Below are 61,954 nucleotides of genomic sequence, written 5' to 3'. Positions count from 1 at the left end.
TTGTCTTGAAGTGCCGTGCAATTGGCTGGCAACCAGAAGACAGCTGGGATAGGCACCAGCAAGCCAACACCCCTAGAGATGATAAGCGGCTATAGAAAATGAATAGATTATGAAGGCGTAGTCGACAAATTTGGCGTTGTACGGATGTTGCGTGAGTGCTCTGGGTCTTCCCCTTGTGGTTTGTTCGGTGATTACAGAGCTTCTGGTTTCCTTTCCTGAGGGAGGAGTCACTGGCTACACACCCATTTCCTTGCTATCTAAGGCCTTTTCTACACCTAGCTGGGTTTTTTGAAAACTGGCAGTAAATGTCTCAGTTTTGCCCTATTTGCTATACGTAGCCGGCCTTTTTTTTTCCATCCAAGACAAATGTTTCAAAAGCTCTGGCCAAAGTGGAAATTTGCCCAAGCCTCCGGTTTCGTGGTTGCGTGTGACCAGCTTCAAAGGGCAGCTGGAACATTTGCTTTAACTTCATGCTATTTGTGGTCTCCTTATTTTGATCCTTGTTAGTGCTGTTTCATTGTTTGTTCCTCCAACTAAATACCTATTCTATTAGCCTTTTAGTTTGTTTTTTTAAATAACCCAAATTATTTCACGGACCCACTGCAGATAGGCCAAGGGTCCACAGGGGTCTGCAGACCCCATTCGGAGAACCACTGCTGTAAGTCATCAACCTGATGCAGATAGTTTCATTTGGGAAACAAAAATGTTCACCAAAATTGAATTAGTTTTGTAATTTAAGATTCTTCGAAGTAGACACATTTTGCGCTCTACTTATTTCGGTATTTTCTCACCTTTATGATGTGATAAATGATGTGCTTTATGACTATGAATGACTTTTGGATAACATGTTTTCCATAGAGTGTTTGGAATTGAAATTCATCTTCCGTTCCTGGATTTTTTTATTTTTTTTATTTAATGAATCTAGACCATTTCTCATTCGAACTTAATGTATACATATTTCACACTACATTATGAGCCATTTTTATTAAAACTTCAAGATTAAAAGATAAGGAGTCCCGCTCTAAAAGCCACTCCCCCATACATTCATACAATGTGTTGACTTTCAAAACTAACTAGTATTGCAGTGTTGATGTGGTGCTCATGCATTAGGTTGAATGGACAAAAATGACTCTCTTGTATGATCAAAACGTTTTTTTTGTTAGTAGGCCACAATGTAACATGGGAGGAGGGGAGAACCACAGTACCAGGAGCAATCCCGCAAAAGCACAGAGAGAACATGAGAAGTACACTCAACTGTGACAGCAGCAATTTGTTGAAAACGTACATGCACACTCACTAAACAAACATATATATATATATATATTATATATATATATATATATATATATATATATATATATATATATATATATATATATATATATATATATATATATATATATATATATATATATATATATATATATATATATATATATATATATATATATATATATATATATATATGTATGTGTGTGTGTGTGTGTGTGTGTGTACATATGTATATGTACACAATATAGATATACTGTATATACACACAGACACACACGTACACTGTACTGTATGGCCTCAACTGTGCCATCATGTGACAGTGCTGCCCTCTTATGGTGTTCTTTCCCTTCTTGGTGCTTCATTTGAGTTTAAGACTATTAGGCCATAATGATTGCATATACTTTAGCTACATTTACATTTTTGTATTACAATGTATGTATGACTGTATTACAATTACGATGGGTGTGCAATAAAAGCCGATTTGATGGTTTATTTTCATTGGTCGATTACATTCTGTTGGATACAGTCACGTTACAATGGAGTTTGAAATATGTCTCAATTTAGAAAGATTTGATACAATGTGTTGCATGTCATTTTACAATATAAATTAACTTGTCAGTACAGTAAATGTGGCATTTCAAAATGTATCTTGTTATGTTTTGTATCGGATATAGTGGAATGATTTGATTTGGTCTGCTATTTTTAATTTAGTACTATCTTTGTGAGTCCTTTCTGTCATAATTGCTGAACTTGAATTTTTTTGCACATGTTTTTTTGTTGGCCCTAAAAGGGGCTGAAGGAGGAACTATAAATACATTTGAAAATTTAACACACATTTCAAGGTTAAACCTAATCATTCAAAGTACAAAGAGACATAAGTCTTGTAACTGTTCCAAAAGTTGTAAACTTGAGAAGGGGAACAAGGCTTCTCGGATCTCCGAAGGGTCATGCCGTGAGTCCTAATTCTACTGTCTTCCTACTAAATAGCACAACACGACAGGACCAGTGTGACAAGTCTCACTTTATTCTTCAGTTTTTTTCCAATTCAATCCACATCACCCGTTATACTTTTGTTTCCCAATTCACGTCACTCTCGCTCTGCTGCACCGCATCCATTCAAAACATAAAACAAATGTAAATAAATGAAAACACCATTCATACTAAATAACATGTTACACATTTATTGGCTTTGCGTCTTAAGCTTCTGAACATGTCTGTGTTTGATTTTAGACATGAAGTCATAGAACTCATGAATGAAGGAAAACAACATGATCCACAGTATAAAATTTTATCTTTTGTGTGAGTTGTAAAGAATAGAATTTGAGCTGAATTTGAGCCAGGATATCAACAAACACATAAAAGGAACTCAGGTAGTACACATCTCTTGAAATTAAACTCACAACTCAACTTAATCTCACCTGCCATATGCAAAAAAAAAAGGTCACACCTTCTTTAGGTCATGTCTTTGGTCACTGGTCTTTGATGTGAGGTAGCTGTGATAGTAAAAATGACTGAAGAGAGCAATGAGGGTGAAGGCATAGGTAATAACAATGAAGTTCAAGATGTCAGGGTAGTCACACTCAGCAAAAAAGTTGTAAACCGTGTGAATGGTTACCAGGAAAAACTGTAGCTGGAAAAAACAGACAAAAAAACATGTGTGAGTCCGGGAAAGAGTCAAAACAAAAATTAAATTCACTCAGGCATAATATCGGATTATTATCAAAACAGATCAATTACATTTTTGTTGGATTAATGGGCGGAATATATATTGAGTAATATTGGTGCAAAAATAGGATCAAAATTGTTATTTTTGACACCTGTCTAGTCTATTATTTGTGTATATTATTTTGGGCTCTCAAACATTTTGGAGTCAGGGGCCCCTTTTAAAAACAAAGCACATTTTCCAAGGACCTCCATTGCAAATGTTTGCAGGGACAAAACAAAACAAAACTCTTTAGTCAAACATAAGTGCCCTTTTTATTCAGCAACATATTCAATTTGACAAAAAGTATATTTGTTCAGCTCTACTGAAGTTTAGAAAATAAAAAATGCAAAATTGCAATCCTCTTATAACAAAAGGGGTCAATTTCCCTCCCAAAAGGGTGCTGCCAATTATTTAGTCAAAAACAGCATTATAAAATAAAATACTGCTTTAGCTTTGCTGGCTTCATCTTCTTGTAAGCAAGCAATTGTAGATAGACTCAAAACGCATTTTGACAAATTTCAAAATTATGATTTTTTATGTAATATATTAAACTGGTTGAATTGGTTGCTTTATTAAATAGTCATGAGTACTTTAATATAAAATAAATATATATATAAAATATATATATATATATAAATATATAAATATATATATAAAATAATATAAAATAAAATAAAATAAAATGAAATGAATATATATATATATATATATATATATATATATATATATATATATATATATATATATATATATATATATATATATATATATATATATATATATACGAACAATTCGATTTACGAGCGTGGACTACGGAGATTTTTGTCCCCCACTCGTGAGCAAACCTTTCGTCTTACGAACAATCCGACATGCCGGCCAATGTGTATGCAAATATATTTTCGCTTAGCTGTGTCAACAGAATCAGCAGTTGACGCTTGTGACAGTCACTGTCTCAGTCACGGAGTCAGTCACGGCGATGCCATATGCTATTGGTTGATTAAGGTCACCCGGTCTCACTCACGGAGATGCTATTGGCCGGCGTCATGTCAATCACAGAAATGCCGATATGCTATTGGCCGAACGCCTTTATCTAGCTTGATGGCACAGCTGGTCTGGATGGAAGGAAGGAGAGAAAATGAGTGAAAAACGGAAGGAAGGAATGTTGTGAAGACTTTGCAAACTTTATCTGTTAGACATAGCTTCTAAAATTGCTAGTAGCGGTAAAGGAAGAAGTAAGAGGATGATGACAATAGGAACGAAGCAGGAGATAATAAAAAAAAAGAGGGAGGCACACGCATAGTTAAGCTTGCTCGTGACTATGGACGGAACCGCTAGGCAATCTTCTAAGGGCAAGACTTTCCTTGCCGGGGTACGGACCTCGCTCGACAACAAAATGGAGAGGCTTCTTCTATTATGGATTAAAGGGAAGGAAATTGCCGGTGATATGTTTTAGCATCTCCTTGACTGACACCGTGACTGAAACAGTGACTGTGACATTGTAAGAGCAATAGCATATCATCGTAACTGTGATAACATTGCGGGTTGGTCTCTGCTCCCCTCCACCTCCACCCAGCTCAAGTCACGTTGTTCCAAAGGTAAATGTCATTATTCCTTTGTATATGTCATTTAATTTAACTGTACAGTAGATTACTCATTTTTAATATGTGTATAAAGTCGTGATGTTTTTACCTAAGGTTTTTGCACGCGTTGCACGCATTCACGAATTAACATAGGTTTGGATTGCTCGTCATATGAGCAGTTCGAATTACGAGCGTAGCCGCTGAACGGATTAACAGCGTATTGTCAATGCAGTACCAACAGCGGCCAGTAGCGCTGCTAAAAACAAAGCCTAAACCAAACCAGGCACAAATCTGTAACTGTTGAAAAATAATCAACTAAATAAGTTCCAAAACAGCCAAAATATTTCACGGACCCCCTACAGTCAAGCCACAGACCCCACTTTGAGAACTATTGCTCTAGTGTCGGCTGTATGTCTTATTTGCATTATTGTCTCATTGGCAGCGTTCAGCCGTCTGATGAAAAAAAGAATAGGTACAATGGTACAATACAATATACATTAGGTACAAAAGGTACGCATTTTTTTTTCCAATGAATGGTGAAAAAATTGACACGTCCAAAAGAACCATTCAGTGGTCCTTTTACAAAGGTAAAACTATAATACACATCTACAGACACAGCTTTAGGTCATGAAATTGTGCAGCCAACTGTCAATAGACTCTTTGCAGGTCACAACCGAGGTCACTATAATTACTGTTGCATAATAGCAATAGCTCTCCATACTGACCTATATGATTGAGCCATACAGAAAAGAAACAACAGCAGTCAGCATTATAAAAGACAACAGATGGTGCAGGAGTTCGTGGAGGAGCTGAGCTACAACTGTGACTACCAGAACAATGACCAACTAATTAAGAGTTTGTCACACACCAGGCGCCAAGACAAACAGTACACATTATTTTGAAAAAGGCATTTGTTTTGCTCATGGGCAAAAGTGAAAGAACTACATGGCAACTAGAGGTTTTCTTTGTGCAGCAAACTCCAATTGTTCAAGAATTTAAAATTGTGTTTGCTGAAGAACTGATACTGAGCTTCTGTTAAAAAAAAAAAAAATCTAATGTAGATGAACAAGAGCAACCTCAGAATTTGAAAAATGAAAAATAACTCAATATATATATACTGTATATATATATATATATATATATATATATATATATATATATATATATATATATATATATATATATATATATATATATATATATATATGTATAAGCATAGGAACAAGCACATATATACTAACCAACTGCAAGATGGTGAGGTAGTGTTTCCACCATAGATATTTGGACATTTGTGGTCCAAATGCTGCGAGACCATAGTAGAAATACATGACCACATGAACCAGGGAGTTGACCAGGCCACTCATGAAAGCTTTAGACACATATGACACAAGGAATATGGGTGTGCACAGTTGTCAGCTTTAAGTATTTGTCAGCTTTGTATATTAGTGTGTACAGTACTCACACTGGCCCCCTGGTGTGAACTTTAACCCCACCCAGCAGTTCAAGATCATGGTGCTGTGATGGTAGACGTGAAGGAAGGTCAGCTGGCTGTTCTTTTTCCTCAGGATGAAAAACACCTGATCGATGGGAATGGTTGCATGAAAAGATGCCAAGACTTTTCATTTAGTTGTGTTGACTGTCATACTTACTGTGTCACTGAACTCTATATATTTGGAGATATAAAACAGCCAGCACACTTTGGCCATCTGCACAACATGGTCAGAAACATGTAGTTTTCTTGTCAATTTATTTAACAGATTATAGAAACATATTTGAAAATCTGTATCTGATGATACATGGGAAGATAGTGTGCTAGAGTGTTACCCTCAAGGCGAGTGGACTGTTACTGTAGTCAACCGGCTGGCACAGTAGACTGTAATTAGCCATCCAGGAAGATACTGTAAACTGTCAAGACAAAACAGGCCTTTCAACACAAGTTTGGCATATTTCCCACAATGGGATCGTGATTGATACTAGTGAGGTATCTGTTGATTTTTTGTGAAACTTCAGCATAATGACAGAGAATTGAAAAAACATGGGTATCATCAAAAGTTTGGAAACACCTTCAAATTCAAAGACGTTGAGAAGTTAACAAATTAAAGCTTTTACCTCTTGTACTAGCTTATATCTGAAACTCATTCATAAAGGGTCATAATGCATTATCCAAATCAAAGATGAGAAAATCCCTAAATATGTAGAGCTCATATGTGCGGAAAATGTGCCTACTTTGAAGAATCTTTTTTTCACAATTACAAGACGACAGTAATTCTGTTTTGGTGAACATTTTTGTCTCCCGTATGATACCATCTGTATCATGTTGAGGACTCACAGCATTCGTATGTGGACCCCTGTGGGTCCATGGCCTGACTTCAGGGGGTCGTTGAAATAATTTGTGTTATTTAAAAAAAAAAAAAAATCATAGTTGCTATATATATAGCAACTATGAAATGTGCAATTACAAAAAAAGCCTCAAAATGTGCAATATGAATATGAATGACTGTGAATGGGGTCGTATTTCTCCCTCAATCCATAGCCTTTTAGTATTTTATTTCAAAATTAGCACTTATTCTTTATCTTACTTATCCCTCAATCTTATTATATCCAATGCTTATATTTTACATATGCACATCATTGTAAATTGCTGTAAATTGTGTTTGTATGGAGTGTAGTTTTTTTTTTGTTTTCTTTTTGCTTTTCTAGACACCAGGGAGTACCATCTCTAATTCATTGACGTAGCCACTTTAAATAAGCGAACATTTTACATTTATGTAATGTCAGAATTATTATAAAAATATTGATTATACATTTGCTTCAATCAATTTAACAGACAGAAGCAAGAAGATGATTTATATGGAAACGAGATCAAGAAATAGGAAGCTAGCCTAGCCTATTCTACCCTTACTAGGGAATATGAACATAACAAGCGCCACTCAAAGGTAAATAAATCCTTCCTATATTTTTTATTTATGATGTTTTCCGATTGTATTCATGTATATTATATATAAGTAGCGCTTACTATACTATTTTGGTACCAATTTTTAATATGCATGTACAATTTTGATGTTTTTACCTGGGGTTCTAAACGCATTAGCTATTTAAAATAGATTGGGATTGCCTGTCAAACGGCGAATTCACCTTACAACCCCAACCGCGGAACGGATTAATCCCGTAACATGGGGGCCCACTGTATATGCAGTCCTAGCTGTTTATTGAGACCCATTTTGAAAACTCTGATTGGCAAAAAAATTGGAATAAATTCAGTTTGAAATGACCGAAAATGACATTTTGACTGCTAATTGATTAAAATTTGGTTAAAAGTAAATAATGTGCTGAGTAGGCCTATTTTTATTCATTGGTTTGCACTCAACTATGTCGCCCTGTGTGTCAGGTTTTTGCCATTTCGCGGGTGATTTTTTTTTTTTTTTTTAGGTAAGAATGTATGTTTTTAAATGTTGGTACCTCATAGAACATATATGCAGAGAGGCAGACCATCGCAAAATTGTAAACTATTAAAACAAGTTTGAGGTTGACAGGCTCCTTCTTTGCCATCAACTTTGGGCCAATCCAAACGATGAACAGGTAGCACAGAATTAAACCGCTGACAGGTACTGGGGAGTAGACCAGCAGCCAATTTTCTATCCTCTTATCTAAACAGAGTAAAAAAAATGAAATCAATAACAATTATTTGTAAGCAGACATGTTTGTGCCAAAATAAATATATAATGAAAGTATACCTCCATTTTCCAGAAATTCATAGTAATCCATACGGGCTTTTTGCCAAATGGTGAGCTCCTGAGAACCCTGGATTGGAATACAAACAATAAACAATTGTGCTACAGTGTAGGTGAGCAAATAACACATACACACACTTTTTTTTTTTTCTAATTTTTAAAGATGCACTAGAAATGCTCCAGGCAACATGCTGCATTTACCATATTGTCCAAGAGTGTAAGGTTCTCTTTATGTTGGGCAAAATTGTCCACTATGCTCCCCCATCGACTGTTTATATAATCAGTCGCATAGGCCTTTATTTTTTCGTTTTAAATGAAGCTTAAAAGTTTTATGGGATTCTTTACTAACGTTTTAGACATACGGAATAGTTTGAGATTTTTTAAGACTCTATTACACTATATCATTTTATGAAAACAACAACAGTATTGTTAATAATATAAATAATAATGACCCATTAATCCATTATCTTTACCACTTACCACTTCTCTTACCACTTACCACTTATCTTTACCACTTAGCACTTTACCACACATTCCAGCTTTCTTTGGGTAGTTTACTGCTTGTCCTCACAAGGGTTGTTATGCCTAACCCAGCTTTCTTTGGGCAATACCCGGGAGATACACTGAGCTGGTTGCCAGCCAATCGCAGGGCACACAAAGACAAACGACCACTCACACTAACACCTGAAGGTGATTTGGCGTGTCCAATATACCTACCATCAATGTTTTTATTCTCACGAGAGGAAACCAGAGTAACAGAAGAAATCCCATGCTGGCATGGGGGAAACAAGCATGCAAACTCCACTCAAGAAGGCCGGAGCTGGAAGTAAACCAGGCACCTCTGAACTTCCACTGTGCCTTAATAATAATAATAATAATAATAATAATAATAATAATAATAATAATAATAATAATAATAATAATAATAATAATAATAATCTCGTTATTGTGGTTGTTGTTATATTTTCATACACGCAGACAACATTAGCGGTGGTGCAACTCAGCTAATTTTATGGGCAGATCCAGTTGAAGCAAATCACGTGAGTTTGTGGCGTTTCTTTATCAGACGTCTCTAAATGATTATGCAGACCGATCCATCTGCTCGGGAAATGTTCAGGACTTACAATCAAAAATGTTAAATCTATTAAATATAATATTACTCAGTAATGAGGTAAATGTGAATCTGAATGGTTGTGTCTCTCTGTGCCCTGCTACTGAGTGGTGACCACTTCAGGTTAAATCGGCTGCCATTGCCCAGCAAACCCGAACGGGTAAAAAAATGTGTTAAAAAAAACAAAAAAAAGAATGGTTTGAACAGCGAGTTTCTAGAACTTTAGCTACTGTGGCACAATGTTGCCTCCCACAGCTCTAAAATGGTACTACGCCAGACTTTTTTTGTCATTTGTGTGAGTGTGTGTTTTTGTATTGGTCAAGTCCGCCACCTATTATTAGAGCAGTACACACTCACTTGCCACCTGTCCCCAATAATTCTGGAGATACAGGGGGTTGCTCCTTAAAAGGGTGAGCTTAAGCCATTTCCAGCTGATTTTGGGCACGAGACTAGGTATATCCAAAACTGGACTAGACAGTAGTAGGGCACATAGACAAACAAACATACATTTAATGCCAAGTCTAAATCGCCACATGAAGATTAAGTCCTGTAAATTCCATATAGAGTTGGATGGGTGAGCCAAGAATCAAATCCATCACCTCTTGACTATGATGCAGACATGCAAAAAATACACTACATTCTTATCAAAACCAACGCAAATTGAAGTGCATTAATTGGCTTCACTGGGCTAACATGTTGTTCATTCTATCTTAATTGCTGTGGTTGAAAGAACAACCTGCCATGATATCAATAACGATGAGTTGAGCTACATTCATACAGATCTGCTATGGCTCGCAGCTCCTCTGGTGAGCATTGGTCTGCACAAATAGAGCAGTTTTAATGAAATAAGAGTTCAGAACATTCAAATGATTTTCACATTGCATTTATATATTCAGTAAAGTTTTGGACACACTTTCTCGGTGTACTATTGTTATATTGCATAATATAACATTTTATTGAATTAAACAATATGGGGTTGCACGGCGGAAGACCGGTGAGCATGTCTGCCTCAGAGTTCAAACGTCTGGGGTATGATTCCAGCTCCGGCCGTCTTGTATGGCGTGTGGATGCTCCCTCTGTGCCCCGGTCCCACGTCACAAAAACATGCATGGAATATGTATCACACACTCTAATTCAGAGGTACCAGTACCAGTCCGTGGAGAACTGGCACCGGGTCACACCCAAAATAATAATGTTTTGGAACTGATTTAATTTATTAATGTGTGCTTTGTTTGGGTCGATCTCTTTGGCGTTTTTTTTCTGATGCCACCTCTGGCTGCTGTTGGTATTACATTTTATAGTGAGAAAGGATGGTGCGGCTTCAGTTGAGAGAAATCAATGTCGTTGACACATTGTTCTGTCTCTGCGCAATCTGGCCCAAGAGTGTCTGTAAGTTCTACTTTCTAGCATGCTAGCTAGCGAATGTTAGTTCTTATCTTCAGTTTGTTATATAATGCTGCCTTGTATGCGTTTAGTGCGTTAGCATTTTTGTTTGTGCCAGGTATTTCCCTTTGGTATATTTTTTAGCATATGAAAAGGTTTTGCATTATGTATTCATTTGCATTTAATTAATGTTTTGTAATGAATTAAGTATAATTTGTAATTCAGTTATATGACATATTTAATCAATGTAATTTGTGGACATTTTGTGTACCCCCCCCCCCCCCAACAGGTTGGGGACCCCTGCTCTAAATTATCTATGTTTCCTCTCTGTAATTTTTTTCCAGGACATCCTTGCAAAAGAGATGCAAATTGCAATGTATTTATTTTTTCCCGGTTAAATAAAGGTGTCCTTAGGTGTGAATGCGTGTTTGTCTTTGTGTGCCCTGAGATTGGCTAGCAGCCAGTTCAGGGTGTCCCTCACCTATTACCTGAAGACAGCTGGGATAGGCGTCAACACACCAACCACCCTTGTGAGGATAAGCAGCTTTAAAAAAATGGATGATCAGTGTATAGCTCTAAATGTAGCTACTGTATATAAAGTTTTACATCATTGACACCCAAATACATGACTATATAACACTGCATAATTTAGACAGAATTTTGACTAATAATAACATTAACAATTAATAATTATTATTATTCAGATACAAAAAGAAGCCCGCTGTTCGGGAAACTCAGAAGACATTCCTCAGGCAACCTGTTACGCTATAACCGCATGTATACAGCCGTTTGTCAGTAGTACATGCACACACCTGACTCCAACAGTTGCCACCAAATCCACAATATATTTCATGATGAGGCTTTTCCTATGCTGTGAATTGAAGAAAACCTACCTCCATTCAGGCAGTGACTGCTTTAGTAGGCTCTTCAGCTCCAGCACCGGTCAAATTCACCTTCCATTTCAAACGTTTGCATCTGTGCTGTGGTAATTCAACTTCTCATTGAAGCATTTCCTGTTTTGCAACAATACCCTTGGCATATTGCCTCCTAGTGACAACTCTAGTGAGTTAGCACACTTTCAACTGATCCATTTGAAGATGGAAGTTGATTCTTCTCTACTTTCTGCCAAATTTCATTATTAGGGGGGTTTAATAAAAATTACATTTGTGATCATTAAATACAGTTCACAGACCAACCTGAATATAAGTTTAAGGGATCATTCTAAATATGCTCTAAATAGACCAGCAAACTTACATACCTGTGACGATATAACATGCGTTCATGGGGAAGGCGTGGAAATGTCTTTTCATGTGAAAGACACAAAAGAGTGCCTTCCCATTCCATGTCGCTAAATGATGCAACTAAAAAAAAAGACCATGTGATGCAGAACAGTAGAACACCAAGTAATGTATATCAAAGTGTGCTGCTTATTTTGTCGTCATGACACCAACAACTGGTGACAAATTTGTTTTGTGTTTTCAACATATGTTAATCAAGTTGATTTTAAAGCTGAAAAACATAAGAGACAAAGCTACTGCATTTTGATTAGATTTCAAGTTCAAGAGTTTTATTGTCATGTATCGTATTATATCCACACAATGAATATGTACTGGCTAGTGAGAATATAAATAAAACCTGCATTGATTACTTTTGCACACATTCACAATAGAGCAGATAATCACTTGAAGTCACTCTTGACTTTGTACGGTGTGAACTATTTCTTTTTGCACAAGTCATTCAACAACGTACTTGTGAAGGAGGTGGAAAAACGTGATACGAGTAAGAAAACCGCCCATACTGGAATGTCCTGCCCATAGAGGAATGTCCCACCCATACAGGAATCTAACCTACTTGTAATACGTCAGACTTATCAAATCAGAAGAAGCTATTTTTATTTCACAACTTACAGCATATTCTTTAGTTGGAAATTAGGTTACGTAAATAGTCATTGTTTTTTCATGTTATGATCAGTTTAGCTACTTTGAAGCCACTACAGTAAAACTACGTAACTAACTTGTAGTTTGAGTGCAGAGCCCTCCCTTTGTTAAACAAGGTCATAGTATATGGACAACGAGCTACCTCTCGATAGCAGCACATTATAATTACCATTCTGTGGTGTCCACCAAACAGGAACAAGGACAGATGTCCTATTCCCATGTATAACAATTCTAGGAATTGTAGTCAAACCAAATATGGTCTGAGTTTGAATTCAATAAATGAAAACCTTACTGAAAATAAAAATGGAAAGAAATTACATTCCCTTCCAATAATGTCCACTATGCCTGAATTCGTTTTAACAAGCCAGGGACAAATTACAGGTAAATAAAATTGTTGATACTTTAAAAACAAAAACAAAAAACTTCATATTCTAAGAAATAGTGACCCAGTTGATTACTAATTTCAATTCCCACCCTACGGAATGTTTAACTGCCATCACTGATTTGTCGAATGTATTAATTTTAACTGTAACATGTGCCTCTCAATTACAAAAGGCCTTTTTTTTCCTGATTGGATCACAAAAAGCCTGCTGATACACCTCAGTTTTGGCCATACTTCCCCTACTCCTCTTCCTCAACCAAACCTGAAACTACCAGATTGGGAAGATAAAATGGTTGTTGTTTTAACCTCCATAATTTTAAAAGTTGAAGACCTCTTGCAAGTTTAGTATTTTAGCCAGAAACATCCTTATTAATGAAGCTCATGACAGACAAAAGGTTGAAACAATAGACTGACTTGTGCTCAGCATCAATGCACCACATCATCTGCTTCTGTCTGAGAAACAGCAGCTCCCAGTCCAAAGCGTCTCTCCCCACACATCAATCTGCAGCTTCCTGTAGCCAGGTTTGAGACTGCAGACTTCATTAATAGGAGCACACTGGAAGGAAGCAACTGTTTCTACACATTAGGAGAAGGTCAGTGTAGAGCCTGCACAATCTGTATATTGTTTCACGTCAGTCCAAGCAGAATATTTTTTCCTATATTTTGCTACAAACTTTCAAGACGATATTCAGTAATCACACCCAAGCAAGAACAAACATGAAATGAATTGCTATCCTAATTATCATTTACAGTATGAAGACTGTGATTCGAGGCCTGATGAGAGTGAGAGTGATGCTGATGGGGATGTGGATGACTGAGGAGGACTCTGGTTCTATTATAGTTCTGGTGATGATGTGACTGATTCTGGTGATCCTGAGGAAAATGCTGCTGCTGCTGCTGATGAGGATGATGACGATGATGGTGGTGGTGAGTATGTTGGTGGTGTGTATGTGTATGTATCTTTTTATTTTGAGTTGGTACTGCCATTGCAGAATCTTCTGTATCCACTTGAATTTCTGGTGATGCTGCTGTGTGGTTAACGTTTAATTGCAGTGAATCATTCTTTGCGACTGTGCCATTCACTGCTGTAGAATTAGCCTGTGGGAGATTAAAAAAATATATACATATATTATTCAGCCTCTCATGACCAGAAATTACATAAACCTTTCACAGACTTCGTATTACTAAGTACTTCAGTATTATTAATAGTGATGTTTGTGCACCTTTGTAATATATTGTCAAGGAAACGATTTGCAAAAGAATCAAGATTCTCATTTACTCCCATTACATCATGTCTCTATACCAGTGCTTCTCAAATATATTTTGAAAAGGGTTAGGGTTGGGGTTAGGTGAACCTTGAGACAGTCTAAGATTTTGAACAGGATCTGCTCATCTGTTAATCTGATTAAAGTATGCAATCAAGTAAAATTCCTGTACTGTATATTATTTGCTATAAGTGAATCATACTTGACTTTTTCCACACATAGTACATTAACCTATTACAGCAATGTGCCCCTCTATAATCACCGGTATATGGAATCTTTTATTGTAATGAAATTTAGTGTTAACAAATTTAAATACATATTTAGGCAGGTAAAGGTTAGTCTAAAACAGAAAAAAACATTGCATCAAAGTGCCTGAAATTCTAAAAAAAAAAAAAAAAACAACAAAAAAAAAACATACCAATCCTTATTTTATTGTAACTGCATATCACATAGCAAAAACAACCTTTTTCCTGTGATCCTCCCTGCAACTCCAGCAGAGTCAAATGCCCTTCTTGGGAGTATGCCCTTTATTTGAGAAGGACTGCTTTAATGGATATCATCAGCAGTGTTGGGCAAGTTACTTCAAAACTTTAATGCAATATTTATTACTTATTACTACCATTCCAAAGTAAGTACTGTAGTTACAAGAAATGTAATGTATTACACTACTATTGCATTACTTTTACATTACTCTCATCGAGAAACCTGGAAATATGGATTTGCCATTCCAGATGTAGCTCATTTCTGTCCGCTCATTACACATCCAGTGGAATGACCTCAAACTAGACTTAAGCAAACTTACATGCGCCAAAATGATTCAAAAATCAATATTATTGCTCCTTTGGACTTGTAAATGATGCCCAGATCACTGGGAATGTAAAATCAAAACATACATATAAATGACCTTGTCAGAGAAATCTATAAAGAAGATTGAGACAAACCCAAATGCTAGACTGTAAAATAATAAACTCAGACCAGCCAAGATTGACTCGTTTCTGCTAGTGATGGCCAGCTGAGCTCACACTTCTGTGTTTGCCCTCCGTACTGTCAGTAAGCCGCTGCTCCCGAACGACCTAAACAAAGTTCTCGGCAAAGCAACAATACACCAGTATCAAGGCAACTAAATAAACCGCATTCATGTTATCAACTGGTTCGGTTGATCGTTTTTGAATGAATCCATTGTGTTCCGTGTGTAGCAATACCAGATTTGCATATATGATTACTCACAGTGCAGTTGCAGATGTTTTTATGATAAGTGGCTCTGATGGCAGCCTCAACATAGGGGTAGTGCAGGAAACTGTATGGAAGCACTATATGGAATGTGAGGAGACCACACCTGGACAGGAAAAGATTCAAAAAAGATCTTTGCACTTTTGGGGAAGTCAAGCACTGTGTAAGAATATTTAATGTGCTTTTTCATATGAGTTAAGTAGTCCAGTGTGAAGAGGAGACTGAGTTACCTGTCATAGACAAGGAAGTCATCTTTGTCACCCTCCAGTACTTCCCATACATCATTTTGAAAGGGAGTCTGCTGGTATACCGGAACTTCAGAAGGTGCTTTTCTCTTCAGCTCCCAGTACATTGCTCGGGACAGAGGGTCTCGCTCATTAACTATCATGAAGGAAACGTCTGTCAGGTTGCTGCGGTTCAGCTTGTCAAGCAGGCCTTTGATTCTAGGGATGGACACAGAAGAATGAGAGGGTCATTGTAGGTTGATCCTGAAATTTCTTACATTTTTTGCGAGTAGTTGTGTTCTATATCTATGTTTGCCAATCTTTATTGAGGCAAGACACGCATTTTATATGAGCAAAATGTCACTCGTACTTAACCAAGCAAAAACAGAAAAGTGGCAGTAAAACATATCAAAATGCAAATGTAACTGATTAACCCCTGGGGGAAATTTTCACCCAACTCAGGCTTTTAGATTATACTGATGTGTGGTATCAAGGGAAAACCACAGCCAAAAACCCTAGGAGGCTAAAATATTGCATAGATTGCCAAATTATATCGACTTTCCATATGCCGTCCCTTCCAAATGTTTGCAAACAGGAGATCGAGAGGTACACCCTGCAGATGTCAAATTTAGCCCACGTTGGGTTTATTTACTGCCATTAAAAATTGGAAATAATTCTTAATTTTGGACATTTTGAAAACCTGATGTTTTATTATGCATTTCCCCTGATTTTGGCATGCATCCTTTCAACAGCAACCCACGAAAAAGGGTGCACTAGAATGTTTTGTGTTGAGACCCCAAAACCTCTAGGTGGCACTAGCAAACACGTATGACTTTTGCAAGCCTTGCTTGAGTTTTATACTCGATGCAAGTAAATTAATGCTTTATCTGATTTCACTCAGCAGAAGATACAGTTCACCACTTCTTATCAACTATATCTCTCAAGGTAACTGATACTAGACATCGGTTGGTTTTCTTACTTTGAGGCCTGAATGAGACAAAACTGTCAGCTAGCCTTCAGTAATGCCACCACCACCACATTTCCCAGCAATGCCTGCATGGGTGCCTGTCCTTTTATGTCCCAGTAGGGGGCAGATTTACAGATCCTGGAGCCTGCATCCTCCCCCTCCACCAATAGACTGGATTGGGAGGCCAACAGCAAACCTGGCAAGGACACACATGTCCACAGCAACAGATGAGAGAACATTGTCCTCTCTGACTGTTGAAACCCACCTATCCAAGAAAGAAGATTCATTCTTATTAGTCTTAATCATTTGTATCATTTTGCAAGGTATATTGTACAATACTTAAGTCAGAGGTGTCAAGCTCATTTTTATTGTGGGCCACATTGTAGTTATAGTTTCGGTCAGACTGTGAAGACTGTGAAGTCAAAGACATTTTAAGTGTGTCCCACACTTACCTAGTTGTTAAATCAGAGGCTGGTAAAAACTGTTCAGGGAGATTGGGAATTAAAAAAAAAAAATAAAAAAAAAAACTTTGTTTTTCCCACAACATGTTTAAAAGTTGAAGTAAACTCACAAGTTTGGTATTTTAGTCAAACATAAAGTGATGTGACAGGCCACATCTGGCCCCCTGGCCTTGAGTTGACACCTTCGAATTACACAAAGCAAGTCTGTTTGATTAGCATGAGTAAAAACCTGTGTTTTTGATTCAAAAAATGAAAATTTAGCTTTGCTTTTTTTGAAGTCGCATTTTGAGCGACATCTTGTAAGATCCAAAACAAAAAGAAAAAAAAAAGAACGGAGGGCGTGCCAAGCGTCATAACTTGATTTTGATTGGTTAAAGCTTCATCCAATCATCTCCCAGAAGTGGACAATATCATCAAAAATCAGTGTGTTCATTAGTTTAGACATGCAAACACGTCACTTCAAGTATGATTGTCACACATTTACAGTACTTCATTTTTAAATCAAGAGGCCAGTAAAGGGGTTTTGAATGGGTGAATTGGGACCTAATAAAAATAATTTTTATTTTTAAAAGTTGAAAATTTGGTATTCAAGCCCGAATCTTGAAGTCATAATTAGCATTTTTTGGGACACATGAAATGAGGTGGTGGGCCAAATCTGGCCCCTGGCTTTGAGTTTGACACCTGTGACTTAACTGGAAAGATATCATCACTGAGTTGTAGCGAACATCATACATTTGATTGTAATGCAATGGACAGCAGCATGATTTAATATTTTGGGCAGTCTGATAATAATCATACTGTAATCATAATCATAATAATAATAATAATACATGCAAGCGAGATAGCGAGGTCCAATCATAACAGCTTACCCCTGTTGTGTTCTTGCTCTCTTTATGATCCAAACAAATATTGTTGTTCACTTTCTACTGTTTTTCAAGCTTCTGGCTTGGACTTCCCCCCCAAATCAAACAAAGAGGTGGAGTGAACACTGTCACAAACAGCGTGACATGTGTGTAGTTTAAATGCTTTGGGTAGTCCAAGGTCCATATCACTAACTTTTATAAAAGTTTAAAAGGAGTCTGTGTACAATAAACCTAAAAGCATCTCATCTTTAACTTTTATTAAACGTGTTGGCCATCTGGCATGTTGGAAAGTAATGGGGGGGTGGTCAATCATAGGTTTATCTTGACACACTAACCACGTATCAACAATGGCTTACCGTACTTTTACGACAGATGACAACAGTAAAAAAATTTCTGAGCGACATTAATAATTGTTCTTTAAAGAAAAAATGGGTATGTATGTATATATATATATATATATATATATATATATATATATATATATATATATATATATATATATATATATATATATATATATATATACACACACAGTATATAAAATAATATATTGCATTTTACAACAACACTTTATCATATTTACAATATGATACGTGCGTAACTGTGGTTCCAAGTGATCGATCCATTCAATTGAATGAGCGCAAGTTCCATCTTTTATTATATCCCTGATTTTATTGTAATCCAAGTCCTCTTTCTGTAGCAAGAGATTCTGAGGAATGGTGCTATCGTAAAAGCACCCAGACTTAAAAAAGCCCAACCGAAAAATAATCATACAGGCGGAACCAGGTTATTCAGGTTGGAACCTGTACAGTGTAAAAGGCGAATAGTTTACACTATAATAGAATGCTAACTGACTAGTGGATGTTTTAAAACTCTGTTGACAATGTACAATATCAATCGGTCATTTTCATACAAAACATGTTCCTTAGTGTTCTTACTGTCAAGGAAAGTGTGTACCTAAAATGCAACAAAAGGAAAACGTGGGTCTTCCGGGCGCCAACAGAGGGCATTTATCGATCTATATTACTATATGGAAATCCAACTTTGGACCGTGAGTGTGTGGTTGAAACAAACTCCATGTGACTCAAAACTCACACAATGTGAGCTTTGGAACAAAGTAAGAGGCCAAAATCAATGCTAATCAGCAACAGAAGATTACAGCAACAATCTCATGCATTTTTCAAACAGGACTGTAAACAGTGCCTCCATTTATTTGAATTTGCATTTATCTAAATAATTGTTATTTTCAAACTTGGTTGTCAGCATTACATTACATACAGTAGTTCAACTTAAAGGGACCGTAACATTAAAAGTCAACTTTTTTGAGTTTTTATCCATTTTCCAATGTTAATGTCTCACCCCAAACTCCCCCAAAGTATTATTTTCCTTCATTGATGCATTTCTAAGCATCCCTTGCTTATTCTGGGCTCTCCCACTGGCCCCATCCCTGCAGATGAAAACAGCTTGAAGTTCGCTTATGACGACAATTTGGAGCAATCCGCAACTCCCTGTTCTGCCTGTACAAGAGAAAATACACACTGACCTTATCCACGTCTTTTAGTTTCGTTTTGGTTCCAGGACTGAGGAGGAGTGATTATGCACCGAGTCGGCCAAGTAAACAGCACAATTTATTAGCTACAATGTTTTACCATAGAAATGCTGAGGTGGCCAAAATGTGTCTGGTCCATCATTTGTCAGGCGCTGGTCTACTTCTGTCTGCACTCATACTAATTCTTTTTTTCTGTTTTAGATCTTACACTTAAAGTTAACACCATGTCTGTGGTACTCCAGTTACACTGAATATGAAACATAACACAGTAATAGAAGTGCAACATGAAAACAAAGCCAGCTAAGGGGTTTAAGCCTAGGCTATGATACACCATTATATTCAATACAGGGGACGGAGGGGCAATTAAGAATCATGTCCACCGGATGGCATTATAGTGCTTTACAATAGCGGTCCCCAACCTTCTTATCACCACCGACCGGTCGGCGCTTGGGATTTATATTGCGGACCTGGTGTGCGTCACCTACCGACTGCTGTCAAAGACACATCATCCTTCCCACTATTTAATATCAACAGCGGCCAGAGGCGGCGCCAGAAAGAAGATCACGACAAACAAAGCACAAATGAATGAACTGATAAACTAAATCAGTTCCAAAACATTGTTTTTCGGCCCACGCAGCCCGGTACCAGTTAATCAAAGGACTGGTACCGGGCCGTGGACCGGTGGTTGGGGACCACTGCTTTATATGACTCTCAAATGGTGGCTGTCGTTCTCATTTATAACTACCTGACCTACAACTATAGAAGACGATTCCATTAACATTTGCATACATTTCATCCGTCAAATACACTACAAAGGAAACAAATTATTGCTGAGGTTGAATTTATGTAAAAAAAAAAAAAAAAAAAGTCTTTAATGAGGGAATTAAACATTTTCTAGAAACCTGAAACCAGGACTAAGAAAGGGAGCAACTACAAATAAATATCTGGTAAAGTCAGCTGTGTTATAGCTGTGAATGACAAATATTGAATTGAATCAACCCAGTTTATTCACTCAACTGAACATATTTCTCCACGGCTTAGTGATACTGTAAAGTGACTACCGTCACATTGAATGCAGGCTGGTTGTAGTTTGGGCCACTGTTGTCACTACTGGGTAGTTGTGGGTTAGGGTTAGGGTTAGGGTTGATTCTTATTTATTTATTCACTTTTTTGTCTTTACACAACACCACAATTTGAATTTAAAGAAGATGTACTGGAATTGCATACATTCAGTTTTGAGGTGAGTGTATTCACATCCAAATAAAGTGTAGAAATTACAACAGTCTGTAAAAGGTAATACCTGTACATGTCTCACTCTTTTTAGGAATGAAAATTTCACTGATTAGTACTTGAATGTCGTGTAAAGACGTTGCAAAGATTGGATTTGGCCAACCCTGATATTTTTCTCTGATGGGCCTAGAATTTTTAATTGTGGCTTGTGGCACACTCACAGGAGTAGCTTTGTGGATCTCTTATTAAGTGTCAGTGGCAACAAATTTGAAATGCAAAAAGCATTTTAAACACTTTAAATTAAGACCTTTTATTGGTTTCTCTTAATGTCATAATGACAGACTAACACAAATCTGGCAATATAACGGTTGAGCACTCACTTCCCCTATTACCTTTGGACCCTTAAAAATAGAAGGAAGTCAAACCTTTAATTCTTGCATTAGTCAACAGATTTCAATGTAGTTATCCAGAAATTAAATCTTGAAATCCATTGTCGTGCTGCTTAGAGGGGGGGAAAATAAAAACATGGACCTTCCGGTACAGTAAATGCATACATACTTGTATTACACCAGGGGTGTCAAACTCATTTCTATCGCGGTCCACATTGTAGTTAAGTTTCTATCAGAGGGTCGGTATGACAGTGAAATCAAATGCATTTTAGATGTGTTCATCACACTTCTAACTAGTTTGAAATCAGAGGCCAGTAAAAACTGTAAACAAGAGATTGGGAACAAACACAGAAAAAATGCTTTGTTGAACACAGCTTGCAAATTTGGTATTTCAACCAGAAACTTGAAGACGAACCAGCATTTTGCGGGCCATATAAAAAATGTGGCGGGCTGGATCTGGGATCTGGCCTTGAGTTTGACACCTGTGGATTTCACAATCAATCAGTGGCATCAGTTCTATCCATACATATGTAGGTTGAATTTATTAACACCCACAACAATTTGAAAAATGGTATGGTCCATCTTTTCAGTGTGATGTGATGATAACGCTTTTAGACAAAGCCAATAACTGGTCTCTACTGCCATCTACTGTCATGAGTTGAAACACAAGTCAACAAAGAATTTTCTGTTTGCTGACATAGTTTGACTGCCGCTCAATGGAATGTTGCAAAAATCGCAGGAAAATCAATGTAATAAATCCTATTAAAATGTATCTCAAAAACTGTAATTAAAATGGTTTTAGATGGACCAATATTTGGACAATGATCATTTTTGTACACAAAATCTCGCATGTCTCGCTGCAATCATATAGAAATATTAGAATTGCTGCATTTTGAAATTTTACATGTATTAATCATCTGCTGGAAATTTCAGCTCCCTGGTCTTTTTTTCCTATTGATTATTTTGTTATATCTTTAAAAAAAAAAAATCAATGGAATTTCCATAGTTTGTTACACAATGCCACAAGAGTTCATCCGTATGTTGTATTTGATGCTGTCAATGCCACACTTTTAGCTTATACATTACCCCTTATTTCTTTACAAATTACTCCTCTATTAAATGAAGTGTTCTTACTTGCAGTATGTTGTTCTTAAACATAATTTGTGGTGCTACATTACAGAGTAAAAGTTGCACTTCTTGCAATGTTTTGGTTATTTAAAAAAAAACAAAACCTTTGGATGCTGACTATGTACATAGAAAGATCATAACATTTTACCCATACACAATGTGTAACATGCTACATGCTTAAGGTGTTGCAGAACATCATGTAATCATTTCTCGATTATTGTGGTACGCAAATTCTATGAGACTTGTACAATTCAGTTGGAAGAGACATTTTGTCATCACTGAGAGTTCATTCATTCTCCTACACAAGTCATGACACGAAGAGAAAAAAAAAAGTGTTGTATTTGGTCTGCTAATGGTCACATGGTGCATTTTGTTACGTGTTCATGTTTTGTAATAAAACGCAGCTTCCTCTTTTGCATAGACCTGTGTTAACTGCATGCTCTTGCATCTCATCATAGTAAAGCGCACCTTTGATTAAATAGTGCAAAGCAAAATGGTGCCAAACACTTGATAAGATCTCATATGGCCAATCACACAAAAAAAGTACAGATCAGGATAAGACACCAAGAAGATCTTCCTCATCATTGTCACCAACGTTTGTTGGGCTATCGATGGGAGCCATAAGTCCCAGGCCCAGCTCTGCTAGTTCTTCACAGCTCATGTCAGTTGTTACCATGATCTTGGTTTCCAGGCGGTTACATAGAGTTCGGTAGGAGGGCAGCGGGTATCCCAGCTCTCTAAGGTACTCATAGCCTTTGGTTCCAACGGCGCTTCGAATCTTTCGGGCCTTCAGGATAGTCTCCGGAGACCAGACGGCTCGCCGAGACCTCTTGGTGAGAGACAGAGCACGGATCTGGTCCTCATACAGAAAATTCTGGAGACCCTTTTCAATTCGGTCAAGTCTGTAGAGACGTTTCTTCATCTCCTCTGCCTAATACACACAAAACAATAGGTGATGATTGCAAAAAGATTATCTTAGTGTTATTGCAACAACTTTTGGACCATTCAATGCAAATTTCAAGTAACAGGAACACTTGGAAAAGCTAACCTGTCACCTGTGAACTCATTTAAGTGAATAATACCGGTTCATCGTGAAGTATCATGCAGCTACAGTACAACAAACTGCCAACTTAAGCTTCTGAAGCTTTTGGCTTAATTTACTTGTTTTTTTTTTTTTGGCGCCATGAACTGACAGTATGAACTTCATTTCAGAACAAAACCGTTTGAATGTGATTTCAGAACAGCACCGTGTTGTTCAGATTGGAGCCAGCTCATTGTGATAACCAAAGATGATCAAGTTGGTTGAGCGTTTTCGTAACTATGATTCGAGGAAAAAAAAACTTCAGAATAAAAGAGTTCGCATCATACATTACTTTTACAGTTTATTTTGAAGGATGGGCTGGCTTCCTCAAAACATCAATCACTCCATGCTGTGCCTAACCTTTGCCAAGGTCGGATGGGATATGTCTCAGCTAATCTGTGACTGAAGATCATTGATGACAGAAAATTCATGAACTGATGTCATAACAGTCGTTACAGCTGGAAATATATGTACCGTGCAGTTGAAATAGAACCTCTACACGCTGACACCACACTTTTCTGATATTAAAAAAATTAGACCAAGGGAACATATTTTAAAATTCTTTCCACCATTAAAATGGCCTTTACCTTTAAAAAAAAACAAAACAAAAAAAAAACAACAACACCTTCAATAGTATGGTTGCACAAGTATGCTCACACTTATAACTGGGTTATTTAATTGGGTATAAATGATTGCTTAGTTGCAAATAAGGATATGTGCTATAGGAAATAGAATGTTGTTCAGATTATAGGCCACATTATTTGTAGGAAATGTTTTGGAGAGCTTTTTCTAGGTCTTATTGTTAACAAAGATTTTGCAATTGAACAGGGCAGTGTCGGGTTTTTATTCCCATTACATAAGTAGCCAGTGATTTTCCATCATGACAAACATTCCCACCTCCTTTTGTAGTCTGATGGTGTGCTGCATCTCTTTCTCTAGCTGTTTTTTTAGGAGGTAGCAATGTGTACAGGACTGCTGGTCCATAGCAAGCCTATCCCCGTCGTCCTCTTCCAGGCCGAGCAGAGGAGTGCGTCTTGCGTAACCATGGTCACCAACATTCAGCTCCTTCTCCACTACAGGCAGAATACAATTCTATTAAGTTCTGTACGCCCTCGTTCTGGTGGTCACATGGATATATCACCACTGCTTTTGAGGTAATGTCCTCCCAATGTAGAAAAGCCATAACATATCTATGATTTGTTTCCAAGATACTATTATGTAAAGCAGTAAGCATTAAGCGTTGTCCCAGAATTTTTGTTTAGTGCACTTGTTATGTTCCACATCCATTTACACAAACAGTTAGGAACATTAAAAGGGATGAAATCAGGACATTGGAAATGGAACTGACTCTTACATTAAGCCTTGGGGGGTTCAAATATACTGTACATCCTCCTTTGTTTTTTGTTGATTTTCTCTCTTTGTATTTTTAGAACATACTGTAGCTATACCATCCTTGGCAGTCTTTTTTTTTTTTTTTTTAATTATGGCATGTTGTTTATGGCTCATTATGCTATCTATTCATTCCTCATCTCAGTCGCGTATCCTAACTAGGGTCGTGGACATGCTGGAGCCTAACCCAGCAGTCTTCAGGCAGTGGGCGGGGTACACCGTGAGCTGATTTGCCAGACATTTGCAGGGCACACAAAGACCAACAACCATTTGCACTCACAAACACACCTAAATACAATTTAGAGTGTCCTACCCTGCACGTCTTTGGAATGTGGGATAACCAGAGTACTCGGAGAGAACCCACGTAAACACAGGGAAAACATGCAAACTCCACACAGGAAAGCCTGACCTGGAAGCAAAGCCCCGACCTGACTCAAGTTCCAATTCCAGCTCGCTCCAGCCTTCCTGTGTGGAGTTTGCATGTTCTCGCCATGCTCATGTGGGTTGTCTCCGGGCACTCACGCTTCCTCCCACATTCCAAAAACATGCACGGCAGGTGTATTTGACACACTAAATTTTCATTAGGTGTGACTGATTACGTGAATGGGTGTTTGTCTCTATGTGCCCTGTGATTGGCTGACAACCAGTTCAGGGTGTCCCCAGCCTATTGCCCATAGACAGCTGGGGTAGTCACCAGCAGGCCTGCCCTTGGTGGGCTCTTGAAAATTGGTGGAAGGCTATAGTTTTACACTGAAAACCAAGGGCACATGAAACTACAGTCGACAATATCCTCTCTGATCACACAAACAAATCAGAACTATAGTACGTACACACATAATGTAGTTTTATTTACCAAGCTCAGGTTTCAATGGCAGCATAATGAACGGAGTCGTAACTGCAGGGTAGGGAGGGTCTCCAGCACTGAAGAGCGTTGGGATGGCATTGGGCTTCAATTTTTTTCCTCCAGCTGGAGACTTTGCAAACTCTTCAAATTGACTCTGCTCAAAATGGTCCTAGATTATTGAGAGGATTATGAAAAAAATTATATATAAATAATATATACGTTGAAAGAGAAAAAAGCGTCAAAAAAATCGAATGAAAAAATCAAATGGAGCAGGTGAAAAATATAGCCACATATCAACATTAAACACACATCGCAAAGCTGTCCCTCATCGAATTAGAAAACAAATCTTTTTGTTCATTTATTCATTTTAGACCAAATCACCGGCCATCAATATTAACTACAATTACCGGCTACCAATTATCAGTCCAGTTGTTGTTTTTTTTGCACCTAGAAATGTACTGCACTCACTTGACACAGTCTCGAGTGTGGAGTTGGTTCAAAGTCGCGTCGGCAATTCACAACCCATTTCTTCTTCCTGACAGGGTCTTTGGGAAATCTATACAACTGTTTCCCTATGCTGCTTGAATTCGAACAGTTAGGAGCTGAGCATCCACCCATGGCAAATTAAAAAAAAAAAAAAAAAAAACACCGGCGTCAATATTTATATGATTGTTTTATTTGTTAGGCTGACAGAGACGCCTTTTCGTTGTTAAAAAAAATAGTCCTATTTTAGCTGACTCACATACGATGGTGCTCGGCGATATGTTTCTAGTTTATTAATCCTAATTATACACATTTGGCTCCAACTTGGTGTTTCTGACTTTGTTTGAGCCAAAATGGCGATCTCCGCTTTGCTATTTGGGCATTTGACGTCATTAAGGCATTCCCATTAAACGCCTGAAATCAAAAGAAATACATGGAGGCGCGCACAAATTTAGAGGTGAACGGGATAAAATGTATGATTTATGACCACTTGAAACATCATATGGCGATGTATTGGAAAATATGTTGACATTTTAGATATTGTTTAGGATTACGCAGTTGCCAGTAAAACAGGCGTATGATTGGTTAACTCTCTATGCGTATGACACCATCAGGACCCGTTGAGCACGTTTTGAACAGGTTAACCTGCAGATACCTACCTCGAGTCGGTATTCATTAGTTTGTTCTCATGCCTGTGTAAACAGTCTTTTTTGCAATATGAGTACATCACGATAAATGTAACCAGAAAGCCGTTTACAATGAAAAGAGTTAATTGTTACCTCAGCTACCGCAAGTAAATGTGCAAGTGACGCACTGCAAGGTTCCTTTTCGCTGTCAATGAATAGCAGTTCACTTTTGAGATAACTAAAATGACATCCTCATTTATCGTTCCTGTTGTTGATGTTCACAATGGCAATTTCAAAGAACTTTGGCCTGCAATGGTGGTGGCTATTAAAACATCTTCCTTCGTTGCCGTTGATACGGTACGTGAATTACTACTGTGGCAGTACGCACTACTGTAGTGAATTATGCACATAATGTGAAATAAATTGGCGTTAATTGCTACAAATGTATTGTTCAACATATGAACTTTAATGATTGCAAATTATTTTCGCAGGAGCTGAGTGGACTTGGAAATAGAGCATCATTGCTTGCGGAGTGAGTATAAATCTTTGAACCTTCCCATTTCCACCTGAAATTTGTAAGGAGCTTATTTTTAAACCATTATTTAATATTTTGTCGTGAATTTTGTGGTCCAGATCTATAGAGGACAGATATAAAGCGATTTGTCATGCAGCCCGTTCTCGCTCCATTCTCTCCTTGGGAATTGCCTGCTACAAGATGTTCAGCGACAAGGTGCAAAAAGATGGCTTTTCCAAGTGTTTTGTATTTCTGATATGTGTGTATGTATTACGTCAAAATTGTCATGTAGTATAACCACAGCTGACTAGATCTTTAAAATCTGCCCTATGCGTTTTATTCAGGCTGCAGATACGTACCTAGTCCAGGTGTATAACCTCACCTTGCTATGTTCTGAGGAGTACATCATTGAGCCCCAATCAGTCCAATTTCTTGTACAACATGGATTTGACTTCAACAAGCAATATGCAGAAGGGATTCCGTATCACAAGGGTAATGATAAGGTAATGACCCCATTTGGGACCATTAAAGTTTTCACACCTATCATCTTTTAATCATTCAACTACATGCTGCACAGCCAAACACACTCTTTGAAATTGTAGTTTCATAAAACTACATCACATATTCACTATGTGTATGGTTGACTTACTTGTGGTTCAATATGGTTATTGTTTTTATCATGCACATTTCTGAATAATGTGACTAATATTGTTCAACAGGTTTTTTTTCATTCCATTCAATTTTTTTCTCTATATGTGTCCCCTTTTAAACAATATTGCATGACCCCTTAGTTGGACAGCAACAACCACAAAAAAAAAAGACAATTCAGAAAACAGTTATGTGTTCTTTGCTCTCAATGACGAATCAAATGGAACATTTTGAGGTAAATGTCAAATTGCGATTATATTTTACTTTTTTTTTTCCTCTTTCTATAGGGAGGATCAGACCACCACGGTGTTCATATCCGTGCTTTATTTACTGAGTTACTACGTGCAAGAAAACCCTTGGTACTACATAATGGCCTCATTGATATTGCTTTTCTCTACCAGGTAGGATGTTTACATTCATTCATCCGTTCTTGATTTTAGACTCTGTCTTCAATTGAGTCTCCTTAAACAGATAACTTCCAGTACCCATAGGTAATGGGTGGTTTTGGCTGTCCACTCCTTTGCTACTTTTTTTCAGGTTGTGCAGGCTGACTTTTTTTTTCTTTTACCAAATGCAATAGTGTTCCCTCACCACTTCTCGCTTCACTTTTCGCGACTTCAGTGCTTTACACTGATTTTTGAAAGACTTTACAGCAGCACTCATCCCATATACTGCAATAACAATCCAGCGCTCAGTCTTAACACGGAGGCTAAAGCAGTCTTACAGCCTGTTAATATTTGGTCTTATTCAGCTGCAAATGAAGGCACTTTAGCTTAAAACTAAATCACTGCTCATCATTCGACATTGACAGAATCAAGTGACAGCACGGAACACGTTCAAGAGTTAAAGTGAAGAGATCAAATTGAAAGGGTGAAAGAGCACACAGGAACATCCAAAGTTTTATTTCAGCCCAGACTATCTTCGGAATCTTGTCATTCACAACCACCGTTGCACTTGTTCGAGGTGTCAATACATTCAGTCCACAGAGGACAGTCTGAAAAGAAGACTGCAGTCAATTAGGCTATTTCAAATCAACATACATGTTTTTGACCCTCATTACAAAGTATTGTGTTGTAGAGAATTATTGTCTCAATTGTGGATTTTCGTTCCACATTTGTGACTTAGGCTGCACATTTGTAAATACTTTTGCTACAATAATGGCCCCATAGATTGGGTGTGAGCGGGTGCATGAGGGAATGACAACGCAGGTCGACCCTGGCACTTTAAGTTCCTAACTACAATTAGGAGATCTCTGAGCATGGGAAAGAAAGGTAGGCAAGGTTTATCAAACATATTTCGAACAATTTATTTATGTATGTACAATATCAAGGGGTTGTTACAGGTAAATTCAACTTCTCGGAATTCACTTACCACAGGTTTTTCTGATGCTCATTAATTCCCCCCCCCCCCCCCCCCCATAAATAAATAAACAAAGGGAACTCTGGATTTGTTTTGTTTTGCTTTGTTTTTCTTTTTAGAATTTCTATGGACATCTACCAAATCGTTTAGCCACATTTACGGCGGACCTCTCCGAGATGTTTCCCGCAGGCATCTTTGACACTAAATACGTCACAGAATTTGATCTTCGTTTCAGTGCCTCATACCTGGAGTATGCCTATAAGAAATGGTGTGTATTTTCCTACTTTTTGCCTATGCAAAAACAAACATCGCGCTCTGTGAAAATTTGAGAAAGGATGAAATATGTATTTTTTTCCTTATTTGACCGCTTGTTGCCTGTGTTTGTGTGGTTCTGCAGTAAGTTGGATAACAGTCGAAATGAGGCCTCTGGCGATACCGATCGTCATGTCTACCTGGAGTTCTGTCAGTATACTGGTGACATGGCCCGCTATGTGGACCACAGAATTTGTCCAGCTGGCATTCCTCATTCATTACAGGGTGACATCTGCCAGTCCTTCTCGGTTAGTTTCACCTTTGACCACATTTATTTTAGTCCACGGAAGTAATAAGGCTCTGGAATAATTATATGTACAATATAACACACACATGGTATGTTCAGTTGTCATCACTTACAATTTTTTTTAGCATAAAACAGTGACAAAAGACAACCTCTGGTCACAACCATAACTTGTATAAACTTGAATAACTTTGGCTACACGTTATTAATAATCCCTATCGTTATGAAGTAAAACAATACTGTGATAACTGTGCCTGAGGTATTACCGTGATGAAATATTGATGAAATTTTGCACAGTTAGGATATTAACATTTTCCATGTCATTTGCTAGCCTGTCCTGAATTTTTCTATTTGTTTTTTTTTTTTCTTGCAGGCTTTTGGTTGGTGTTCAAAAGGCACCAAATGTCCTTTGTCCCATGACACTGACCTCATTATTCTCCAAGATGATAAATTTAAGGATGACAAGAGGAAAAAGAGGAAGCGTCAAAAGAAGAAAAATAAAGAAGTGGAGGAAGACACCTCCAATTTGGAAGGTGCCCCTGAAAACAAAATGCCCCATATGGAATTAAATCCAGAGGAGGATCATCAAGTGACTAGTGTGGGTCTTGAAATTACAAATTTGATAGACAATAATTCAAACACCGAAGTCCTCGAAGAAGAAAATGCAAAAACATCTGGAGAGGAGAACAAATTATGTGAGAACAACACAGAGGCCAGAAACACTGACAAAACCTCCGGAAAACATGAAAACCAGGCGGAGTCGGGCACACACCGAGCTGGGTTTGATGCTTTCATGACAGGTTACATATTTGCTTACTCCTGCACCCTGGTAAAAAAGGAGGAAGTTGAATTAAGTGAAGAGAAACATAGTTTGCTTCCAACCTCCTTCAATAAGGTCTACCTCAGCGGTAAGACGGCACCACTCAACATAGTCAAGAGCACATTCTCCCAGTCCTCCAAGGCTCATGTGCAGAAGATGGAAATGCTTTGGGCAAAAAAGCAGTAGAGGATGGCGCATGAAAGACTGCAAGCAAACTGTCAAGGGGCCTTGGATATACAAAGTGTTATTTTCAGGAAGCGGCACAATCATTAAGCCATCATTTTCATTTTTTAACAGAACTATTTTTATTTGTATTATTACTGTGAAAAAGCCTGCTGAAAATAAAGAGTTCTCTTGACGTAGTTAGTCATTTTTGTAATTAAAAAAAATAATGTCAATGTTTGTACATGAATGTGGTTTTAGTGGTGCAGAGGAGAGGCCTTATTGTAGTTACATTATTGCAGTTATCAGAAACAAAATCTTAGTTTTCTGGCTTGTGATGTGCTTCTATTGTACAACCTTCTTTTAACCCCTTCGCGAGCTTGGTATATTTTATTCGTGCCTGTTCATGCAGCGATAAGCAAAATTGCTGACACGTCAAGGTTTATTGGCCTTTTCACTCTGCTTTCATTTGTACCTGACGAGGCATGGTGGAAATGTTTACCTATCCTTCTGCTGGACATCCTTTCTTCATTTTAATATCATATTAAGAAATCCAAAACCTTCGATTACTTAAGTATATTGCTGAGATCCACGTAATCTTTCACAGCCTTTAAAAAGTCACTGAAGTAACATCCAATCTACTGTTTAATGATTTTTTATTTTTTTTTTTGGTCAGGAAATCTCTAATCTTCCCTCATGTATTTATTACATGTTTCTGGGGGGGTATTTTCTTTTGCTTTTGTTTTACATGTACTGCCAGTCCAGTGGCAGTGTTTTACATTTTTATGGGATTTTATGCAGAGTGGAAAAGGAAGCCCTCTTGGCTTCATTCCCTCCTTGCACCTCACTTCTTAACTGGTGCCTGATAAACAAAAGAAACACCACTACGTACTACAACGACGAAATTAAAACTATTCCCTAATGACTCAAACAGTTCTACCATCCAAAAATTGGAACGACTGAAGACTATTCAACATATTAAAGTGGCTTTTAACGATGCAATCAAAGAATAGCGCTTCCTACGCAGGAGGGGGCAGCATTATATTGTCATGTTTACGCAAACTGCCGTTATGAGGCCAAGAAGAAGAAACAACTTCCGGCATGCGAGGGTTGCACAATGCACATTGATAGAAATTTCCGTTTCTGTGTAGATAAGCAATACATGATGATACTCATATTGCTCAATAAACCCTTCTTTCTGTAATCAGTCTTGCAGTCACAAAAATCCAAACATTGACTTCTGAGAACTAAAATGGAAAATGATGAAATTGACTACAATATTGTGTTTCCAGATGAAGCGACCACCGGTGAGCATCGTTCCTTATATCCGACACTTGTAATGTTTTACGCCATTGGGTTAGCCTAGCTTACATGCCAAAACTCACTGGATTGCCGCTAATGTCAATATCCCAACAGCGTAACATTTGCTTTTGGGTGAACAACTGCCTAGATGCCATTAATACTACTATTTTCCACTTTTCTAGAGACAAACTGGCAGGGAACAAAAGAGCCTGTTGTGATACTTTTGGGATGGGCAGGCTGCAAAGACAAACACCTCACCAAGTACAGCTCCATCTACAACGAACAGGTAAAACTTGTTAATTTGACTTATCTGTGTGAACCTTACGTATATCCTCTCATTTATCTTCCAATGCAGGGATGTGTCACTATCCGTTACACAGCTCCTCTCAAAACTGTATTCATCTCGGAGTCATTTGGATACAAAGAACTCAGACGTACAGCTCTCAAGTTGCTTGAGATCCTCTATGACTATGAGGTGGAGCAAAGTCCTATTTTCTTCCACGTATTCAGCAACGGTGGCTTCATGCTATACAGATATATTGTCGAGCTTTTGCAAAAGGACAAACAGTTTAGCTCTTTGTGCGTAATCGGTGCCGTTGTGGACAGTGCTCCTGGTAGTGGCAATGTCCTGGGGGCCGTGAGGGCACTGTCAGCAACTTTGGGGCCTAAAATAAGTCCTGTTTTGAAGTACCTCCTGCTAGCACTCTTTGCAGTAACTGTGTTCCTTTTGCGAATCTTGCTTTACCCCTTAACAAAGTATGTGCACAAGAACCACTATGACGCCGTGCAGGAGCGGCCGCCCGCCTGGCCTCATTTCTTCCTCTACTCGCGAGCCGATCAGGTGATCAGGCCAAAAGATGTCAGGCTCTTTGCAGACGCCCTCAAACTTAAAGGTGTTCCCGTGGACACTTATGATTTTGTCTCCAGCATCCACGTGAGTCATTTCCGGGAGTATCCGGAGCAGTATACATGCAAGTGCCGCAATTTCCTGATTGCCTGTATGGAAAACACAGATGGGACAGACGTAAGAAAGCGACACCGGATTCAGAATCAGTGAAGCATGTACAAAGTGAAGGTAGTGTCCAGTAAGTTTGAAACTAAGATCTTGGCAAAAAAAATCAAGGTATTTGAAATACAATTGTTTGTTTTGGTTAATCAGACTTGTACCACAAATGAATTCAACTGTCTTTAGAGTTGCAGTCATTTTAAATCCATGCTCTCAACTTTTTGAATCACAGATCAAACAGGTAGTTGATTTACACTGGATGAAAAATCATATAAGATCATATAAATTGTCTTTAATGTGCATTTTGATATGTGATGCCTTGCAAGTTAGTAGTGGTTCTGAAAACCAATCCTAATGGATATTAGAACATATGCCGACGTTATGTAATCTCTAAGATGTGTTTGTGATTTGCATTAAGTTTATTTGTCCTCAGAACCTTAATAGTGTGTTGTAAAGTCAAATGTGGAGGACGAAAAGGAACACAATCATTAGTTAATGCAGATGTCAAAAGGTACTTTTGATTTGTTTCTTCCAGAAGCTGTTGATATGATTCAAGATTGTAGTTAAAGTGGAAACACTGTATAAACAAAAATACACGTAATAGTGAATCCAAACTCCTTTGAAGTTGGTGTTGGCACGCAACCTCCTCGTAGTCCATTACATCTTTACTACCATGCTTCGCTTTGTGTGGCAGATTGCCGAAGACTGAATTTGAGTGATAACTTTTTATATTTACCATGTGTCCTCCACAAATGTATCTTCTCCCGAACTAATGTGCCTTCACTGAATCAGACTGCTAATAAAACATCTCAATCATCCTTGCTTGTGTAGTAATTTGTACCAAATTATTGCAGTTTGACATTTTCTGTCAAGACAATGTCATTTATTTCAGTAAAGGTGTAACTAATAGATTAATTGTACACAGATTGAAACGTGTTACATGTATTTTGTTGTAAATTTTAATTGATTATAGCTTCTAGATTATAATCAAGACTATTTCTATTGAGTACACAGTATATTGAGTGGCGGAGCCCATGTAGGGACAAAAAAAGGAAATTAATTAGCAACGGGCATGATTTTATGCCTGGAAATGAGGATGGCAGAATACTGTTCATTTGTCCGGAGAATGCTGATGAAGAAGCACAAAAGGTCAGAAAAAACATTATGTCTTTAGAAAAAGCAAATGACAGCATGCTAGGGTACAACTGTGCTACCTGACATTTTTTGAGAATTTTGGACATTTTATGCAATTTTTTATTTTGTCATAAAATGTCCTGTGTTCACTGTTTGACTTTGTTCTTTGATGTATCCGTTTCTATGCCGCAGCAATGGAAAATCCAGGTCCAGGAAGTAGATGCATGGGTGCTTCTGCTGAACCCGCAAATGGGCTGTCAACCCACTGGTTGAGGGCCTGTTGCTAAAGCTAAATTGTGGCATGGTTTTTATTTTCTGGACCTGATTTCCAAATCTCTGCTATGTGGTTACTCTGGTCCATTAGGCTGCTGTCAGACTTGCAGGCATATTTGATTCCAATCACATTACTCCTCGTCCAATTTTTTAGGGATGATTGTCCACACACAGTAGTAGTAAGTGCCTAAATTCAATCTGGCCCTATTCAAACTGGGCCACGCTATCGAACCATCTGATTGATTGCTGTATCGACAGTGTAGAAAACCTGTTGTCATCCAGTATATATATATATATATATATATATATATATATATATATATATATATATATATATAATATATATATATATATATATATATATATATATATATATATATATATATATATATATATATTCAAATGATCAGCTCAGCAGGAACCTGAAAACGCTCCTGAAGGAGGATTACGTTTTCAATCGCTTCTTTCAATGACCACTAGATGTCCTCCTTAAGCTGTGTCAGTGATGGCCCTAGTAAAGTCAAAAAGTAATGTTTAAATATGATTTACATACAAAAAAATGCTTGCCAATAGTTCACTCTTAGCCAGGAAATGCAAGATAAACGTTTTGAAATTCCCTAATAAAAGGTATTATTTAGAAAGTTCAACCTCAACAAAACCTTTCTTTTTACTTGTAGTGTATGTGACAGATAACATTCAGACAAGTGAGACGTTTTTAATGGAACCATGGAATATTAGCGTTGGTCAAGCATTTACATTAAAAGGCGGAAAAACAGAGGTAAAAATAAAAATAAATAAATAAATAAAATAAGCCTTAATGATGCCCTTTAGGAAACATAGCTTCCAATTAAAGTGTGGTTCCAACTGCAAACATATTTGAACCCTGGCAGACATGATAATTTATCGCAGTTTGGTTTTTAGTTTTATGTACAAAATTTGTATGATTGAAGTGACCACGACATTAGTTGACTTTGTTAAAGGTCAAGGTATCGAGAGTGCTGTGTAATGGTTTACACAGGGGGGCATTGATAATAACCAATGACTGACAATTACAATTTTCGACATGAAAAAATGACAGTCCAAAGTTTATTTTTTTGATTGCAATAACTTCAATACAAAGTACGAAATGTATAAAACAAACAACTCTGAACAACAAACAGACATTAGTACAACATATCAGAAAATAATATGGGGACAATACATCCACAATAATATAAACAGGAAGAGAAATAATAATAATTAAAAAAAAACTTTGCTAGGGGTATAAGAATTTATGTAAATACAATAAACTTTTCAAAAATCTTTAGTATTTTTTTTTAAGCTTTTTGGCGGACCAACAATGACGGAAGAAGGGCGGAGCACCGTTGACTGACGGACCAGAAAAAAATATAGGATGAAGCCCTATGTGAAATGAATAAATAAACCCATTTTCTTGAAAGGAAACCCTTCAACATGTACTAATTCAGATCAGTTAAACATATACACGTACATGCTGCCCAACCATATCTTACCATATGATCTGTGTTCTGATTTTTCGTTGTTTTCAGTCTTTGTACATGTTTTCAGAATTTATCTTTACACGTTTCTGATCTTTTTAGAGGCTACTTTCAGGGTTAAAAAAAAACAAACAAACAAATGTAAAGCAGTGTGAAAAATGTAAAGCATTGCACACATATCACACTCATACTGAAAAAAACAAACAAACAAAAAAACGTGTATTAAGTCGGACTTTATTCTCTGGTCATTCTTACAGTAAGATATTCCTTCCTGAGGAGGGCAGCATTGACTTGCATCTCTCATCTTTCGGTAGCTTCTCGAATAATATCGTTGCAGTGTACTGGTTTTGTGGGCCTCAACAATGCCATGCAGCACCGGTGCTAAAATCTAGGTCGGTCATGTTTGCACTGCTTTGCGTTTAGACTTCGATTTTGTTGAGCATAGTGTAACTCAAAATTCCCTTTGGATCTTTTGCAAATGATATACACAGAGGGCACAAAAGAGCTCACATGGATGGAAAAAAATGAAGTAAAAAAAAATGAGGCCTCCGTCAAGGAAATTACCCCACAAAGTTAATGAAGTCTCACAAACTGATGAGGAGGAAATTTCCGCAAAGCGGGGTCAGCGCTTTCTCTTTAGCCTTTACCTCTTTTACAGAAAGTGGCTGCGCTCAAGAACCTTACTTTTAAAGGACACAGAGCACTCCAGCACAGTGGAATTGTGTGTGTGGAATACTGTATATGTGTGTATGCGAGTTCTTGGGTGCAAGGGTACTAAGATTAATAGTATTAAGTGGCAGCACTTAGCAACATGGTCTCAATATTCTATTTTCCATTCAAGTGATATACATTGCATTTGTTTCATTGACTTTTAACTGATATACAAGATTAGAACTTCAGGTTACGATATACCCCAAAAATACATAAATAAAAAATAAAAGGCAATCCAATTGGCAATCCCACCAAGCCGAACAGAGCTTCCGAAAGATGTCATGCTTGGCTTTTTAAGTTTAATGTCACTCTCAATAAGAAATGCTTGTATTTATGCACATGGTGACATTTGGGATGCTGCTCTGTGAACCCTCCTTCTAGATCATTGGATCGGATGTGCACTATTTTATCTGACAGTTGCACACACACACTATCAAATTACATCAGGTAGCAAAACTCTGATCTCCCTCCATGTCTGCTTATTTGTAATGAATTTTGACAAAGATTGACATTTGATTTTAAACCTTGACTTTCTACTCTGTTGTGACTATTAACAATAATAATAATAATATTAATAATAGTAATGTTTTGTTTTTATTGTTTTGTTTGAAAATGTCACAGGATTATCCATTATATTTCTCAGTGCATTTATAACAAACAAGATATGAAAATAAACTTTTTTCAAGTGAGCAGCTAAATTGAGAATATGGGCATAGCAGGGCACGTGTGATATGCATGAGCGTTAACAGTCACTAAATATATTTTTTAGTACAGTATAGACAGTATTTTCATTCATTTACATGTGAGTAAAATGTATTTGTGAATTAATTTTGCATTTGTATACATTGTTTTGTATTTTATCTTTTTTTTGTTACATTTTATTTTGTTTTGTGGACATGCTGAAATTTTATGATGTATTGATTAAAAATACAACAAGACCATTTGCTTTCTGTTTTTGTTTGAATATTTCTTCCTGGTTAGTGCATTTAGTTCACATCCGTGCGTGAGAGATCCAGAATAGCCATGCTGTTGTAACAGTGCAGAAATATTTGTCACAGCTTCAACGTGATTGTGACCCACGATACACGATGAGCAGAACTGTGATGTGCAAACTCCAATTGTTACCAGAGGAGCGAAAAGTTGTATTTACAGTACATTTGCGGCTTTGTCGCTTTTGTGCGTCTCACACAAATATGCAAAATGCAACAAGACTGCGTTCACTCCTTAATTTTTTTTTTTTTGTGTTTGTGCATCCTGCTGTGTGGTGATATCACAGCACAGCGCACCTCCAACGTAGTATGGAAGCCGTCAGGAGGCGGATCGAGTTGATTTTATACATAATGACAATTCAGGGACATATAGTGAGTTATGCGTAGTAATTGAGAATATCAATTCTTATGAGAGTCAATTTTTTTTGGCACACCCCTAGTAAAGACCTACTGCATAACATTTTGCAAACTAGTCAACATAACACAATTTGGCAATAAGTTGCAATAGGTTCCAATTAATTTGCTCATAATTTGAAAAGGAAAATGTACCCTAAAACCATTAAATTAGATTTGCTGCCACCTGCGAAAAACCTGATCATTGTGTGAGAGGTATCCGTCTGGAGAAGAATACTTACAATGAAGTTTGATTATACAGATAATTGTCAACAGTTGGAAAAAATATAAAACTACAAAAAGAGTATACTAGGAGAAAGAAATTCTGGAATGTGTTGCTTTTAATCTCACTAGCCACAGTGAAATATTACATTTTTCACTTGTACGGCAAATAATTTATAGTTTTTTTTTTTTTTTTTTAGGTTTTACTCTGGAACAAATTGTTCAGTTTTTTTTTGCTTTTGGTATTATTTCAATTGGAGAAATTGACAAATCACTAAAATGTGGTTGATTTACCGGAGGAGAATTTTTTGTAACAGTGGTAGAAAATCTATTCTTTTCATGTCACTATTAAATCTGCCTTCCCAAGGCTAAGCCCTTTACATACTTATCTCTCCTTCCAAGCACACGCCATATGCTAGCTCGCACTCAGGTATGTCACATTGGGTTTACCATGTGATGCACACTGTTTTGAGAACTCGGCCATTCCACGACGGCGGGCGCCACAGGGCTGGCCTTGTGATCAGGTAGAGTGGGCAGCAGTTGACAAGTAAGTCAAGTCAACCCCTAATGAGCAAAGTATCCCACAGAAGCCAAGTTTGAGACAGCATGGGGGCCTGGAAACACACAAAAAGAAGCTTACGCTTGACGAGCGCACACACCCTTCAGTAGGTCTAAATCCACAAGACCAAAGTCTTGCCGCCTTTGAGTAACTTTAAAAGGTCTCCTGGTGTTTTGGATTGAAGAAAGAAGAGGAAATTGATGTGTGTAGCCCGAGAAGCGAATCGGGTTTTTTGGAGCAAGCAGGGAGGTGTCCTCACAATCTACCGTGCTCTATCTCATCTCCTCAGCCCTCTACTTAAGACCAAAAGAGGGAAGCGAGGCGATGGAATGTTAGATAAAGAGAGAGCGAAAAGGCAGGGAGGCATGGCGAGAGAGGAAGATGGAGAGTATGAGCGGCAGCAGCGTAGCAGCCCTCAGCGTGTGTGCAGTCGGCTGCCTCTCGCAGCCTATTCAAAGCCAGCGTGCGCACGTGTGTGTGTTCCTTCACAGATGTCCTTGAAAAGAACCCCCTCGGCTGTGCGGATCCCCGCTGCCACTGGAGAACATTTGACAAGCAGCAGGCTCTTGTTAGAGCGCTGTCAAATTAGAAGGTGTGTGTGAGGGTGTGTGTTGTGTAAATGTCTGTGTGAGGGTGTGAGTTTTAGGCTCTACACAGAGCACTGTCAAATTAAAAGTACCAAACAAAATGTGCATGTCACATAGGCATGCTGCTGATGGTAAGCTTCGCGCTTCTTTGTGGATTTGCTTGTAGGATGTTTGTGAATGTATGTGTTACATGCATTTTTTTTTTTTATGTCCCTCTCATCATTTTTCCTTGCAAAAATGTGTTGCTCACACACAAACTAATGTACTAAAAACTTGTCAGGGAATTAATTGCTTGACTGGAATTGTAAAGTAGAGAGAAATTTCATAGAGCAATTTCAAGAACATTTATAGTTCATTTCATTGCGTTCAGAGAGGTGTAATAGTTGGGCAGCAGAGGTCAACAACTTCTCCATTCAGGACAACGCATGTTTGAATGTGTTTGCTGCATATGTGCACATGTATGCACATGTAATCTCAAAAATACTGCAAGGCCTATTGAAAAATCATCATATCATTTAGGGATTGACATATTATATTTGGATATGGAGGCATACTAGAGAAAAAAAATAATTCTGAATAAAAGCTATTTTGTCCTAACTCAAATAAATACGATATAGTGAAATATTATCATGAACGCCAAACAGTCAAACTAAACAGAAATAAAGCAGCGGCAAAGGTCCTGAGCTCATGTGGCTTAAAATGCATACAAATTATACAAAAACAATAAAACAATGCATTAACTAATATCAGGAATGTTATCGGTATTTACATTCAACATACGACATATTACACTTAGAACATTGTAGACCTACAGATGATTCATAGATTGATTAATATGTTAATGAATATTTTGTTGACAAATCCATGAAAAGTTTTTGAATTTCCAACCTTTTATTCAAAAACAGGATATTGTCTCAAAATGACAGAGCATAAAATGAAAATGAATATTTACCTTTATTATTTGTTTACTGATTTGGCTCATAACATGTCAGAAAGTAGACTACAGCATTGACAAATGTTTTCCAAATTCAAGGCTGTCGTTGGTAAATATCTTATTTTGTTGGACAGAGTAACGATCAGTCTGCTTTCAGGGAAGAATAAAGAAATCGGAGGATATTTATTGTCGATATGCTGAAATTCTAAGGACAAATTTAGTCTTGATCAAATGTTGATAAATTTGTATATCGATTAGCTGTTGATTAATTGTTACACAATTGTATATCAATTAGTTATTGATTAATTGTTATACCACTAGAGATTTTTTTGTAGACAGAATGTGAATCTGTGTTGATCAATCAACGCAGATTCTGTGCAGTGTGTTTTCTCCAGAGTGTATTTGTGTATTGTATAGCTACACTAAAGAGACTAATGTTACTTTCCCTTCATTAAGAAAAAATGTTATGATTTATGCAGTTGCTGGCTGACTAATTTCTTTAGAAGTTTTTTTTCCCCCCTTATCTTGTAGCTGGGAGGCCGATTCATCTTAAAGAGTGATGAGAGGAGGTTGCTCTCCATGCAAAACGCATTAAAGCTAAATGAGGAGTCTATTACTCAAATCTGCCTGATAATCCGTTAGCTAAAGACCCCTGGTCGCTAACTAAGCAGATTAAGATATGTCATTGCTACTGCCACTATGTTGACAACTGTACTTGACTTACATTCTTGGACACAAACACTCACGTGCACGCGCACAAAAGCAGACAATGGCACCTTGAGCACCTCTGCATGCTTATGGATTTTTTTTTGCTAATCCTGCACTCACACTCGCGCGCACATACACAGGTATACACACCTTCCGCATCCCGCCACTTATCTACATACAGTGCCTCCTTGCCAGTACACTTAATAGAATTAATTCTCTACTCTCCACCCACTCTTTATTTGCTGTTTATCATGCGTGTGTGTGTGCGCCGGTTTTGCGTGTGTGAGGGAAAGAGGGATGCACAGGGGACTCATGAAGAGGCCATGTTTGTATGAACACGGGCAATTCATCATGCCTTGATTAACATACAAGATCATCCTCCCTCTTGTTCTTGCTGCGCTTTTGGTCATGTGCTGATAATTACAAATAATTTATTCCTACCGGTTAATTATCTCATATTTTCAACACCGAGGCATATTTTTAACCGACACCCCAAAGCGCGTCTTTTCTCAAGTTAGGAATGACTAAAGAAACAAATGGGCATCGCCTTTACAACGCCACATTGCAAAATGATTAACAAATTCTTATGTTGCGGAATCAAGAACAAGTTTTGTTTCATGCATGTTAAGCACGAGGCTATTTGTATGCCGTCCCCAGCTATACAATATCTGTGACGATCGGTCATGCAGCATGCAAACTAATCACAATATTGACATTTTGCACCGACTCTAATGTTATCATCTGAAACACTAGTGACTGCGCCAGCTGGTGCCTCTGCTGTGAACTAATGCAACAAAGGAAAAGCTAGGGGGGAATAAACCTTGAGGTCGAAACAGAATCATGCACCGCAGCTGCTTCACTCAAGCTAATGGACCTACACGGACCTCCAGTTTAATTCTGATCCCACCACCAGAACCAGGGGACCATGCCTGAGCAAAGATGCTTTTCAGTCCCAAAAGAAAATAAGGATAAAATACTGTCCATAACAACGTGCCTATCACATAAAAATATTTACCAATGTGCCAGTATTGCTCATAGATTATATAATTATGCATTTAGACTTTCATATATCACAAAATGAAATGGAAACATGGCCAAGAACCATCTGCTAAATTTCCAAAATGATTTAAAAGGGTGGCAACACTTACTGTATATTATCATTTACCGTCTTTATAAGCAGAGTTAAAAGTAGAAATGCCAACAATTAGAAATGACTGCAGCTGCATATTCCACCTTTAGGTTTGGTAATATGTAAGGATCGGTAGCAAAGAAGGAATATAATCCAAATGGTTACATGTTCATGAATGGGGTCCAAACATATTCTCTCTCTTTCCATCATGTGCTAACTCTTGTAACAAAATCAAATGGGTCTATCCAAAATTGGATGACATTTTGGTTTCAAAATTCTTGAAAAGTCATCCTTCACTTTTTTGATTTTCTGCTACATATCCATCAGTAGTAGGTAATCAACCACCATAGGCTTGATTAGTAAGCTTACAGATCATGACTACACTTTTTATTACATGATTTTATAAACAAAATAAATACATAAATACATTTACTGTAATCACAGTAACAGGGTTGCAAATCTGCGCTAATGTTAGCTTTATCTCTGGTGGTGTTTAGCTAGCTATTACCGCTGACCAAGAGGACAAACTTATGAAAATGAGAAAGAAAAAATAAATAAAAATCATCGTCTTATTCTGAGTATATGCATAACAGGGTTACGTGAGGTGGACTGAGACATTCAAGTAAGGCTAACTATTTTATAAAAATATGATAAATAGAAGAGAGGGCATACCATTTCTCTAGCTATTCTCTATTTTCCCCCATAAGGTGCCCAGTCTTGTACAGGCTTTTGAAGTTTTGTTCAGCATGCCAATCATCAACACAATTTAAATTAAACACAATTTTTTGGATGATCAATAATCATATTCTATAATAATGAAGATGTCAAAGAACAAAACTACACTTGTATTTTTAACAAACACTTTTTAAATTTACAATACCAAAAATAATGTTTTTCTGGACGCTGTTGCCATTTTGACTCAACTCGTACGTGATATGAAGCTAATGCACTACCCTGGTCAGACATCCGTGTTGCCATTGCACCAGACCTGGGAAAAGCTTGACCTGTGCTGGGCCTGTCTTGTTCCCAATGACCGTTTGTTGCTAATTAATAGACTGAAGCACATTCTGTCACTGAGTGGAGCACAAACTATATGCATTAAACATGACCATCCCTCCTTATGCTGCCAGAGTCACAAAGACATAAAGATGAAAAAAAAGAAAACAAACAGAAGATAAAAAGAGAATCAGAATGTTCTTTTTAAATTAAATGCCAACAATTATTTTAATAAATGTTCTACGTAAATGTGTAAACAATAACGGTATTTTGTTTAACCCCTGGGGAAAATTTTCACCCAACTTGGGCTTTTAGATGTTTTTGAGGTGTAATATCAAAGGAAAAGCATACAAATAAAAACTTGGCGACTAAGAAATTGCGTGGATTGTCAAAACATGACGAGTTTCAATATGCCATCCTGCTGTCCCTTGTAAATGCTTGCAAACAGGAGGTGGAGAGGTACACTCTATAAGTGTCAAATTTAGCCCATTTACTGCCATTACAAATTGGAAAAGTGGTCAATTTTGCACATATTGAAAACTCAATGTTTTAACATGAATTTCCCCTCATTTTTGCATTAATCCTTTCAATGGTAACTCTCGAACAGAATAGACCTTTTTGTGTTGAGACCCCAAAACCACTGGGGAGGCTAGCGGACAATTTATGACATTTGCAAGCCTTTCAATGATTTCCTTGAGTGGCCTAGCCTGACTCCCAAAATCAAGTTCTTGCTATACATTGTGGGACTTGTAGTTGACAAAACACTTCGATCCATGAACTAAATGTTGCAGGAAATCTTTTAATTGCTGCAGGGAAGCGTTTTATGTCATGCAACACATGATATCTGCATATTCCCACTTGCAAAATCTGCAGCTTTGAATGGATGGTAACGTTTGTTTGTTTGTTTGTTTTTTTCCTTTACAATAGAATATAAATATATATGGATAGAGCTGATGCCGCTGAATATTTTAGGGGTTGAAAGTAAAAATATATTTATATTTCAAGATGTTATGATCCTTTCAAAGTCAGATCAAGTTGGGTGATAATAAGGCAAGTCAGTGAAAAGTCCCCAGACACCCAGGGGTTAATATAAATCTGTTGTGAGCAGCTTTTAATTGCAATGAATGATTTGGAGGATGCTGTGTTAACAACAAATATATAGACTTGCAATTGTAAATATTGAACAGGTTTAACATTTACTATAGGCAACCAATTTCCAAAAGAATAAGGAAGGGAAAGAAAACTGTAAGCCTGTAACTGCAGTAGTGGGGATCTCAAATGAGAATAAGCGTCACTTTTAATAATGGACATTAATGAGAACAAAACTTTTCAAAAATGCATTTAATTATAAATATGACACCAAGATAAAAACAAAAAGTGTTTTGGAATGCGCTCAAAAGATTTGTGTGGCTGTTTGAGATTCCGGGGTGCACTTCATTGGTCATACCTACACACAAGCACACACACACACAAGCGCGCACACCCCTCTATACACACGCGCGCGCTAGCGCACACACACATGCACATGGTAGTAGAAGTTAATGTATAAATTGCCATTATCTGAGCTGCCGCCAGTGGCAGTGGCACCCCCACCAAAATCACCTCAGCTGACAAAAGTTAATTTGCACTAATGATGTTTTACTCCTCTCATTATCTTAAATCATCCTTCGTTTCCACCCCCCTCCCCCCTCCTTGCACAGGAGGCAGAGGAGAAATGCAAATAGAAAGGTGCAAAAAAGACGCAAAGGAAAAGGAAGCATACGTGTATGAGTAGGTAGAATACCAATTCAGACAGCAGTCAGCAGTTTACCACTGATATTGTTGTGGATAAAGCTGATGTTCTCTAAATAGGTTTTTGCCTGTGCACTCTTAAATATTTGAAAGCATGGTATAATTACCAAAGCTACTCAAGATCATTTTTGATTAACAGATGCCCACGCTCAAGTGTTTTTACTGTACAACCTGCCAAATAGTTGTATTTATGTTGCAGGCTTAAGTGGTGGACTTTGTAACGATAACAGAGTTTAAGTCTAACTAGTATAGAGTGTTTAATTATTTAATTAACTTTTTATGATGCAAATCGGGATATTATAGTTCCATGTGTGGAATAAGATAATGGGTGTTTTATTGTGCTGTATTGAATGTAGATGTAAATGATCCTGCAGAAATTTATAGAAAGATTAAGACTAAGAACATTAAGATTTTTAAACACAGGTAGCTACCATCTGCCATAATAGCTATATTCCATTTATTTGTTATTGTGTATTATGCAGACAAGACTCACTTAATGTGGATTGACAATAAAAGCTATGAAAAAAAAAAAAAAAAACGGTCTTGTGTTATGGACCAGTCTGTTCTTGCGACGTTATGATCAAATCCAATGTCCATTTCTGCAGGCAGTAGTGAAAGAAAAACTCACCCTGGATGTAATGTGGCCAATCCACCCTGACCAATTGGAATTAAGTTGGGTGTGAGACGGACCACAGTTCCAGGGTGGGCATAAAACCATACTGCTACCCCTGAATGCAAGATTCAACTTCCCAACAGATGTTCTCAGCAACATGGCAAGGCTAGGTTCCCAACAAAGCGCTGCTTTTGACAGGAGGTGCCATTGATTGAAGTGTTACTCCTAATAAAAGGACATACTACAACATGCTCATTGTTGACACAATGTGGATTACAGTGTGTTTAGGGCCCATTCTTCCACATTCATATTCCCCATATATGCTGACAGAGGATAATTCTTTAGCTCTGTGCCGCTGTCTCGAAGTGAATACCATGTGCAAGTGTGGATGTGGGGCTCCAAGTGCAGTCACCTATAGCTCCGCCATGAGTCATCACGATCACAAAAATCCATACTTGCCTTAAACCCAAAAGTATGTAAGGCAGGCGGAGACCTAGATCACTTGAATGGAGCTGGGCTATCTTCTCAATCAAAAATGTGTTTTGAAGACACCTGGGAGCCTATTTAAATTTAAAAGTGGTGTTTTTTGTTTGTTTTTGTTTTTGTTTTGTTTTTATCCCCGGAGGAGAAAAGTCCAAGGCAAAATATTTACTTTCTGTTATTGGTATCTGCTACAGCAGAGATGAGTAGGGCAGCAGCAGACCACAGGTTAAATATGCACAATAAGTACACAGGATGGACTTAGCCCCACCATTTTCACTTCGTCAAAGATAAAGACAAGTAGAATATAAACATTAGGTGCACTTTGTGCGCAAAGTGTCCACTTTGCATAATAGCACCAGTAATTTGACAAAACATTTAGAGCGGTGCCATACTAACATGAAGTTAGCAAAAAGAAAACATGCAAAGGATTGAGAGTACATTATATTCACTTGAGTATAGCGTTCCTGTGTTGCTTGTCGATTTGGTTATGACATAAGACAGGTCACTTGAAATAATATGGCCCAGTAATTTCACAGCACACTGAGTGTGTTGCCAGTTCAATCAAAGACAAGAAATGTTGTTTGTAGTGCCCCTTACCTCTGATGATCTTCCTCCTTTCAGCTTTGTATTTTATTGCAAAATAAAAACAATACTGTGTGCACATGTTTAAAAGCTGTTGTTGGTCAGAACTGTATGGATTAAGAATGACCAAATCTTATGCGTACATTAAATGGCTGGTTAAACTCTAAAAACAGCTTTGCAGAAAATAACTCATTGTTGACAAAAAAAATTAAGAACCAATCCAATATTTGGGTCAAATTGACCCAACTCTGTGGGTTGTTTTGTTTAAAATAACCCAAGAAATAGGCTTTTTTGTACAGGCTGTTTTGTGGTTTTTTATTTCTGTAAAACAACTCTCACGGTTGGGATAAGTTGACCCAGACAGTGGTTTGGTTCTTTTGACTCATAATTGGGTTATATTTGACCCAACTCTTTTGAGAGTTTAGTACATCATCAACCCTCCATACCGTACCACTTACTGGTACATTTAAAGTGAAAGACATGTGAATAATATACATATTAATAAGTAAGGAAAACAGTATCCCACATTGATGGACACCATTTGTCACATAGAACCAATGTTACATTGCCCCATCTCACTATAAAGTTCTGATGCGAGTACCAGTAAACTTGGATCTGAATTAAGAAACTAGGAACCCCACTTTAAAACAGTTCTAAAAAATAATTTGCCGTAGTTGATATAAAGCCTACAATTAAGCCTTTAAATTAGCTTATATACGGAACATCCATCCATTTTCTATCGCCGCTTGTCCTCACTCTGAACTGGTTGCCAGCCAATTAGGAATGAACAACTATTCAAGCACCCAGTCCCATCCAAGGACAATTTAGAGAGTCCAACACACCTGCCATGCATGTTTTTGGAGTGTGGGAGGATGCCCGGAGAGTTCCCGGAGAGAACGCAAGTGGGCATGCAAACTCTACACAGGAAGGCCAGAGCCAGCTGGAATTGAACCCGGGACTTTGAACTGTGACGCGGACGTGCTCACGACTCCTCCACTGAGCTGCCCGAGCTTAAAAACAATAAAATGACATTTCCCTAAAGATGTAAATAGGTGTGATATGTGAAAAGATAGCATGACTCCCAAAGAAGCAGAACAACGTTTATGAAAAATGTGTCAGGTCAAAATAAAGCAGAATCACCCTTTGCAGAGAGCATCAGGGGCAGATGAGGGTGAAAGTGATGAAGATGAAGACACAGACAGACAGGATGTCTTAAGATGAAGCAAACACATCAGCCTCGATACTGGACGATGTCTATTTGGAGGACTGATCTCTTTGGCCGCTGTCCTTTTGAAGAATGTTTCTGTCATGCAGGAAGCCCCTCGCCTGGTTGCCATGTAACCTTTTGATCCATCACGAAAGCTACTTCCTGATCCCTCACCCCTTCATAGCGAGTGATCATCACTCACATGGCATGCTCCCAGCATCACGGTGGATGTGGGCTCGTGCGAGTGTGTGCGGTGCTGAATGATTGCTTCTGTCACTAAAGGACATAAAAGCAGCTGTGTACATGTTAACATCCATCAAGCTCCTTGAAATGAATGACGATCAAAATGATAGTTGGACAACGACCAGAAAACCTCCTCAAGGCCCTGGTCACCCTGTAAAATGGTACATTTTCAAAGAGGAGACTAAATGCCTCCAAAATGAGTTTGCTTATACGGACACAAATTCATTTTCATTCAGAATCTTTCTAGCCAAGTTTCACTCAAAAGAGCCATGAGAAAGAAAGAATTATATTCACTCGAAATATTATAATACATGCACTAGAAATTTAATGTTTTCCGTTATTTACTGATTTACAACAAAACAGATGAATTCTCATTAAAATGAACAAGTCAGACACACGCTAAAGGATGCACATTTTTAATTCACAATGAAAAAGCAAGAGGTCATCAAGAGGTGTTAAGAAGGTTGCAATTGAAGCGATTGTAAAACATCAAATCATTCTTTGTCCTTTGTACTTGTGAGGACTGCACTGTGGCCTCCGGGAAGGTATAGAACCACACGCCCCAAACATAATAAAGGTAATTTACTACCAAAGTAAATTCCTTAGCTCTGGGCCTCCACTCCATGTTAAACAGCCAGCTGACCTTTAGCGTCTGATTTCATAAAGAGGGACAAAATCAGATTAGGCCTGGACAGGAAAGGTCAAACGCACTAACAGTTGTGGTGGGAATGTCGCCGCTAGCCGGCTGGTAATACACAGTGTGTAAGGAATGCTACCCCGTGCACGCCCGAGTGTGTGTGTGTATACTGCATGGATGTGTGGCAGCGGTGGGGGTACTGATGGCAGTTAGCCTCTGTGGCCTCTGGAGCTGTTAGCAGAAAGGGCAACATATCTGACATGGGTGCCGTGCTCCCTTTTTATGGCCCAGTGACCGCACATGCTGACACACATAAACACGTGCACATTGGCTAACGTGGCTAAAACTGCACCTGCTTGTACTTCAAGGACATCTCATCCTTGAAGTTTTGTGCAAGTTCTGTATGCTTTTGTTTCAGTCCCAAAAAAACCCATGTGGATGACTATCGTCAAAATATTGAGCTAAAATCACACATGCACATATATTGCACGCACTACCTACAACAGGGGTCTGCAACCCACGGCTCGAGAGCGGCATGTTGCTCTTTCATCCTTCTGATGGGGCTCTCGGGGACATTTGAACTTAAATTAATGTCATTGGTTGTTTTTTTTTCCATTGTATAGTAAATATTGTAATATTAAAATAGTACCAGTCAAAATTTTGGTAACGTCATTAGATTATGTTATTTTACACCTACGCTGTAAATAAATACCATGCAGAAAAATGCAAGGAATATTTACAAAAGTTAAACATGTTGTTCCATCCAAACGTTGTTTAGGAGTTTGGCGCTTCAAAATTGTAAGCTTTTTGCCATGATGACTGATTTGCTCATTGTGGGTTTTTCTCAGTCAACTTTATGATGTTGCTGATGCTTTATGACCTGAAATGACTTTTAAGTTTACGATCCATCCATCCATTATCTTCCACTTATGAATGCCCAAGAACGCCTCAAAGAACAGGTTAGTTAGGAACACGTGAATGTCATGATAGGGTCTAATAGGAGTATTGCCAAAAGAATCCGTCTTTCGTGAGCAAAGATGGGACGAGGATCACCACTTTGTGAGCCACTGCATGATAAATAGTCCAACAGTTAAAGAGCAATGTTTCTCAATGTTTAATTGCAAGGAATTTAGGGATTCCATCATCTAACATCCATAACATCATCAAAAGATTTAGAAAATGTGGAGAACTTTCTAAGTGTAAGCGCCAAGGCAAAAACAAGCATTGAATCCTTGTGACCTTTGATCCCTTAGGCAGCACTGTATTTAAAAAAACAAACCGTAATCACTGCATGCACTCAGGAACACTTTGGGAAACTGTTTTCCCTTCACAGTTCGTTGCTACATCTCCAAGTGTTGCAACTACCATGCAAAGTAAAAGCCATATACAGTATCAGCAGCTTCCAGGAAACACCCGTAAATTCTCTGGGCTCAAACTTATTTGAAATGGAGTGATGTAAAGTGGAAAAGTGTGCTATTGTCCGATGAATCAACATTTCAAATTGTTTTTAAAAATCATGGACTCCGGGCAAAGAGGAAACACACCATCTAGTTTGTTACTTGCTCAAAAGGTCGTAAACCAGCATCTGTAATGCCATGGTGATGTGTTAGTGCCCATGGCATGGGCCGCTTACACATCTGTGATGGCATGGTCAATGCTTAAAGATAAATCAAAGTTTCGGAATATCTTGCAGTCCAGACCTGTCTCCCATTGAGAATGTGCGGCGCATTATGTAGTGCAAAATTTGAAAACAGAGATCCCAGACAATTGAACAACGGAAATTATGTATCAAGCAGGAATGGCAAAGAAAGCAGTTTAAACATTCGAGTTATTGTCTTTTTTGCATTGATTACTGGTTGAAACTATTTAGCAAATATTTTTCTGTTAAAATGTACAATTTACACAATATCCCAAATTCATTTGAATTTGGTAAGTTTCATACTTGAGTACATGGTCGGAGAACAAGTGTGCGAGCTTATGTATGCATGCGAGACAGGTTCATGTTGATTGTGCTACCTCAAAGCAAGATGCTGACAGTATCATGTCTGCTGAATGAAAGAGATGATGGTAACAAGCATGAGGAGGTGCTAAACCTGTCGAGATGTAACTGCCGCGTACTGCTGCGTATGTGTGTATATGTGTGAGTGCATTAATACCACCATGTCTTTTACCTTTGTTGTCACATACCTCATCTACAATTTGCTGTATTGCCAAATCCTCAAGCAGAGAAAGTGTGTGAGAGAGGGAGCAACAGAGCGAAAGCAAGAGACACTCTCATTTAGTTCAAATTCAGCACAAGGCTGTATTTTCATATACAAGTGTTTGTATATTGTGTTGCTCAACAACTTCACAATTTCTGTACTGTACAACAGAGATGATTGCGGCAGCAGCAGATCACAAGTTGAATATGGATAATACGTACACAAGATGGATATACGGCCATTACTTTCAGTTTGTCAGAGCGCTAGAGAGCTGTCCACTTTGCTAAATAGCATCAGTAATTTGACAACCATTTAGAGCAGTGCCAAAGTAACATGAAATTCATGAAAACACATGGAGGATTGAGAGTGGGGATAAAACAAAGCAGGCAAAATGATCTTTCCCTCACTCAGGGATGCCACTTTGATCTCAAGAGCATTTTGAAACCTTGTCAGCAAAATCCCTGTCGCAACTAAATATAATGACAAGGTAAGCTAACATTAATTTTCACTGTGTAAGATGACACACACAAACACTCATATTAAACAAGACATTTTACACAATAACAATGATGTAGGCTGACTGCTAATGTTAGCCTCACTGAAACCATCTATTTTTGAAATGCCTGTGCCTAACCTAACTGACTGAACTTGAATTTGATAATTAACATTAAAATTGTGGAATGCACTAACTATTTCTGCCTGAAGTATAAACTATGCATCCCTTTGCCGTGAAGCAAAGTAATAAAGGGATTAAAATACAAAAAAAAAAAATGCATCTTGTCATATCTTTAAGGTTTACAATACAATACAGATTTTTAGGGTTGAGCCAACCTAATGTAATGTAATGTAATGTAATGTAATGAGTGTAATGAGCTACATTTAGAATGTAAAATCCATATTTCCAGTTATGTTAGTGAGAGTAATAGAAACATTTTGCATTGGTAGTGTAATGCCTTACATTGATATTGTAATGTAAAAATTTACTTCAAAATACCAGTAAAAAGGAATAAATAATGTTTACAGCTTCGAAATACCTTGCCCGACACTGGCAGTGAAGGCGCCTTATTTCCCCCAGAATATGCAAAAAATGCAGAGTTAGGCATACAGTAAAAGGCATTAAGAAAAAACATCTTTTGGGTTGCAACAAAATTAAATCAGGAAATGTCATGTTTAGTTTTAACCAATTTTAAAGTTTATGAATAATTCTTCAACTTGCATCAATTAGATCGAGGGCCTTCAAGCCTGGTCCTTGGGGGCTGGTCTCCTGGATGTTTAGTAGGTCTACCAGCTGCAACACACCCGATTCCACATAGTGTGCCTCAAGACCATGTTTCTCTCCTTTTTTAAATGTTTTACGTTCTTCCCAACTTTCTCCAGCAAATGAGCCGGAATCTTACTGAGAGGCTCAAATCTGGGAATGCTTCATTTAGAGCAAAGCTCAACATTCTATTGAGTTGATGCTTGAATTTGATGCTTAAGTGGTGGAAGTCAGGCTCATGAGTCCAACGCTCATTGTTTTTCAAAGCTAACACACATCTCATGAAATGTGGTCATTTTGTTGGTTTATTTTATTATTTTACTTTATTCATGTCTACTAAATTTTCATTATTTACTACTTTTCTTTGCTTAGTTAGTTCCTTTGCGATGTACCTGTTCACCCCCCTTGTAGATTAGAGGAGAAATGTGCACGTTATAAGAGGTGGTTTGTCTACTACATGTGTGTTCAAATCAAACATTTCTAAACTTCAAAATCTAACCCAAATCTTTTCAAATGCAGCATCCATCTAACTAGTAAATGATTTCAAGAGTTTAAAAAAAAAAAAAAAAAAACTGGCATGGTGGTCTGATAAGCTTTTAGAGTTCAATGCAGGAAATTGAACCTGAGCTACAATGGATTATATCATTTATATATCATTCATGTAAAGAGGTCCTTCTATATGCATAAAATTGTGCAAAGTTATCCATGTCAACTTTTTTAATGACATCCTAATTTCAAGATTCAAGAGTTTTATTGTCATGCAAAATACTACTACACAATTAAGTTCTTATTCTATTCACTTTGCCAAGGAGTCTATATTCCACAATCGAGCAAACAATAGACAGTAAAAAAAACAACAACAACAAAAAGTAAGCGCAATAAGGGCAGTAATAATGAACCACTAATAAATGGACTTACATTTGAGCATATTATGGAATAGATGAAGTGGAAAAAAATTCTATACATATGAGGATGATAGTGCAAAATATAATGTAGTGCAAAATATTATGTATTCAGCAGCTTTCCTGCACTGTGCAGGATTTGTAAGATGATGAAGGAAGCATGGTTAAAACACGCTGATTGACTGCCTGAAATAATGACGGATTTTCAAATCCCCAACAATTTAAATACCACCTGGAATTAATCTTCATCTAGAGCTTTTGACGCTTTCGGTTTTTTTCAAGCCTCATTGCTTTTCGTCATCTTTGGTAGATACATATTTTGAGCAGTAAATGAGTAATTCTAGTGGCTGAATTCAGAATTGTAAGGAACTAAGTCATGCAGTAAATGGTGAAGGGTGAAACATGTCTTAACCATTGTCCAAGCAGGTTTAATTTTGCATGCCGTGCACTTCACACAACTACTAGAGAGTTAGAATTAATACTGTATGTGCTAAATGGTCACAACTTCTCTGGAAACCACAGAGAGCCATCAGGGCTAATAGTCACATAAATGCCATCAGATTTACACACATTGCTGTAAATAGATTGATGCCATTGCAGTGCTTTTGCCGGCCACTCTAAATGTTTTACTATCTATTGTAAATGTCAGACTTGAAGAGAAGGCAATGTATTTCCTGCTTACTTTTCACTTACCTCTCTTGTAACAGTTCGCCCAGAAACATTTTCTTTTTTATTTAACTGCTCATTAAAAGAATGAAAGCACCATTAAAGACAATACAGATAGAAAACTGCCAAACATCTTTGGCCACTACACTCAAGGATGTTTGACAACACACCCACTTTATACTGTAGCAAAGCCACGTGTCAACTTATCACAATCACAAACATGTTATAAAAATGTGCAGCGATACTCATCTGGATGTCTGCATAGGTCCTTTCCTGGTTGTTGTCTTTGTAAAGGCCTCGGCATTTCATGGGGGCAGACTAAACCAAAGATAAACATTCTAGAATTTGTTAATCACAAACTCCTAAATGTGATTAGTCGTCTTTGCAATTCATCCATTTTCATTAGCCACTTATCTTCACTAGGGTTGCTGGCTTGCTGGTGCCTATCTCAGCAGGCAGTTTGTGGGGGGGACACCCTGAATTGGTTGCCATCCAATTGCAGTTCACACGGTGACGAACAAACATTCCTGCACCCAATCATGCCTAAGGACGATTTAGAGTGCCCAATACACCTGCCATGCATGTTTTTGGAATGTGGAATGTGGGAGGAAATGTGAGTGCTTGGAGAGAGCCCACATGGGCACGTGGAGAACATGCACACAACTCCACACAAATTATAAAGATAAACCATTTAATCAACTTTATTATTATTTTAAAAATATAAATTAAGAGCTATCATTGGAGAAAATAAAAAAAATACTGTACAACAAAACATTTTACTACATTATATTTATGTAATTAACATGCTTTTAAAAGATGTTTGTACACATATTGTCAGATTCCCCACTCACTTTACCTTTCAGGTGGGGTTCTCCTTCCGCCACGAGGGGGCGGAGTCACTGCCTGCACACCTGAGGGCAAGTTCTCATTAAGGGCTTTTTAAGCGTGGTTGGAGCAGGAGAACAATGCCGGGTTATTCTTTTGCCACATCCTGAGAAGCCCCTGTTAGGATCCCAGCGGTCTATTGCCGAGTTGATCCCTTTTGAGTGTATTTTGGTTGATACTTTTACCTTTTTCCGCTTATGACCATTTTTGTTGTTGTTTCTAGTCATTCTCCTGCTGATTCTGCTCCCTCGTCTTGCACTCTTTGGACTTAAGACACTTTTTGTCTCTCTGATTTGCACTTTGTGATTTTGGTTGTACTTTGGTGTTTTGGGATTTTTTTTTGTTCCACGGGTGTCGTGCACCTTTTGCTTAGTAAACCTTTTGCGACTGAACTCTAGTCATGTGTCTGGTTGGCGGCCTTATTCGCTCGTGTCCCACGATTATTCATGACACATAAATACTGATTTGGGTAAATTCAATGACACCGTTTTTATTACATGTTAATGCACAGGCTTATTTGCGTAATAATTTTGAACTATTTATAAAAAGTGCTCAAAAGAGATAATGTTGCTCACTGTAAAGAAGCTTGTATTGTATCACACACCCCCGGTGCAGTTGGCAACTCTGTGACAGAAATATATATATATATATATATATATATATATATATATATATATATATATATATATATATATATATATATATATATATATATATATATATATATGAATAAATGAGAAATGTTTACCGAATTAGCATCAGCTATCATTTCATGATTTGCCTATAGTTTTTTGAATGTAAACATTTTTTTTTTTTTTTAAATAAACAAGGCTCAGACATTTAATTAAATGTCTGATGTTATATTTTGTTCTAGTCTTTGCTTGTATGGTTAAACACGTGTAATCCAGATTCCCTAACCCCGTTTTACCTTCATTGTAAATTATTGGGAATGGAGATGTGTATGCGCTTGGGTATGCGTGTGTGTGTGTGAGTGTGTGTGTGGCTCTACAGCAAAGCAGCAGATCGTTGCGATGTGCAGTCCATGGGGACAGTGAAATATAGCCACAATTAGCCCTGGACACAGTTCAATGATGATAGAGAGGCTCGGCACCCTTTAGACCATGATTAAAAGGCCCGCCCAGCCCACCACTGATAGAGACAACCGATCTCCCATTATTAGCACACGTTGGCTACCAACTATCACAGCAGCACTTCATCCAGTTGTGATTTGTGAAGGCTGCTGTTCATTCATCACTCTTCGGGCTTAGTTGGAATATGTATACTGGGCTCTTTTGAATGCTGTCAGATTGTTGTCATATGTTATTATGAATAGAAACTACATGGTTCTTTTACTGAACTGACTTAAATTTTTTCGCATGTTTAAAAAGATGTACCTATTTACGTCTACATCCACTTGAATAATCTTTTCCTCAGTCTGCAAAACAGCAAATTAAAAAACAAAATTGTTGGTAAATTATTTTGTACTGGTGACAATGTTTATTTCCAATATGCCACTAACGGCTACGTTCCACTTCCCAATCAGTAGCCATCAGAGGTTTTCCGAAACCTGATTGTGCTGTGGTCATCCGAATTCTGTGTTTTAGCATATTCATCAAACTCAAAATCTGAACAACTGCGATCATTGGTGATGAGTCTTTCACACTAAGTTTGGAGGAATTTTGGACCAATTGTCTTCTAGCAATAATGCCTTTTTAATATCACACCATAGCAGCTCGGTTGGATCTGGATTTTCATTTGGCCACTGCAAAACCTTAATTTTGTTCTTTTTGAGCCATTCTGAGGAGGACTTGTTAGTGTGCTTTGCAATAATGGTCCCCAACCGCTGTTCTGCAACCCTGTACCGGCCCGTGGATCAACTGGTACTGGGCCACATGGACCACACTCAAAATAATTGTGTTTTAGAACTGATTTAGTTTATCTTTTAACAATTCATTAATTTGTACTTTGTTCTGCTTGATCTTTTTATTTTTGGCGCTGCCTCTGCCTGCTGTTAATATTACATTTTGTAGTGAGGAAGGTCGATGCTGCTTCAACTGAGAGCAGTCATTGTCGGTGACGCACGCGTTGCTCTCTGTAAGTTGTACTTTGTAAGAATGTTGCCATTTATGATAATATGCCTAAAATTACTTTGTTGATCCAACAACTCATGACTGTGGGTAACATGCTAGCTTGCTAATGTCAGTTCTTATCTTCAGCATGTTATATAGTGCTGCTTTATATGCATTTTGCTCGTTAGCATTTTTGTATTTACCTTTGGTATATGTTAGCATATGCATTGATAAGAATTATCAATGCCTGACTTGATTTAAAAGGGGGATGAGCGAAGGGCCCAAAGTGATGACCGAAGTTCTTTAATATTTTGCTGATGAAAACACCTTTCGGTTTTGGTAAATTTTACAAAAAATAATGGACTGATGATGCAGAAAGGGTCTATGTACCAATGAACTGTAAATGACGGACCAGCAAAAAATGTAAAATCCCGCTTCTGGAATCTCTTTTTAATAATTACATTAAGACTGCATTCAGCGATAATATGCCAAAATTTTCATTTTTCAATCTTTTAGCCAGTTTCATCTCACAAATACATGTTCATTACACAATGGAACATTGTTTAAAGGGAAATAAGTAGGTGGTGGTTTAGGCATTGTTCTAAAATAAAACTACCAATTGGAAATGTTTAACAATTGGTAACAATGTTACCAATTGGAAACATGTTTTCTCATCCCTCAGGATGGTATCTCCTTCAAGCTTGGTTGTGTGCTGGATCTTAGCTGTTCCTGGTATTGGAGGTAATGTGCATTTTAGTGTCTAATATGTTTATTTTGTTTGTTATTTTCAGCACTGAGCAAGAGCTATTTCTTTATAACAGACTATTTACAATGTATGATCAAATATAATCTAAATATGTTTTTTTTTGTACGAGATGGTCTTTAGTCATGTTATTGTCTACGTAAACTTAATCCAATGATCACATTTACAACTATGCGTGCTGTGTGGGGAAAGTCACTCCTAAAAAATGGAGAGGTTGATAGATGGAGGGGTTGTAATGAAATGGAGACATCAATGAGCATGAAGAGAAAAAGAGAGGGAGGGGAGCTTAGCATGGAAACATCCCAAAAGAGAGGGAGAACAAGAAGGAACATGAAGAGCAAGTGAGAGGGAATAAGAAGAATAGCCCTTCGCCTGTGTTCCATCAAGGGAGAAATTACACATTTACTAAGGTTTTTTCTTAAGACGACGGCCCTCATAGATCAAACTGCTTGGATGTACCAGCCAATTTTCAACATGAAATATAGACACCAGAAATCTATTACACCTGTGTTCTCTCCCGAACGCTCTCTGTCGCTCGTCCCCTCAGAGCCTGATGCATCTATATCACTGTTGCCTCTGCCTTCCCTTTGACACCCCTCCCCCCTCTAAAGACATGTATCGGCTTCTGACATGTACATTACGTTATCCACCTGTATGTCTGCCTGACAAATGGGAAACTCCATCATTTTCCATAATTATATGACCTTTTCCCTGTGTTGTATTTCTTGTTTTAGTGTCCCAATACTGAAAAGAATTAAAGTTTTAAGTGCTTTTCTTGGATGGGGGAACCGTCAAATTGTGAACATTCTACACATTAATCTGGAATACAGCATTTTGGAAAACTTGCAGATAAATTAAGCTATTTTGCTACACGCTAATGGAATAAAATGCCTTAGGTGTACATGCTTTTAAATCAAGTCAGGCATACCGGCTCTAAAATGCATCGCTGAACATCAATGACCCTATAACAAGACACTTTAATTCTAGATTTAGACAAATTAAGATGTTTTATTTTTTGCTTGTATGTAATTATTTGTAGGCTGATGTGTAAACCATATTTTTCTCGAACACAAACAACGTAAACAGAAAAAAAATCTGAATAGATGATAAATTGACATCCATGCATAAAGCGCATGCAATTATAAGCAGCAATATTCATCAAAGGAATTTAAGTTCGCTTCAGTCTTGAAAAAAATATGGAATGCTTTTCTTTTCCCATACATATGATTAAGGTGTTTGAAATATCTGAAAATGAGAAATGTGGAAAATTTACTCCCAAATGATATTTGGTATGAATAATTGTTATTCACATTAAAGCTATTCTGATCAACATCCCATTCTACTGTGACCTGGAGGACAATGTCATTTGTCATTTGGCTTTGGGATTTTTCCTTTACAGAGGCTTAGGTAGGGTTTTTACAAAGTAAGAGGTGATGAGAAAAATAGTCAATTTTAATGACTCTAGAGTGACTTCCTAAAGAAGCTGAACAAGAGGCGGATGTGGGTGTTCTGAGAGTACTGTGACAACTTGATGCAAATATTTTAATCAACCACAGGTGCAAAAAAAAAAAAAAAAAACCTGCCAAAGACAAAAAAAGCGAGTGTGTGCGTGTATGTGTCTCTTCATGTACATCTCAATGTCCAGAAAACAAACATTTTATCTCGAAAACCTGAAGGAAAAAGGACTTTGCGAAGGATATCTTAAAAAAAAGGCTGTACTATGATGAAATTAAACATTTATTTTGTTTCATCGAAAAACTATCAATCTATCTATCTATCTATCTATCTATCTATCTATCTATCTATCTATCTATCTATCTATCTATCTATCTATCACATACAGTAAATGATAAACAACAAATTCTTTGACAGGGACAATAGGAAGCTAAAATCATTTGAAATTCACTCCGCTGCATCATCCCCCCTCCCCACCCGCAACATGATTAATTGCATTGTAACATGTTTGGGGTGGTGGGTGTCAGGAGAAAAATTGCAGCAGCAGGCCAGTGCAAACCAACTTCATTGCCTCACTCTTTCCCAACTGGTTCTCCCCTCGCCTTGCAGCCAGCATCTCTTAATACATCCAGAGAAATTGAGGTTAAGAGGGGATATTCAGGGGGTTATCTGGCGTCATGGCGCTCAGCGTGGGGAGATTGATGGTTTTAAGAGGCCGTGGTCAAATTCATATGGTAATTCTTACCTATTGTCCCCGCGGAAACCAAGGCTTTCTTTAATCTGCAAGGGAGGGGAGGCTTCCTCTCCTTCTGTTGCAATGGAGCTCAGTGTCACTCGATCATCTACAGATAGTGACGACGGATGGTCAGTGATGTCTGGATGAATATATCGTGTTTCGTATTTGTAGAATTTGAATACAGGACGTGGGAGTATTGTTGATAAGATTATATTGGGGCAGTGAATGCAAGGATCATTCTGTTGTGCTGTATATGTCAATGGAGTACTTCACCAAAAGCTAAAGGAAAAGAACGATAACTTCAATCAATCAATCAATTGCTTCAACTGATTCTTCCCAATCTTCTCAGCATCTCAATCATAAGAGGAAAAGGCACGTGAAGGAATGCCAATGCTCGACCTTGTCTTTCTTGTCAAAACAGAAGCATATTTTATGATAAAATTGTCAAACTTTAATTGTGATCAACTTCAACACATTTAAAGGCAAATCAGTCAGTGTGCCTGCTTATCATAAGACATTATCAGGAGTGCTGTGTATTATGTCTTAAAAACGCATCGTGATATATTGCAATACAGCAAAGGCGTATTGCGTTACGTATATACAGTGGTCAATGTTTCTAAAAATAAATCTGTGGCATATATTTTAACAATGACTGAAATAACAAGGAAATTAATAAAATAGACATATTCTATTTATTTTTTCAGAAGCCACACATCATTGACATCTATGAGCACACGTTAAACATTCTTTAAAAAAAAATCTTGATCTGGCATGAATACAGAGGAAGCGTTTTGCCACACATGCCACACTCTCATTGTGCATAACTTCCTACTCTTCTTTTTCAGCCATTTTTGCTCTTCAAAGGTAAACAAAACAGATCTGTGACATCACTTGCATTTGGGAAAAAACAATTCAACATAAATGAGGTCTAACCAAAAAACAAATCTATTTTTGTAAATGATAAATTAGTACAGTGAAACCTCGCGATACGGTCACTTTTGTACATGTTTTTTTCTTCATATTACAAAAATTACATAGAGTAAAAAAGAAACAAAATAAAACAAAACAAATCTTGAAATCTCAAAATTCACAATATATCGATTTATTGATATTATCACCTAGCACTAATTATCAGCCAGGAAAGATTTCAAAATATTAAAATATTTGAAAGGGTCATAACATTATCAAATATGAATATATTTTTACTTTCAACCCCCAGCCCCTTGTTTCAGTGGCACCAGCCGTATCGATACATACAATATATAAATTTTTTTGGGGGGGTGGATCTATGTCCCCTTTATGTACAAAGAAAAGTGATAATAGCAAAAGTAAATAGGTTGTATATTTATATATCTATGAAATTGAAATAGGAATATTTTATACATCATCATTAGAGTATTATGACTTTTGAAGACTTTTGCATTATGGGGCTCCAGGCTAAGCCAATCAACAAAGTCATTGCAAGGCTTTCAAATGTACCTAACCCTAACCACAGATGAAGATATTTGTGTGCCCCCTGATAACGCCGGTAAAAGAAAAGCTTCATTTATGTTGTACATCCCTGACCTACACAGCAGAATGGATGATAAACAAAGAAAAGTTTCTCCAGAGGCCCGGAGCAGCAATTGAGCACAGATGCAGATAATGTGCTATAAACCTGTCTGTGGTCGATCTATACATCCACATAGCGGCGATGAAGATCTCCCATAATAAATGTCTTATCTATATACTTAACAGATCTATATATCCAGTACATGGCTGATCAATAGTGATGAATCTTGACTCCGTAGACACACAACGAGATGTCTCCTTTGAGAATCAGCCCTATCAGAACCAAACACACACATCTCTATTACAGACACCAATATGTCTGTTACCTCTCTGACGATGAAGGAGTTGCTGCATGTGTACTGTCCTTACAAATATCCTTCCACTTAACCAATGCATCATCAATTGAGTTTTTTTCCCATTCTTTGCGGTATATACTGTACATAGTTTTAGAACATTTCCTAGGAATTCAAATTAATCTTCATTCAATTTTTTCAACCCTTTCCACAAATTTTGACGTGTTCTGTTGGTGTTGTATTTTGGTTGTGTATGTAACATAGGGGTTTCTGTTCAATTCAGTTTTCTTG

The 61,954-nt window shown here is 37.6% G+C and overlaps 5 protein-coding genes across 5 annotated transcripts; 2 read left to right on the top strand and 3 right to left on the bottom strand.

Annotated features, from left to right (window-relative positions):
- Nucleotides 1–2,274: 2,274 nt before the first annotated feature.
- Nucleotides 2,275–11,808, bottom strand: elovl8a (ELOVL fatty acid elongase 8a). The gene is made up of 8 exons (XM_088429419.1): nucleotides 11,676–11,808; nucleotides 8,292–8,358; nucleotides 8,017–8,204; nucleotides 6,382–6,462; nucleotides 6,207–6,263; nucleotides 6,020–6,134; nucleotides 5,799–5,926; nucleotides 2,275–2,902 (listed from the first exon to the last, which is right to left on the bottom strand). The coding sequence occupies exons 1-8, from the start codon at nucleotides 11,679–11,681 to the stop codon at nucleotides 2,714–2,716; spliced, it is 831 nt and encodes a 276-aa protein (XP_088285545.1). The 5' UTR covers nucleotides 11,682–11,808; the 3' UTR covers nucleotides 2,275–2,713.
- Nucleotides 11,809–12,332: 524 nt separating this feature from the next.
- Nucleotides 12,333–18,230, bottom strand: selenop2 (selenoprotein P2). Its single transcript, XM_088430369.1, has 5 exons — nucleotides 18,118–18,230; nucleotides 16,800–17,052; nucleotides 15,827–16,039; nucleotides 15,594–15,702; nucleotides 12,333–14,199 (listed from the first exon to the last, which is right to left on the bottom strand). Exons 2-5 carry the CDS (start codon nucleotides 17,024–17,026, stop codon nucleotides 13,837–13,839), a joined length of 912 nt encoding a protein of 303 aa, XP_088286495.1. The 5' UTR covers nucleotides 17,027–17,052; nucleotides 18,118–18,230; the 3' UTR covers nucleotides 12,333–13,836.
- Nucleotides 18,231–21,299: 3,069 nt separating this feature from the next.
- LOC148415094 (THAP domain-containing protein 1) lies at nucleotides 21,300–26,552 on the bottom strand. Its single transcript, XM_088429777.1, has 4 exons — nucleotides 26,190–26,552; nucleotides 25,731–25,890; nucleotides 24,386–24,561; nucleotides 21,300–23,338 (listed from the first exon to the last, which is right to left on the bottom strand). The coding sequence occupies exons 1-4, from the start codon at nucleotides 26,337–26,339 to the stop codon at nucleotides 22,958–22,960; spliced, it is 867 nt and encodes a 288-aa protein (XP_088285903.1). The 5' UTR covers nucleotides 26,340–26,552; the 3' UTR covers nucleotides 21,300–22,957.
- A 271-nt stretch (nucleotides 26,553–26,823) lies between these two features.
- On the top strand, nucleotides 26,824–31,085 carry toe1 (target of EGR1, exonuclease). Its single transcript, XM_088429686.1, has 8 exons — nucleotides 26,824–27,187; nucleotides 27,322–27,362; nucleotides 27,464–27,560; nucleotides 27,689–27,847; nucleotides 28,280–28,393; nucleotides 29,471–29,619; nucleotides 29,749–29,911; nucleotides 30,281–31,085. The coding sequence occupies exons 1-8, from the start codon at nucleotides 27,074–27,076 to the stop codon at nucleotides 30,911–30,913; spliced, it is 1,470 nt and encodes a 489-aa protein (XP_088285812.1). The 5' UTR covers nucleotides 26,824–27,073; the 3' UTR covers nucleotides 30,914–31,085.
- Nucleotides 31,086–31,986: 901 nt separating this feature from the next.
- Nucleotides 31,987–34,015, top strand: tmem53 (transmembrane protein 53). Its single transcript, XM_088429681.1, has 3 exons — nucleotides 31,987–32,196; nucleotides 32,374–32,477; nucleotides 32,547–34,015. The coding sequence occupies exons 1-3, from the start codon at nucleotides 32,142–32,144 to the stop codon at nucleotides 33,246–33,248; spliced, it is 861 nt and encodes a 286-aa protein (XP_088285807.1). The 5' UTR covers nucleotides 31,987–32,141; the 3' UTR covers nucleotides 33,249–34,015.
- Nucleotides 34,016–61,954: the final 27,939 nt, after the last annotated feature.

This window comes from Hippichthys cyanospilos, chromosome 12 (genome assembly GCF_059441005.1).
Source record: "Hippichthys cyanospilos isolate Australia breed blue-spotted pipefish chromosome 12, RoL_Hcya_1.0, whole genome shotgun sequence".
In the NCBI taxonomy this organism is placed as follows: domain Eukaryota; kingdom Metazoa; phylum Chordata; class Actinopteri; order Syngnathiformes; family Syngnathidae; genus Hippichthys; species Hippichthys cyanospilos.
The sequence above is the reverse complement of the archived record's forward strand: the minus strand, read 5'-3'. Positions and strand labels throughout refer to the sequence as shown.

Bases quoted from the DNA above. Each gene is read 5' to 3' on its own strand.
- elovl8a (XM_088429419.1), bottom strand. The intron at 6,264-6,381 runs GTAACACTCTAG...CATGTTGTGCAG, and splicing joins ACAGTCCACTCGCCTTGAGG to ATGGCCAAAGTGTGCTGGCT. The intron at 2,903-5,798 runs GTTAGTATATAT...TGTTTTTTCCAG, and splicing joins ACCTCACCATCTTGCAGTTG to CTACAGTTTTTCCTGGTAAC.
- LOC148415094 (XM_088429777.1), bottom strand. From the start codon at position 26,339: ATGGGTGGATGCTCAGCTCCTAACTGTTCGAATTCAAGCAGCATAGGG. The intron at 24,562-25,730 runs GTAAATAAAACT...TTCTGCCTGTAG, and splicing joins GCCATTGAAACCTGAGCTTG to TGGAGAAGGAGCTGAATGTT. The intron at 23,339-24,385 runs GTGGGAATGTTT...TGTGTGTATTAG, and splicing joins CCATCAGACTACAAAAGGAG to GCAGAGGAGATGAAGAAACG.
- toe1 (XM_088429686.1), top strand. From the start codon at position 27,074: ATGACATCCTCATTTATCGTTCCTGTTGTTGATGTTCACAATGGCAAT. The intron at 27,188-27,321 runs GTACGTGAATTA...TTATTTTCGCAG, and splicing joins CCTTCGTTGCCGTTGATACG to GAGCTGAGTGGACTTGGAAA. The intron at 28,394-29,470 runs GTAGGATGTTTA...TTTTCTTTTTAG, and splicing joins ATATTGCTTTTCTCTACCAG to AATTTCTATGGACATCTACC.
- tmem53 (XM_088429681.1), top strand. From the start codon at position 32,142: ATGGAAAATGATGAAATTGACTACAATATTGTGTTTCCAGATGAAGCG. The intron at 32,197-32,373 runs GTGAGCATCGTT...CCACTTTTCTAG, and splicing joins TCCAGATGAAGCGACCACCG to AGACAAACTGGCAGGGAACA. The intron at 32,478-32,546 runs GTAAAACTTGTT...CTTCCAATGCAG, and splicing joins GCTCCATCTACAACGAACAG to GGATGTGTCACTATCCGTTA.